We start from the raw sequence: 72,089 nt of genomic DNA on the forward strand, positions 1-72,089 counted from the left end.
GGAAATTTTGCAATGATCTTCAATATGATCTTCAATAATATGGATATAGTTACATAAATGGGTATAGTTATACATATGGGTATAGTTATATAAATAGTTTAATAATATGGATATAGTTATATATGACAGGTACAAATAGATAATAGATTATTTATCTATCCTTACCTGTAATTGGGCTATAAATGGTTTGATTCACTATGGTTTGTTCCTGGGATCCCATGGCAAGTTCAGTGACATTAGTAGCTTTCAAGGCCCATGTTGGTAAAGTGAAATGGCCATCATAAGCATCACAATGACTTCCTTCCTCATCAGCAGAGGTACAGGAGGACCACAGGGCTACTTGTAGTTGTATCTCACGATACATGACATTTCATGCCAAATGGCAATTAATATGATTTTTAACTTAAACGATATGAGCATTATTTTGAATTTTGATATCGATTTTTTAAACACGATGGCTTTAAAGAGAAAATAAAACAAGGGACCTTTGCTACTGAGTAATATTTGTCAATAAGAAAGAATTTAGATCTACCATGGGTTCTGTCTTTAAACTTATTTGCAATTTAGCTACTTATCTAGAACTTCACAACTTAAAAGAAATGGCTAAAAATTGCCTGATAGACTAGATAACTCTCAAAAAACTGTCCCTAAACTAGAGGTGGAAAAGGGGAAGGGAGAGGAGGAAGAAAGGGGGGCTAATGAGGAATTGGTCAATGGACACAAAGCATGATTGCATATCGTAATGACTGGAATAAGCTAACTATACTGATCTAGCCACCATACATTGCACACAATTATTGAAAATCAACATTGTATCGGAAGACACCAAATTGCAACTAAATTTAGAAGGCAACATTAGCTACGTTCCTGAAAAGATAAAGCAGGGTATGTGGGGAAAAGGAGCGATGGTCGGGAGGATGACTGTTCTAGATGTGATGGTCGGTAAAAGCTGGGAAAGGTGCAAACATCGGAGCTGAGGCCTCTGCTCACAAGGAGGCCGTCAGAGAAAGCACCCCAGACAGAGGGCACAGAGAGAGCAGAGGCCTGGGGTGGAAACAAGCTTCCAGCACTCAGGAAACTGCAAGAAAGTGCGACCGCACCAGGTTTGAGCACCGAAACCTCTGAGGGCTACATACTGAGCACAGGTGCAGAAAAATAAAAAGCAAGAGGAAGGATTATATTTTTAAAGCTATGCAAATAACTAGGCAGGACCAGATAGAAAAGAGCATGTTTTAGGAAGTATAATTTGGGGTAATACTTCCTTTCTTTTTTTCCCCCTCCCCAACTGGGGAACAGTTGGAAGACATATCTCCATCAAAATGGAGAATTTCACCATCTTAATGTACCAAACAATTTAGCATAGGACAATTATATTTCCTTAAGTTGAAAAATAAAATGAGATTACAAGGAGGATTCATCAGTGTATTCTAGAGATTGGTGACTGATAATGAAAAGAGGAAGAGATTAAATTTGAAACTTCTGTTTCATGCACTAAGGAGTCAGCAGAGACCACTACTGAACGCACAGATTCTAAACATCAAATGTCAAATTTTATTAATATTTTAATAAAAATGTTAAAACCAGACAAAATACACTTAGAATTTAACCAGCAGTTATTAAGGGCTTACTATGTGTTAGGCATAGGACAGTAACCTTGGCAGGAAAGCCCATTTCTTGATGGGGTTTATACTTTTGTATGGTTAGGCACACAAATAAACACATAAAATTATAAGAGGAAAGTTGATAAACAACGCTATGTAGAATAATTAAGGAAAGTTAGGGGTTTAGATAGTACCATGGGGGAAAGAGGATTTGTTTTTTTTTTTTTTTTTGTAGGATGGTTAGGGCATTTTCTCTAATACGGAAAGATGTGAAACCACCAGACGATTATGAGAAGTGGAGTGTGTTTAAAAATACCACCCAAGCTTCTGTGCTGAGGACAGGCTGAAGGGGGCAGATTCTAAAGCAGAGATAGCAGCTAGAAGTCTGCCAACCATCAGGTGAGAGCAAAGGTGAGCTTGGACCAGAGCAGGTGGGGAAGATTCATTAAATTCTAGAAAGAGCAGACAAGAGTTCTGCAAACTAAATGGGGCGTAAAAGAAGGGAAGTCTCTGAGGGTTTTGGATCAAACCATTGGAAGTTGTTATTTATCAAGACAGGGAAGACCACATATAAATGGTTTAGACTAGAAAATAAGGGATTATCACATAGACTCAAATATCCTGCAGGCCACATCTTCCCCCGTGTTGCAGAATTACTGCATTCAGTTACTGCCACCACCTGAAGTTACTGCTTCTCTTTAAGGAGATGAGTGGGTATTTTTCTTAATAAAATATTCCACAGTATTATTTACCAAGTTAGACACAGACTGAAAGAAAGAGCTAAAATAGTATTCATAAATAAATTTAATGTCTATCACAGTCTAAAAGATTGCTTCGAGGCCAAGGCTATCCAATACTTTTCTATATTAAGTTATCTCAAGGTATGTTTATTTTCAATCCATGCTGAAGGTTAGCTACAGAGTCAGGGATAAAGTAGGATAAGTGAAGGTATTTAATTATTGTTTTCTTTTCCAGATCCTCAAAAGAATAATTGCTGACAAACTCTGTTGCCCAGAAAATGTCTGCTGGGATTATTGAGTACAAAAAAATACAAAAGCAGAGAGAAAAAGTAGAATGTTTTACTTATGTCCCATTTCAAAACCAATGCTTTCACCCTATTGTAGGAATTTGCAGGCCAAATATCATGCATCAGCATAAAAAGTTTAGAATTGTTCCTTGAGTTTCCTTCTGAAACATACTGGTATATTCATTTGAAAGTGTAGATTTTATTCACTTTCAAAAGAGGTATCTCATTATTCAGAACATAAGGAAATTTTATCCAAACTATAGTTACCAGTTTTGCTAAGAATTATCACAAGCCACTAATAGTCATAGGTTTTTCTATGCAGAAATCCTAATTTTTTTTCCAGTTAATTTCCCTTCACGTTATGAATAAAATAGCAAGTCAGTCTGTGCATAAGCACATGTTTAAATCTATGGGGAGAAATGTCTGGAATTTTTTTGGTTATTAAAATTAAAATTCATAATAATGAAAGGGATATGTAATACTTATTATGTTCTTTATATAGTTTCTTTCATCTAATCATCCAAATAGCTACATGACATATCTGCCCTCACCTTACATTGAACGTTAACCAAAGTTTGTAAAATCAGTTCATTTGTCCACAGCCACCCAGAAAATTGTCTGTGGAGCTCATGCATAAGCTGCCTGCTGGATGCCAAAAGGCTTCTTTCTAGAGCTTTTGCTTTTCTCATAAAAATGCAAAAAATGTCACTCTGCTTTTCGTATTTTCCTGGAAATTACTTATGATGATAAATCCAGTGTTTTGTATGTAGCCTGTTGGCATTTTCATGTCTGCAGCATTATGTGTGTGCGTACCTCTGTATGTGTGTGTGAGCACTTTTTCTAGACGTTGAGTTTCAAGGAGGTGGCAGTAATTTCCTCAAGTTCTGCTCCATGGCTGCAAATTCTACCCCTGCTAAGTCCTCATGAGACATCGATCCAAGCCAGAACACAGTGTCTGCTAACTCGAATCAGGTGGAGTGTAGAGATGTTCTGAGCACCAAGCCAAGGATGTCCAGGCTGTGTCCAGGGACTTTTCCATCTCTTGGAAGTTGAATGAAAGTATCCTTTCTCTCAGTAAAATTTTCATTCTTTCTCTTAATAAATAATAAATAATTTATAAACAATCTTTTAAATTATTTAGAATAATAAATTTAATGACTTATTTTATAAAGAATTATAAACTATTATAATTTATTTATATCTAATTCCTACTTATTACACTCTATTATATATTCATCATATATAATATGTGTATTTATTGTTTATTATAATTTATTTTGTATCACAAAATATAAATAATATAATTATTAATACAATACTATATTTATATTATTACTATACTATAATATATTACATATTAATATAATAATATAATATAATTTTTATATATAATTATATATAAAATATATTTAAAATATATTATAAAATATAATTATAAATTATTTTATAAAATATATATTTTATATAAAAAAATATAATTATAAATTATAAAATTTTATATAATATATTAAAATACTTTTAATAAATTATTTATAATAAATAATAGTATGAATAGTATTAATGAATTTTATATAATTAATTGTTATTAATTATTAAATAACCATTAATAAATTATTAAAATATATAATTTATATAATAATATAATTAGTTCAATAATTTATAAAAGTAATTTAAAAATAAGTAATTTGAGATAGACACTAATACCATAATAGCAGGGGACCTGAACACCCCACTATCAATATTGGACAGATCATCTAGGCAAAGAATCAGCAGAGAAACACAAGATCTAAATAACACCCTAGACCAATTGGACTTGGCAGATATCTACAGAACATTCCATCCAAGAACCTCAGAATATTCATTCATCTCATCAGCACATGGATCATTCACCAGGATAGATCACATATTAGGTCACAAATCAAGTCTCAACAAATTAGATTTTGGATTAAATCCAATTAACAAATTGGATTAAAATTAGAATTCAATAACAAATGAAATTCTGGAAACTGTACAAACACATGGAAATTAAATAGCATTCTACTTAATGATATATGAGTCCAAGAAGAAATCAAAAAGGAAATCAAAAAATTTATTGAAACTAATGAAAACAATGATACATCATACCAAAACCTGTGGGATACTGCAAAAGCAGTATTAAGGGGGAAATTTATCACATTAAATGCTTACTTCAGAAGAATGGAAAGATGACAAGTGAACAACCTAACACTTCACCTTAAAGAACTAGAAAAACAAGAACTATCCAAACCCAAAGTTAGCAGATGGAAAGAAATCATTAAGATCAGAGCAGAACTTAATGAAATTGAAACCACCAAAATGATACAAAAGATTAATGATTCAAAAAGTTGGTTTTTTGAAACGATAAATAAAATTGACAAACCATTTGAGACTACTATAAACAACTATATGCCAACAAATTTGAAAATCTGGAGGAAATGGATAAATTTCTGGACACACACAAGCTCCCAAAACTGAGCCATGAAGATGTAGAAAATCTGAGCAGACCAATAACAATAAAGGAGATTGAAGCTGTTATCAGAAGGCTCCCAACAAAGAAAAGCCCAGGACCAGACAGATTCACAGCAGAATTTTACCAAACATTCAAAGAGGAATTGATACCAATTGTCCACAAACTATTCCTAAAGATTGAAACAGAGACCATTCCCCCAAACTCATTCTATGAGGCAAACATCACCCAGATACCAAAACCAGATAAAGATACAACAAAAAAAGAAAACTACAGGCCAATATCCTTGATAAACATAGATGCAAAAATCCTCAATAAAATAGTAGCTAACAGAATACAGCAACACATACGCAAAATGATACTCCATGATCAAGTGGGATTCATCCCAGGGATGCAAGGTTGGTTCAACATATGCAAATCAATAAATGTGACACACCATATCAATAAACTCAAACACAAGTACCATATGATCATCTCTATAGATGCTGAAAAAGCATTTGATAAAATTCAACACTCATTCATGATAAAGACTCTCTACAAGTTAGGAATAGATGGAAAATATCTCAACACAATTAAAGCCATATTTGATAAACCCACTGCCAATAGCATCCTGAATGGAGAAAAGCTGAAAACTTTTCCTTTAAGACCAGGAAATAGACAAGGATGCCCACTCTCACCACTCCTATTCAACATAGTGTTGGAAGTACTAGCCAGAGCAATCAGAGAAGAGAAGGAAAAAAAGAGCATCCAGATTGGAAAAGATGAACTCAAACTGTCTCTGTTTGTAGATGACCTGATCCTATATATTGAACAGCCTAAAACCTCTACAAAAAAACTCTTGAAGTTGATAAATGATTTAAGCACAGTAGCAGGATACAAAATCAACACACAAAAATCAGTAGCATTTCTTTTCTCCGATAGTGAACATGCAGACAGAGAAATCAAGAAAGCCTGCCCATTTACAATAGCCACCAAAAAAATAAAATACTTAGGAATTGAGTTAACCAAGGAGGGTTTTGGATCAAACCATTGAAAGTTTGTAGTTCTCTATAATGAGAACTACAAACCACTGCTGAGAGAAATTAAAGAGGACACAAGAAGATGGAAAGATATCCCATGCTCTTGGATTGGAAGAGTCAACATTGTGAAAATGTCCATACTACCCAAAGTGATCTACAAATTCAATGCAATCCCCATCAAAATTCCAATGACATTTTTCTCAGAAACGGAAAAAACTATCCAGACATTTATATGGAATAACAAAAGACCATGCATAGCCAAAGCAATTCTGAGCAAACAAACAAATAAACAAACAAACAAACAAATAAATAAAGCTGGAGGCATAACACTACCTGACTTTAAACTATACTACAAAGCTATAATAACCAAAACAACATGGTACTGGCATAAAAACAGACACACTGATCAATGGAATAGAATAGAGAATCCAGAAGTCAACCCACACACCTACAGCCAACTGATCTTTGACAAAGGCACCCAGCCTATACACTGGGGAACAGACTGCTTCTTCAGCAAATGGTGCTGGGATAAATGTATATCAATATGCAGGAGAATGAAACTAGACCCATACCTCTCACCATATACTAAAATCAACTCAAAATGGATTAAAGAATTAAATATACACCCTGAAACAATAAAACTTCTTAAAGAAAACAAAGGAGAAACAATTCAGGAAGTAGGACTGGGCACAGACTTCATGAATATGGCCCCCAAAGCACAGGCAACCAAAAGAAAAAATAAACAAATGGGATTATATCAAACTAAAAATCTTCTGCACAGCAAAAGAAACAATTAACAGAGTTAAAAGACAACCAACAGAGTGGGAGAAAATATTTGCAAAATATACATCTGGCAAAGGATTAATACACGGAATATACAAGGAACTGAAGCAATTTTACAACAAAAAAACAAGTAAACCAATTCAAAAATGGGCAAAAGAGCTAAATAGGCATTTCTCAAAGGATGATATACAAATGGTCAGCAGACACATGAAAACATGCTCAACATCACTCAGCATTCGGGAAATGCAAATCAAAACCACACTGAGATACCATCTAACCCCAGTTAGGATGGCTAAAATCCAAAAGACTCTGAACGATAAATGCTGGCGAGGTTGCAGAGAAAAAGGAACTCTCATACATTGTTGGTGGGACTGCAAAATGGTGCGGCCACTATGGAAAATGGTATGGAGGTTCCTCAAACAATTGCAGATAGATCTGCCATATGACCCAGCTATCCCACTGCTGGGAATATACCCAGAGGAATGGAAATCATCAAGTCGAAGGTATACCTGTTCTCCAATATTCATTACAGCACTCTTTATAATAGATGAGAGTTGGAACCAGCCCCAAAGTCCATCCTCAGATGAGTGGATATAGAAAATGTGGTATATCTACACGATGGAATACTACTATGCTATTAAAAAAGAATGAAATGCTGCTATTTGCAATGACATGGATGGACCTAGAGAGAATTATATTAAGTGAAACGAGTCAGGCACAGAAAGAGAAATATCACATGTTCTCACTTATTGGTGGGAGCTAAAAATAAATAAATAAATCCACAAACAACCTGGGGGAGGGAAGAAGACACAACAATTACAATTCCTTGAAATCGATATGATAAGCGAACAGAAAGGACATTGTTGGGAGGGAGGGGGGAGATGAGAAGAAGGAGGGAAGTTTCGGTAATGGGCCACAGTAATCAACCACATTGTATATTGACAAAATAAAATAAAATTAAAAAAAATAATTATAAATTATATTAAAAAAATAATTATAAATTATATTATAAAATATAATTATAAGTTATTTTATAAAATATAATTATAAATTATAATTATAAATTATATTAGAAAATATAATTATAAATCATATAAAATATAATTATAAATTATATAGTTTTATATAATACATAAAAATATATTTTAGTAAATTATTTATAATAAATAACAATTCTAACAGTATTAGTGAATTTTATATAATTAATTGTTATTAAAGAATTATTAATAAATTATTAAAGTACATAATTTATATAACATAATACAATTAGTTCAATAGTTTATAAAAGTAATTTCAAAATAAGTAATTTGAGATAGATAAATAACTGTCCTCCTTGGTACTCAAGCTCCTCATCTCAGACTTAACAATATGTACTTGTAATTTCCCTTTTATCTTCACAGTTGCATCTACGTCTATCATTTATTTCACAACTTTGCATCCCAGTTGCATGTAAAAGCTTTTTTAGTATCCCAAGGTAATTTTCTCATCTTGTACATATTGATACATGTAATGAACCTGTCTTCAGCCTAAATGTCATTTTCTCTTCTTTACATGCTTGTGTCTGTTGGTTTGTGTCCCCCCACTCCCACCCCCCTAAAGATGCTGGAGTCCTCACCCCCAGTACCTCAGAATGTAGCTTTATTAAGGGACAGGGTCTATACAGTGGTAATCAAGTTAAAATGAGGTCATTAGGCCCTGATCCAATGTGACAGGTATCCTTATAAAGAGGGGAAATTTGGACCCAAAGACACAGGGAGAACTCCAAATGAAGTTGAAGGCAGAGACCCCAAAGATTGCCGACAGTCACCAGAAGCCAGGAGAGAGACTTGGAACAGATTCTCAGTCCCAGCCCTCGGAAGGAAGCAGCCCTGCCAATGCCTTAACCTTGCACTTCCAGTTTCCAGAACTGTGAGTCCGTAGATTTCTGTTGTTGAAACCGCCCAGTCTGTGGCACTTTGTCACAGCAGCCCTAGCAAACGAATGCACCCACAGCAGAATGGTATTTCTTCACTTTCACGAGGAGAACAAAGTCAGTGCCAGGTAGCAGAAGAGGCATCGTGAGTACACTGCACTCAGAGAGGGCTATGCGCTTTTCCCCAACCATGTCCCATGCTTCTTTCTTTCCCAAATTTATTTGGAGTGCCTTTCCTTTTCATGTATGCTTGCAGAATTTCTGATTATCATTTACCATTAGCCCAAAGATGACTTCCACATAATTCCTTCTGCCATATCCCTAGCTGGAATAAATGTATTTCCTCTGAGCTCCCTCTAGCATTTTATTTGAATCTTTATTATAAATATCAGTATGTCTTCTTTTGCATTGTTGTCACTTGTATAGACACCTTATCTTCCTCCAATCAATAAGCCAAGTCCCACGGGGGAGAGGTTAAGTCTTCCTCCTCCTGGGCGCTGCTCATGGCTCTGATCACGGAGCTCCTCACAAGGAAAGCACTTAATATTTATTCTGTTACTTGGACTGCGCAGGAGGAGCCTGGCTACTTGGGAAGAGCCTGCTGTGAACTGTGTTCTTGCTTCTGGGATAAGAAGCTAAAACACACTTGTTTATTCTCTTTCCAATGTTCTTTCATGTTACATCTTCTTTCTGGGTCTGCTTTACCGCATTTTCCCTTTTTAGTCATCCATAGAAAAATGCAAGTCACAATTCTGCCCAAAATTCTTCTTTAATTAGTTCTTCAGATAAAAGGAAAGGTGACTTCCCGATTCAGTTCTTTGAGCCATTCTGCACCTCTCTGCTGCACATGATACAAACCCACTTTAACATTTATACGAGTGTTTGATTCACATGGGCAGATATTTCTGCCCTTTCTGCCCAAATGACCTTCAAAGCTATTTGTGCAAAATCACAGTCAGAATAGAATATTTGCAAACATCTGTGAAGGGGCATTTCAGAAACTTTCCCCAACAACATTTCTTTAAAATGAACAAAGCTGGATAAAGGCTCTTTGAGACTTTCATAAAGAGCCTAAAGGATAAATGGGTATTACCATCCTGGAAAACTACTACTCCAAAGTTATTCCACTTTCCAGTTGAAATGTCAACTCCGATGCAAAAATGAGGGGTTCCTGCATTAATTAATAAACAAGTAAATCTGTATCCCCATTGCCCTTCTATTCAGTGTTTTCTGCTTATTCTTTCGCTGAAATTTCTGGCTGCATGTCTGTTCTCACCACTAGATTCTACTTCTCAGGAGGAGAATCTGCTTCACCTTTGCCTTTATGTCTCCCAAACCTGACACAGAGTGTGCATTCAACAAGCTTTATTGATATCAGCAGTTTGCATATGCAAATGACTCTGCATAGGAATGAATCCAGCACAAACTTCAAGTGGACTTACTAATTCTTATAGAACGACATCGCTTTAGTGATATCTCTCAATTTGTGTTATAATTTGACTAAATAATATTTAGTCTAAAGCTTTGAGAACAGGTATCTTAAAATAGGATAATTTGAAATTAATGCTAATTATGTTATCATCTAATAAATGCCAGGAGACTTCACTTGTTTTAACTGGAATAAGAGGGCAGATGTTTGGGGGTAAAGAGAACAGAAAATGACAAATTGCTAGGTGACAGGCATGAGCTGTTTGCTTTTATGAATTTTTTGATTTGTATGATAGTTATTTCTCACACTTCTCAAAACAGAAGGAAATCAGATTAATAAACATTGGTGTTTTTATGTTTTCCTTTATATGACATCTCCCAAATGTGACTAGAACCCGGAACTGACTACATATTGTTTTTTGTCCACAGGCACAGTGACAGTGAAAATCAAATCATCCAGCTTAGAGGATTTCACTGTGCAGGGATATGCAATCTCCAGACAACCTGGGAACTTTCTGTGTTCCTGGAGGAACCAGAAAATGATGTAAACTTGCACGAGAACTGAGCAAAAAAGAGTTTCCCAGGATAGCAAAAGGATGGCTTATTCATGTTGCTCTTTTTATAGAACATCAAGCCCATGACCAGGCATAATTAAGGGCCTAATCAATGTATTTCTAGGGTGATAATACAACTTTGAGTGAATTATAACAATATTTGATATAAGAGGATGTGATATCACTCAATCTGTGGGATTCTGGAAGCACTTCAAAATGTTATCAATGTACATACGTTATCGATGAAAGGGTGTAAGTGTTGCTGAAATAAATACACTATACATCAGGACACACAAAGGAAAACACCTGTAACATGTTACTTTCATTGAATGAGACCTTGATTTATACCAAAGTATTCAATGACATTGCTCCTTCTCAAGGAAATTTCCCTCCAGCCCAGAAGGAGAAACCTAACACATCTGGAAGTGTTAAGGAAGTCAGAATAGAATAATTATTACCTAGATGTTAGGCATTGACTTAGGCTGGTTAATGTGGATCAAAGAAAATAAATTACGTAGAGGAGAGGGGTTAAATCTAGCCCTTAAATAACAGATAAGATTTGGATAGTTGGTGGGAGATGGGGAATATTCCAAGTGGAAGAACTAGCATAAGCAAGGAATAAATGAGAATGAGCAAATATGTTTAAGGCTATGGGTGTCCAGCTACACAGAATGCTGGGTGGGTTGGGAAGCAATGAGAGGACCAAGGCCATGCACTCTACAGGGAGGAATCTGCACTTCTAGCTGGAGTCTACTAAAACACCGGGAGCAGGACAGACGTGGTGAAGGTGATATTTTAGGAAAATGAACAGGCAATGTTATGCAAGATGAATTAGAAACTAGAGACGAGAGCCAGCTCACCGAGCTAGGTAATTACTGGCAAAACTCCAGGGCTAATTTGATGGGGGATAGCTCTCAACCAGAAGAACTTGACAGCAGTTTTAAAGGCAGATCATGCACACCTCGGTGACAAGTCTTGGTGAAGGAAGAAAGACTCAAAGAAGGGAAAGGTGGGTGGAGAACCCAGAGAGAAAGGGGAAGGTTTTTAGCACTGTACCTCTGGGTACCTCCTCAGTCTGGTCCTGATCACCAGTTTATCAGGACATGATAGAGACGGAAGCTTCTTGCAGACCACAGGAGGACACAAAAGGTTCTCAAAATTCTGCCTTGGTGGACTGACTTTAGGAAGAGATGCTTGGTGGTAATATGTATGAGGATACTTCAAAAAGCTCATGGAGAATAGAATGAAAAGATAACACGAATCTTTCCATGAACTTTTTGAAGTACCCTCACACAAAGGCTGAGCCTTAGGCTCAAAAAACTGACTGCACAAGGAAAAGGTAGCAGAGAAAATGACTCCACTGAAGTGCCAAAGAGTAGAAGAAAGTCTTAGGAACTTTAGTTATTATTAAGAAGACATCTGAAGAGTCAATAATAGTCAAGTGTATACATGGCTGATGAAAGTGTCAAACTGGTTTTAACCCATTAGTGGAATGTCATTAAGTATATTAATTGTTATGAATAATGGGAAGTTGGCAGCTCTTTTTCCCCAAGAGGTTCAGATCATTTCTACGGTATTGAGTTCAGTTAAGGGAGGTGTCCTTTAACACAGAGGTCGCAAACTGAAATGCTTCTCCAAGTCGGCAGGCAACTTAGATGCATAAAAACTTCTGGGAGTAAGAAAATAGGAAGGAGTGTGCCCAACTCAAGGAATAAAGACCCTCAGATCCTTCTTTTTTTCCTCCCAAATGCTCAACCACCAAAAACTAGGCCACAGGCTACAGGTGTATAACTTCTGCTTTAATAGGAGCAAACTCACAAAGGACAGCAAGAGGCTAAAGAGACTCAAAACCACATAGCATAAGGGATGGGGGATGAATTGATAACATTTACCCAGGAAAAGGCTTGTTTGACAGCTCTTTTCAAATTTCTGATGGGTTATCAAGTGAAAGCGGAATTAGACTTTTCCTCTGGAGGGCAGGGCCAGTATTAATGCATAGAAGTTTCAGAGTAGTTCTTTGGGGTAATTTCCAAGCAGTCAAAGATGTTTATCAATAAATTAGATTGACTTGTGAGAAAGTGAGTTCTCTGTGACTGAATGTGCTCATGCTGAGATTAAATGAACACTTGCCAGAGATGGTACAGAGGGAGTGACATATATTAGATGGGATAGTAGGTTGATAGCCCCAAGGTCCTTTTCCAAATCAAAGTCTCAAGAAAGGGAGAAGCGGGAGAACATTGATACCCTGAAAGAAAGATACATAACATGACGAGAAAAGAGACCAGCATCTGTTGCCTCACATTTCTTTTATGAGGATCTGTTTATCAGATACCAACTTTCTTACACGAAGGAATGAATTAAAAATCTAAAGGCATAGGGATTCAGGAATCTTCTCTCTTCCAAAGTGGAAAAAAAAAATCCTGCTGAATAGAAAGAAAACTAAGAGTAGGAAAAAAGAAAGACAACAGAGAATAATCCTTAAACCTGACTTTCTTCCCTATTTTCATAAGGCTGGTCTCAAATGTAGTTCTGATATTATAAATAATATTTAGAGAGTTTTAGTCATACTTCAGTGCTGTCAGGTTGAAGAGATAGATTCCCCATATACCCTTTGGGCATATAATTTGGTACAACCAGTTTTTAAACATTTAGCAAGTGTTTTTGTGTTTGATGAAATAATTCCACTTCTGAGAATTTGCACAATGGAAGTAATGTGAAATACAGAGCAATACTTTATGCACAAAAATGTACATCACAATTATATTAATTGTTATGAATAATCAGAAACAATCAAACAATGTCTGATATATGTTATAGACACTTGTTTTAGTCTGCTGGGGGTGCTCTAACAAAATACTGAAGACAGAGTGGCTGAACAACAGAAATTTATTGCTCACAGTTCTGGAGGCTGAGCAGTCCAGGATCAAGGTGCTGGTCCATTCGGTTCCTGGCAAGGGCTCTCTTCACTTGGCTCGTAGACAGCCGTCTTCTCAAATGCATCCTCCCATGACCTCTTTGTGCAAAAGTGCAGGGGGGGGGGGCGCTAGCTCTCTGGTGTCTCTTCTGATACGGGCACTAATCTTATTGGACCAAGTCCCCACTCTTATGGCCACATCTTACACTAATCACCTCCCAAGAGCACCGTCTCCAAATACCATCACTTTGGGAAATAGGCTTTATCCTGTGAATTTCAGTCCATAACACCACTCAACAGTGAGTTTTACAAAACTACGCAATAGAACATACTTTTAATACATTAAACAAAATAAAGGCAAAAACTACACATGCAATATTATTAAATCACGGTGAGGACAACTCAGACATAGAAAAAAAACCTCTTCAAATAAAAATATCAGGAGGTTAACTGTGGTGACTACATGTGATAAAACTATGAATGATTTTAATTTTTTCTTTTCTTTCTAAAACTTTTTATTTTCCAGGTTTTAATAAACATGTACTGTATATACAACTTTAAAATTGTGCTAAAATAATTAAGTTTGTGCAAACCCACCTATGAATTGACTCATCAAGAAAAACTTATTGAGAGTCTGTCCTGCTACTTTTTTAATACAAGTGGCTCTGGAAAGCAAGAAAGACCCAAACAACCAGGACGCTGGTCATTTGGAAAGCCTGGACCCATACACCATGGTCAAAGTTCAGAGGACGCCTGGTTGACTGTCAGAAACTCTTCATTGAACTCAATGTTTCCACAGTAAGATATTGGCTGGATACTATGGAGTAGAGGGCACTGGGAAAATTAGTTCACTCCTCCCCAACCAAGGGGACGTGTGCTAGTTAATTAGCCTTTTCCAGAATTAAGTTTTGCCAAATGTGTATACAGTTATGTGCTGCGTAACAACATTTTGGTCAATGACAAAGCCCATATATGACAGTGGTCTCATAAAATTACGATGGAGATGGAAAATTCCTCTCTCCTAGTGACGTCGTAGCCATCATAGAATCGTAGCACAACGCATTACCTTTTCTTTGTTTGGATCACAAATACCTACCATTGTGTTACAATGGCCTGCAGTATTTAGTACAGGAACATTGCCTAGGAGCCGGGGTCTGTGCCGAATAGCCGAGGTCTGTACTAGGCTATACCGTCTCGATTGGTGTAAGTGTACCCTGTGATGCTTGCATGCCAAAATTGCCTAATGATGCATTTCTCAGAGCATAACCCAATGTTAGGTGATGCATGCTGTATACTTGAGTGGAAGTGCATCGTTGAGCTTTAAATCCTAAGTACTACTGATACGTATTTTACTTTCCCCAAAAGAGAAAAGGAATGCACTTGATTTGCGATGGATTCACTTCGCTCTTTGTAGATGAAGTGTTTGTGCTGAGTAGAATTCCAGAATGTCAGGATATAAGATAATCATAACCCTGCCTTTTGAGGGGTCCGCAACTGTAAATTAAATGACTGCATCATCTAAAGAATAAATCTGCTTTAAACTTGCAAGCTGTTTTTCTACATGTCGTTCAAGCGCGGTAATAGGTCCCTTTAGATTAATGACTTAGGAATAATGACCCTTGAGGGGGAAATAGGAGAGAGATTTCTCAAGATCTGAAATAATCTATTCTTAATTATGGAGTAATGTCAAGTACAGACATCATAGCATTCATAAAGCTTGTCTTCGTGCACAGTTTTACAAAATAATAATGACCTCTTAATGCCTATTTTTTGGGAAATGAATTTGACAAACTTGCTTTATTTCTTTCTCAGAATCTTTTTTTTTTAAATACCCTTGTGGATGGATAAGTCTCTAGTTCCATCTGCATGAATCCAGGGACGCCAAATTTAGTCACCTCCTTTTCCTAGTTTGCTATGCCACCAGTTTTCCCTCCTCATCCACCAGGAGAGCAATGGTTTGGGTTTTTGTTTTTCAATATTATTTACATCTATTTTTGTGGGGTATAGTGTGTTATTTCAATACATGCATATACTGTGTGATGATTCACTTAGGGTAGACAGTGTCATTTTGCACCAGTTAGTCCACCCCTTCTCCTGCCTTCCACCCCCTTCCCTGCCTCAAGCATGAAGGGAATGATTCAGGGAATTCAGTTATCTTAAGTTCTCTATTTTATCTTTTGGAGGAAAGGACTGGAAAGAGTTCTGTATAGGTATCTCTTTAGCCCTGTCCCACTGTCTGTGGGGGTATCGCTGCAAAACAGCTTTGGAAACATTCCTGCCAATAGAGTGGCCAAATAGGATGGGAGATGTGGCCTTTAGAGGAGTGGAGTCATTCTTAGTCCACCTTAAAACTACTGTAGTTTTAAAAGCCTTTTGATTCCCTGTCTCTTACACTTTCTGAAATTCCTGCCCTGCCCCTGACCCCCCATCCCCCCAACTTCACTGGTTTCTGTTTTTAGGAACTGGTTTCTCCCAGCCCAAACTCATATCCTTTCTATCTTTCCCATCTCTTTACCTTGATTCTCCCTGAAACCACTTTTGATCAAGTACCTTTCCTTCTGAAACGTGCTAAACAGTGGTTATATTTGCCCAGTTGGAGTGAGGGTGTGTTTTTTTCTTCTTGAGGCTTCCCCGTATATTTTGAGCTTTTACAGCAACTATGTACTATTCAGTTAATAGAAAAAACAGAATACCATAAAAACTAAAATAAAAGGTCATGTTTTCTTTTTCTTCTTAACACAGATATTACTCTGAGTATGAATAAGTGCCAAATACAGAGATGTGCCAGGGTACTGCCGAATATGTGTATTTTAAAAGAAGACAATATCCATTATTTATTTTATGCTCACTACCTGCCAGGCTCTTCTATAAGGGCTTCATGTGAATTTTTTGTTTCAACTGCACACCGCCCCTGGGCAGTGGGTGTTTTCCCAAGTCTCATTTTAAAAATGAGAAACCTGAAACATACATGGACTAAGGATTTTACCTTAAGTCACCAAGCAGGTAAGAATGACAGGTGAGAGATAAGCCCTAGGAAGAGAGTACCAGTATCTATGCTTCAACCAAGACACCTGCACTGATTCTTTGACGACAGCTTTCATTTTTATAGTACTTCACAGTTTACAAAAGACAGCATCTACATTTCTGATATAAGATCACACTAGCATCATTATCTCTACCTTAATGATGCAGAAACTGCAGTTTAGGCAGGTAAAGTGCTCAGCCCAAGGCCAGGCGTTTAGCAAACAGCAAAGTTAGGACCAGAAACCATGTCTTCCATCTTCAAGTCCAAATATGTACTTTCTACCATGTTAATTGATAAACATAGCTTATGTGTTCTCTGTGCTGTGAATAATGGTCTTTGGAGAGATTGCTAGTGCATACATGGAAAGGGTGGAGAAGATGTCTAATTTAGAGGTGAAATTTATCATATATATTGATGCCTACACAGGCAATCCATCCATTAAAAAAGAAGGTAGAAATCAAGATAAATAATTTTGAAGTAGTTAGGGCATGTGCCTATTTTCTAGCATATTCCCAAACAAGTGATGCTAAATAACTGTCTAAGTCTAGTTCAAAAAACCCAGATCTACCATACGACCCAGCCATCCCACTGCTGGGAATATACCCAGAGGAACGGAAATCATCAAGTCGAAGGTATACCTGTTCCCCAATGTTCATCGCAGCACTCTTTACAATAGCCAAGAGTTGGAACCAGCCCAAATGTCCATCATCAGATGAGTGGACATGGAAAATGTAGTACATCTACACAATGGAATACTACTCAGCTATAAAAAAGAATGAAATACTGCCATTTGCAACCACATGGATGGACTTAGAGAGAATTATATTAAGTGAAACAAGTCAGGCACAGAAAGAAATACCACACGTTCTCACTTATTTGTGGGAGCTATAAATAAGTAAACACGCAAATAAATAAAGGCAGGGGGGAAGAAGACACAACAATCACAGCAATTCCTTGAACTCTTTAAGAAAAGTGAACAGATATGATGTGTGGGGGGAGGGGAGAAAGGGACAGGGGTAGAGGAACTGGTAAAGGGACATGAAAATCAACTACAATGTATATTGAGAAGTTAAAATTAAAAGAAATAAATTAAAAAAATCTAATTATAGAATGGCAAACCTGAAGTACTTCTAAGATAATAAAAAATTTTTTCTCTGGTTCTTAATACAGTTTTAAAAATGAATTTCCTTTCCTTTTCATTCTAAATATGACAATTCTGAGGTGGAAAATTCATTTCATATAACTATGTTAATTGTTTTTAAAATTCTTAGAGTGTGTTTGAATTTTTATCACCAAAGCTTAGAACATGAACTTCAGCTTTCAGCATTTTCCAGGGACTAACCGGCACTGAACATAGCTAAGGGTTATGATTTGAGTCACTGGCCCCTCAAGATCTCCCCAGATTTCTCATGAAAGTCAAACAATATAAATATGTGCATGATATCAATGTGCCAACAGGTCAAAGCATAAACTAAATTTTCCTAAATAATAACAAACTATGAAATACTATTTTAATTTGTCAGTACTTTATACAGTAAGATACCAGACAAAATACCTAGAGATATAATGGTAAGATACTAAAAAAAAAAAATATTCAGCAAATATTGCAAAAATAAAATACAAATATCTTTTAATGACCAACTCCAACTTTACCCACATTATCATTTCTATGTGGTTTTTTTTTGGTTTGCAGCATAGATGTCAATTAAAAAAATATATAACTCTAAAAGGTAAAAAAAAAAAAAATTGATGAAAATGAAAGGCAGTTTTCATTACAATTAGTTGTACATATTAATATTATAAAACAATAGATACTAATTTTTTTATTGAAGATACGGCTCAAGATTAGTGTGATAATTTTAGGATGTTAAGTTTCTGTTAAGATACGAAGGATGACTCAGAATTTTTCTTCAATCCCATTTTCATGTGCTCATTAATGTGCAAGAGCATGGAACATTTTAATCCCTTTGATTTTTATGCCCAGATTCTCAAGGTAAAAATAAAATAAAATATTTTTAAATCAGAGGGAGAGAAATCATCTCTACTGTTCTAACACCAACCAGCAAAAAATAGAAAAAAAAAAAAATGATTAAACACCATTATTCAAGAGCAAATTCACATTCCAGAAGCACTTTTTACCCAATCATGCTAAAGACCTTTTCTTATTTCTTGGAACATCAAACCTCGTTTTAAAGATTCAGAACTTAGATGGCTCCTTTATAGGAGCCCACGTGTAGAAGCAGAGACATAATCATTGTCATGATGTGTCTGAGCCCCCTATGATCTGTGACAAATGATTCATATCACTTTTTTTTCTGAGCTGGGGGAGCTCCTGGTAAAAAATGAGGCAGAAGAGGATCTTGCATTCCATACGTGGCTTTGTATCTTAAGATAATGCAAAGTTGCCTTCATTGCAACCATAAGTTGCAATGGTTCACATTGATCTAAATCTTTATGCCTAAAACAAGTTTGAGAAGTAGAGATGCTCTTTGGTGAGGCGGGATGGACAGCCTTGGCTCAACTCCTATCTCTGAGGCTTGCACAAGCCACAAAACCCTCTCTCCTCAACTTCCTCATCTGAAAAATCAGCACAATAATAGTGCCTACCTCAGTGCAGAACTGGTAGGGGAGAAATTAATGAATGTGTAACCCTCAGGCATTTCCAAGGCTCAATAAATTCTAGCCCTGAAGATTCTCTAAATTTTCGAGGTCACATTGTAAGCAACTAGCATCATTAAGAGTTTTCTGCCTTCAATTACAAGCTTCTGCAGCAAATCACTGGTCTTTAAGTTTGTTCTTAGATTAATGTCTACTACTTATTTCAGTCATTGATGTGGGTCATTAATTCACACAAGCAAGACATTTACTGAGTGACTGTTAGGATCTATATGAGTAACTAAATGTATGAACAAAACATTTTCAACAGTGATGATGTGAGGGAAAATGTGGCTTGGTTGAATGAAGTTCATATGATCTCCTGTCACACTGGTGATAGGCATCAGATCACTTAGTCTTCAACTGCCAATCATGAGTTTTCCATTATTATTATTATTATTTTTTGCCTCTTTCGTGACCGGTACTCAGCCAGTGAGTGCACTGGCCATTCTTATATAGGATCCGAACCTGCGGCGGGAGCGTCACTGCGCTCCCAGCGCCGCACTTTCCCGAGTGTGCCACGGGCTCGGCCCCCATTATTTTTGATACATGTAAATTTTCTCCAAGTAAAGTTTTCAATTTCTGAGTGTTGAGTTTTTTGTTCTTAGTTCTCTCAAACTCTGTAGACACTTAATAGTCTGAAACCTGCATACCACACAGGCAAGATAAAAAACTCACTGCATCCCAAGATACACTATCTAATACATGAATTATTGCTTTGCAAAAAGGGATTGAAATCATCTTCCTGCAATATGGCTTTTTGCCATTCATATACTGGGTGGAGGCTACCCCACCTTTTACTCATAATAAAAAGATAAGCCCCATCAGGTATGAAATGGAAGGAAACTCTATAAGTGTATCTCCTAATCTAATAGCACTAAAGCATTAAAAAAAGTCCAAATTAAGGGGAATTTGTGTGCTTCCATCATATGGCATATCTATTTTACTCTAAAGGGAAACAGTCCAAGTGTGGACTTGCTTCAAGCTTTTCTCACCACCCTCATCACCTCCACTACCCTGAGTCCCCCCCACCCCTTACCTCTATGGAGGTAATAGTAAGAAAAGGCTTTTCCTCAATTTCTGAGGTCTCTTCTAATTAAACCAATGAATGATTCATGAGACTATGACAGTCAAGGAGCAAACTTTCCTCTGTCTGCTCAGGCTTCCATCACAAAATGCCACCGAATGGCTTAAACCATAAACATTCCTTTCTTAGAGTTTGGGAGGCTAGAAGTCCAAGATCAAGGTTCTGGCCAGTTAGGTTCCCAGGGAGGACTCTCTTCCCAGCTTGCAGAAGGTGACCTTCTCACATGGCCTTTCTCCATGGAGAGAGAAAGAGCTCTTTCCCTTTCTTTCTTACAAGGCCACCAATACTATCAGATGAAGACCTTGCCCTTATGACTCATTAAATATTTGTTACCTCCTGAAAGCCCGATTTCCAAATACAATCACATGGGGGGTTAGGGCTTCAACATACGAATTGCGGGGATTCATAATCCAGTCCATAACACTATGCAAAGTCAAAGAACCATTATAACCTTGAGTACAAAGGCAATGGGGGAGTCTATTTTGAACTGTGTGGCCATAATTCCGCAGAGCTAAAGGCAACAATCACAACACTTCTCCTACAAAGCTGTGTGAGGAAATCATGAAGAAAGCACAGGTGTGCACGAACACACGGTGCGTATGTAAACACCGCGCATGATCTGATTTCTCACTCCTAAATGCTCTTAAGATGGATATTTCTGAAGTCCATGAATAAGATTCGCAGAAACTGTTGGAAAAGATTGAAGAGTCAATCTAAGATCCAAATGTGTTGAAAGCTCAGACAAACGGATAAATACATGTCTCCTCTTCACCCCAATTCTTTGAATAGTTACATGTCATAATCTCCTTTAGTTCCCACTCCTGTTAGGGCCCATAACATGTTATAAATGTTAAAGTTCCACCATCCAGGAACCATTTCCATCGTAAAGCCCTCTTGCCTGTGGTTGCCATCTGTTTTGTGTCTTGCAGAAATTGCAAACCAGGCTACCATCTTCTCTCAGGTAGCTGCCCATGAGTTTAAAGATTGTAGAGCTTCCTGTTGGCAAGTGATTCAGTTTTCATAACTTTCCCTGCCTTTTGTTCTTGTTAACTCACTCTGTCCTTATCATGCAAACTGTCTTCAAACCCTCCACATTCCTCTTGAACTATGGAACCAATATACTCATTAGGATCTCATCAGTATCAAGCACAACAACAGGATTACCTTGCTGTCTCTCCATGCTATTTTTGAAAACAGCTGGTGACATTTCAAAACAGCAAGGCATAACAGTTTTTTCCTTAACCCCTGCTGCTATTTCTTATCAAGGAGAGTTCATTTTTCAAAATTATAACTAACCACAGATCTTCAATTATTTTTTGATATGTAAATCTTCTCGAATTAGATTTTAAATCCCCCAGTGTTGATTCTTGGACCTTAATTCTCTTAAATTCCATAGAAACTCTGCCCCACAGAGAAGTCTGGTTGACACATATGCAAAATTCTCAGGGACATGAGTGACATTCTCCTCAACAAGATCAATTTCTTCAGAAGACAGATACCCAAACTCATCTCCTTGCCGGACTGATTCCAGCCTCTGAATATTTGTCTGGAAGATATTACTGTTTTGCTTAAGACGCCTATACGCAAGACCACCTTTTAGATTCAAGAGATTCCAGGAAAGGAGTCTGAGGTTAACTGGCCTGCGACACCCGTGGTATTTGAAATCGCTAATTCATTTTGAGATCATTGCATCCCCTGGGGTCTCTTGCCTCAGGATCCTTTTCAAAACACAGAAATAAGTACTCTGATTTCTTTACTTCACAGTTGACCTTACCAGACACTTTGCCTTTAGGGGAAATTCTTAGATGGTGTGCCTTTGGGGGATGTAAGCCCTAGGTCTAAAGCAGACATCCTATTTCACATCAAAATATGGAGCGAGGCATTACATTCACTATACGCATATCCAAATTAGGAGACATTAGCAAGAGGAAAGGTGAATACCATGTAAAACATTTAAAGTTCATTTAAATATGATTGACTATTTTCTCCTTAGGAACAATATTTGAAACTTAAAATGAATGAATTACTATATGGTAAGAGACATGAGAGACATGGCTTCATGTCATTCTGATCTGTCTTCTGATCACTGCCTAGTAGTTACTCTCTCAAGCTGACATTTTATTTAAATTACACTGAATTCATGGACTATATTATCTATGTTGCTTGGCTAAATGATGAAAACCTTGTAGGCTCTGACCTTTACAATATTTTCTTTTTCTTTTTTTTTTAAAGAATCAGGGAAATGTTCTAACAACATGTCAAGTGAGATAAAATTCTTTGAGCAAACACAAAGACATATCCGTAATGTTTTAAAAAATCACTCTTAGAACTAAACCTTTGAAAATTCTTCATTGCACTTACCAATGCCTGTTTTTACGAGTCCGATGGGATCCTACAAGTTTAAAATGAAAGCCAACTCCTTCCTGGAAATCTCCAGTCTGCACTCTAAGCCTGTCACTGCCCAGCTCCTGCTCTGCGATTTTGGAGGACATGTTACCTGAATGGGACACATCCTGGCTTCTCCAACCCTGAGTAGATTCCTCCAGCAGCACTAAGGGCTCAGCCTGTGACAGCTCCCGCTGGAGCCTGACAAATGTTCCTGAGTGATCCTAGTTTCTTAGATCCCTTGGTCCCACCTAGACACCATCAGCTAACCAAAGATTTCTGCTTTCTGCTGCCCTCAGCTGGGGTCCAAACATCATAATTACTTCAACCTCAGAAACTTTGCAGCTTCTCATTAACCTTCTGGATTCCTGTCTCCTTGGATCATTATTATGTATATTTATGTATTTTGTTATAAGCAGATGAATTAGAAAGAAATACATATTTTTAAATTTTCAGTCACTCCATGTCACACAAACATTTTGAATTTTTAGGGATACTAACACAAAAACAACCAGATGCAGCTCTTTTCAATGCTAATCTTTTCCCCAAAGCAGAGAGAAAATAGTTTACTGTGAATTTCCATGGAAGGGGTAATTTTTGTGAAATATGGTTTTATTTTTAAGTGGTTTTTTTTAAGATCAGAAAGTACTTCTGTGTGAAATATGCTCAATCTATGTTAATGTAGCTCCCCTTTTATTTGGTGATTATTTTGCCCAGTTGGGGTCAGTTTAGGAATTTCAAGTGTTGTTTCTCCAAACACTTGCTTTCACATTAAATTGGAGAAACAAATTGAAACGTGAAGCCATGGGATTCTGGGTGGTTTGGCAGAAAAGAAATGTGCTGGCTTTGAAGAGAGAGAAATCCACCCAGCAACTCCCTCTGTCCCTCTTAGAGTGAGGTGACTCTTTGAGAATGTTCTGGGAACTTATGAGCTCAAAAGCATGGGTGGCCCCCAGGGCTCTTGTTTTTTCTTACTTTATCTGCTCTCCCTAGACGATCTCACCTGTCTCCAGGCCTTGAATTGTCATATAATAACATGGAATATTTGCAAATCTTCCCTGATTGGACAGCTCTTGAAATTCCTACCCTGGACTCTCTGTATATTTACCTGTGTATCTCTGTACTTTTTATCCCCCCTAGAATATAAATGGAACCTTTATAAAAGCACAGACTTTTTTGCTTTATTTGTTGTCACAGCCTCTCTTTTGTTTATGTCATAGCTGACTATGACATGGCCATAGTCTCATGACTCTATGCCATTGTCACAGTCATCCTAAAATGATGTCTGACACAGAGTATGCAGTCATTAAATACCCCAGTATCAGGATCTCTCAGAAAGAGGAACTATGCTCTTTGAAGACGTAGTGCAAGGTGGATTCTGTAAAGGAAATCCCTCCTACAAAATAGGTTCACTGTATTTGGGGCACAATTTGATGTTTTTCTAATGTGCATTGTTCTCAAAAATTTAATTCACAAGCCCTGATATTTTATAATTCTTTTCACTCTTATTTAAAATAAAAATCTTAATAGAGAAATTTACATTTTTATTCCTGTTTCCCCCCCTTTATGCAAATGTTTACATAGCTTAAATTGGAATGCAAACCTTTCTGTGCACAGAGGAAGTACTCAAAGCTTAGGCAACACTTGGCTCCATTAATAATTCATTACTCAGCATTGCTCCTACATCTTAAATTGAGACATTTCAACATAGAATCATTCTCTGAAAAAATCAAATAAACTGAGAAAAATCTCATTCTGTATTTTTCAACAACAAAAATATTAGTAACATTCAAACAAATCACATTTTCATTCTAACTGTTATTAAAAACTCCCTTAAAAAGAACTGGAGAGTTTTACATTATTTTTAAACAAATATAGTAGAAATATGCATAAAAAAGAAAGTAGTATCTTTTATTCATTACCTTCAACCTTAGTCTATGATTTTTTGAATACCAATCTTAAATCGTGACTTAATCAACAGTGAATTTATTATAATACTGCAACCAAAGTGATATATTCTTTCATCCTAATATCAAAAACAAGAGAATAAATAAGACTGTAGGGCAAGGTCAAATATTCTAAGACCACAAAATGATTTAAAGGACTTTAGAGATAGCAGTATTATTGACAGTGGTTATGCTCTTTGAATATCATAATTTTTTCACCCCAGAAAGTAGATTCCTTAAAAGCACCACTATCAATACTTTGTTACCTGAATCTGAGTTATGTATGTATAAAACAAACAAAAAATGACAAGTCTCTGAACTGTCTATGAATTTAGTACACATAAACAAAGTTTTACATTATTACAATAAAAGAGTCTTAAGGAAAGGATGAAAAATTTTAAAATATTGAGAAAAAGTCCAGTGAATTATAAACAAGAAAAAGAAAAGTAAAAACTAAGGAAAAAAATGAAAGTGAGTGTGGAATTTTAGACTGAAGGTAGAAAAGTTGAATCTAGTTAGACTTTAGAATAAAGACCAATTCAAAGGCATACATTCTTTCCAAAATCTTAGTAGTAAAATATTTTTAAAGACTTAAATTTTTTTATTAAGACTTAATTCTCAGTTATTCAAGTTCACCGATTTACTTACTCAGTTATTAAACAGACATATATTGAGTATCTAGAAGAGGCTCGACCTTAAGTTCTGGGAATGTAAAAACAAATGATACAGGATTCTTGCCCTTGGGGTGTGAGAGTGACATGACCTGAGGGAAAAGACACATCCTCCAAGCTAGTGTGGTTTAAGAACTCTCCACGACCTTAATTCTCAACAGGAATTCCTAAAATGGCTAAATTGTCCAACTCTTCTTTAAATACGTTACTACCCAATGCTTCTGGAATGCTTACTGAATGAAAAGCCGGATCAGACCCTCCAGGAGATCTTGGGCAGGTAGCGTGGTGGCAGGGAGAGAAGTCTCATGTGGGCACTTTTGGGATGTGTGACCTGCAGTGAGACACTTCCCAATCTGTGGACATCCTTCCTTCCTTCCTTCCTTCCCTCCACTTGACATGATATTGAACTATTCAGGCCTCTGTGAGGTCTACATCAAAATCACCGTTCTTTGAACTCTTACCACGCCCAGCCATGGAGCAAGGGCAGTTTACTCCTCACCTCACTGAAGCCCTACAACAACCCTTAAGGTGGACCCTGTAATCTTCATTGGCAGAACAGGTGAGCTGGTGGATATACAGCTAGCAGATATTAATCCAGGACTTGAGCCAGGGCTGCTGGATGGATGCAAACTTAGGCCAACAACCCCTACACTACCTATTTACTATAGGAAAATAGTTTTAATCCATAAACATGTGAACATACAATATCATTAGTCTCATAGAAAGATGGACACGTGTACACATCAATGCACACAATATAATCAAATAATCGAGAGGTTAAGGTATGCAATATCTAAAATAGTAAATGTTCTATTGATGACGGTATGAATAAAGTAAAAAAAGAGTCATTAAGTCTTTGTGGAAAACCAATATGGTAAAATATTTTGGGGAAAAAACTTAAAAACAGTGCTTTTAAATTAATGGTGTGTGGGCCGAGCCTGTGGCACACTCGGGAGAGGGCAGCGCTGGGAGCGCAGCGACGCTCCTGCCACGGGTTCGGATCCTATATAGGAATAGCCGGTGCACTCACTGGCTGAGTACTGGTCACGAAAAAGACAAAAATAAATAAATAAATAAATAAATAAATAAATAAATAAATAAATAAATAAATTAATGGTGTGTGTGTATATATATATTATATATATATGTATATGTACACATACATATTTCCTTCTACAAATAGATCAGTGACAAACCTTGCAATCTATTCAAAGAATAGAAGATATCAAAACTCTCATTTTTTTTTTCCGAGTGGCAATTACCTTAAGGGCAAACACTTGTGTATTAAATAAAACATCTGGTATTAATAGTAGAAGTATTTTATGGTGGAGAGAATATAGTTGTAGACTCTAATGCATATATCCCTTAGGTGTCCTTGGTTAAAATACGAGGGTACTTCCAAAATTCAGGAAAAAATTTGTATTATTTTTTCATTCTATTTTCCAATGAACTTTTTGATGTATGTCACATAGTATTGTCACATATATATTAACAAAAGCAGGTTTTTATGATTTTGTGATATGAAGAAACACAAATTTGTGAAATCTGTTCCATCTTAAAGAGTTTGAAACTTAAAAAGAATGAATTTAACTATGTAGTGAGCTGATCGATTGATTGATTTTTAGCATTTCTAAGTATCAGCATGATCTAATTTACTCAGAAAGACCATGCAACTGTGATAAATATTTCAGATTAGAATCCTACATGATGTTGTCCTGCAATATTCTCACTCATAAATCAAAGGAGGGCACTTCAAAATTTGTGGAAAAATAGAACTGAAAGATAATATAAATCTTTGCATGAACTTTTTGCAGTACATTTGTAGTGATGAATAATCTCTGAACCAGCACCAGGGTTACAAAGGTAACATCAACTGCCATTAAAAGGAGTTTATTAACAAATAAATGTAAAGTCATAGATCAAACATAAAACCCATACATATTTTCTTAGTACAAGTGAATCATTTAATTAATCTTGGGCATTAGAAGACATATCTCACATCTCATAACTTTTTCAAGAAAATTGCTATTATTATTATAAAATATAGTATCAACGAAATAATAATGTTCCAGATAACCTGGCACCTATCAAGACAATCAGCATCTGTTGAATCAATGATAACATTTAGCATTCAGTGATAGCTTTTTTTCTTGAGAGACCATTATAATTATCTTTACTTTTTTCCTAAACAGTTTAATAAACATTAAGCAAATTGAGTGTCATTTTATCTTATAAAAGCTATTAATGTTTTAAGAAGAAGATACATTACATTTTTCTCTATTTGAACTTTTCTTCAACTAAAACAGGGTGGGGGGCCATAAGAGATCAAGCAAATAAAACTCACTTCTAATCTTTTGGGATACTACAGAATATTGAGCAATTTCAATTGCTGCATCAGTCCCCTAGCTGTAAGGGGATCATAAGTCAGAGGAGATTCATGGGTCATTTAGCATGAGTTCAACAAGGCATTTGTTTAGGGACCACTTTGTACCGCCATTAGGAATGCTATGATGATGTGATGGGTCCCTGTCCTCAAGGAACTCACAGCCTGAGGGGAAGTGGTGAAGGAAATCAGTAAGTTATAGTGTCAGCCGGTAAATTCCATGTAAATATGCAGGGAGAGCTTTGGGGGAAATCACAGAGAGGGGGAAGTCATGGAGAACTTAACTCTGCCTGGGCTGGGGATGAGCAGGGAGCGGGGTTGGCAGTTCTGAAGAGGGAACATTGGATCTGGGTCTAGAGGAGGAACACCATGAAGGTTCACTGTGGCCCAGGTGGAATGAGTAGCACGTGCATGCACTGTGCTTGCAGAATTCCCAGGAAATAGCAAAACACCACAGTAGTGAGACCTGTGGAGGATTCCTGGAAGACCGTGGCTTCGATGAGCTGCCACGGCAAGTCTGCCATTCTGTCGTGGTTCGTAGGACAAAGTGCCTATAGGCAGCGTTGAGTCAAAAGAGATTTTAAGGTGTATGGGGGGGCTAACATTATATGGTCCATTTTATAAAACTATAGATTATTCTGGAATCAATGCTGAGGAAAGATTGGAGTAAGATAAAACTGATGGCAGAGAGCCAATGAAGGAGACCATAAAAGAAGGTGTCATCAGAGTCATTCAACTGACATGACAAGGTCGCCTCAGTGGGGAGGGGGAAATGTTGAAGATGGAACAAAACTTTGAGAGCTACCAAGACCCAGAATAAGAGAGGAGCCAGAAGTTTTGATTATTGCTTTTGTCTGTACTATTTGGGGGAATACATGGCAGAATACAGAGCACTACTGGATACAAGCCTTCTTTTCTTTTGAGAAAAACCAGTGGAATGCCACTTAAAGGTAATGGAGAAGATAATACGAGATGGAAGAAGTACTTGCTGTATAATCGATACTCATTTATTCCACACAACAATCCTCGGAAGGAAATATTACTGTTTTCATTTTTACACGATGATGAAACTGAAGATCAGAGAGAAGTTAAATATCTTTCCTCAAACCATAGGGTTCCCCAAGTCCTGGCTGGTGATCTGTGACTTGGCAGAACTAAAATGTTGTCACAGACAGAGCCACTAAACATGTGATTGGTCCTGACACTTCTGAGAGCCTCAGTGCCCTGTGATGTCACAGAAGGAAAGCAGAGAGGAAAGAATAGGAAATTCTGGGCAGATGGGAGAGGTACCGGAGCACAAGAGGATACAGAAGAGATATCTGTTATTTCTTTTTTCCTTTTTCCTTTTAAATGCATGTCCTCATGCATGTCTCTTTTAGCTCTTGTGCAAAGGCATCCCCTGTCTCAACCCTTCCCCTCCAGCCTCCAGCCTTTCTCTCTCCATGGTCTCTGTCTCAGAATATTCTCATATTCTCTCCATACATATTCCTTTACTATTCACATTTGTATCCATCCAACAATTACCCAATATTATCCTCAAGGCCATGGCTGACACTTGTTGGCCTGCATAGTTCTCTGTTGTGGGGGTCAGTCCTGCGCACAGTAGAAAGTTTGCATCAGTCCTGATCTGGACCTATTAGATGACAGTAGTACGTCCCTCCTCAGCTGTGACAACAAAATGTGGCCCTAGACATTGCCCATTGTCACCTGGGAGGCAAAAGCACTCTGGCTGAGAAACAGATTTAGAAGATTAAAGTTTTGCATTCAGAAATGAAAAGTTCTCCTGGTCAGTTTATCCTCAAAAAGTAGATGGGGAATTACTCAGGATATTGTTTCCTGTAACACACTTTTTTCCTCTTATATGTAAAGTAAGGATGATATTTCCCACCCCACAGGGCTGCTCTGAAGATTAAATTAGGTACCATGAAGTAACATGTTAGGAGACTCCCACAAGGACTGGACCCGAGCAGTGTCCCATAAATGAGAATTGGTGAAATAGTTCAAAGGGGGGAAATCAATTTTGTTAATTGCTTTGCAGTGAGCAAATTATGTTCAGTTTAAAATGGACTTTATTCCTTGAGAAACATGTCAGCTTTCAGCACTGCCAGGATGACATTTTGTTTACAACTCTGAGACTCTCAAATTTCTTTATCATTTTGTTGAAACAGGAAATAAATGTATTACCACCAGTAGTGAAGAGTTAAGGAAGGTGCTCAAGGTCATAGGTAACTAGTGGAAGAAGAATATAAATTCGAGATGATTGGCATTCATTACTTGGTCCTCTTTTTCACCACTGTTTTAACCTGTTGTGTCGGTCATAACGCAGCATCTGGAAGTAAACTATCTGGTAATATAGTCGTGTAAGTCATTTACTGAGAGGAGAGGGCTGTTTTATTGATCATTCATCTTTTCTTATAAAGCACCCTCTATTGGTTTTTCTGTATCGAAAAGTCTTTACAATCCTTTAAGATCAGAGTAATGTGTAGGAATTCCTAACCCCTTTTATCTTATAGCATGTTGCTTGTAAAATATGATTCTCTTTTTTTCCTTTTTAAAATTATTCAATTATGTGGCATGCTTTTATGAGGATTAATCACCACAATTTTCATATTGCAATGAATTTGATAGAAAATTTCAAACGGGGTAGGCTTCAAAAGTAGGACAATGATATAAAATTTGTGCCATTAATCCAAGTTGCTATTTAGGGACATAAGTAGCATTTTTCTTCTCTTTGCTCAATGGTCTATCAGTAAAAGAGAATATAAAGATGTGTACATTTTTTCAAAGTTCACAGTGTAACACAACTAAAAACATATATAACCAGTGATAGCCAATATAATACATGAAAACGGTGTTAGGCAAACACACATTTTTATGCCAAATAAAATAAACTACAGGATTTGAAACAAACCATCCCCACTTTTAAGAGAATCTATGTAAAAATTTGGAAACTATAGCTTCAATTTAATTCCATAAAACGTCATTCAAAGTTTGACATTGACAGTGGTAGAAAACAGAACACAGAATCAACACTTCTGGGTCCTTTGAAGTTCAAAGGCCAGTGCAAATCGATATATAAAATCCTGATTTCAGTGGATTCCTTTCAACCATTAGCTGATAAAACATGACTAGAAGTACAAAGAAAAGGCGCTGATGATAGATACCTATTTCAGGACAGCCTTATATTATTCTTATTAGTGTGATCCTTGAATTAGCAGTCCAATGGCCTATAGTATCAGACATATTCTATACCCTCCAATCCTATCAGGTATATAATTTCTCTTCATTATAGAAGGAATATTTTAATGTTAATTGGCAGGAAGCTAGAGTCAAGTCAATAATCAACAATTATTGGTCCCTAGGATCCCTAATTGTGATTTATGTTATTTCTTGATTCTCTAGTTTAATTTATATTTGTTTTGTCTTAATTTTCTCTTTCATCCATAATTATTGTATTGTATTTTCATAACCCACCTAAAACCTTTTTTTCATAAAAAGAAAAAAGCAGCACATAGATTCATAAATAAAAACAAGTAAATAGTAGAGGATAAAAATATTTAAAGGAAAAAAATTAATAAAGTAAGAAAATATATTTGAACACCGACATGGCCAAGTTAAATATGGGGAATGTTCTTCATTTCAGCATACTTGTAATCAAAGTTTTAATTAATCATATTATTAATACTCTGGTAAAGAAAAATAGTTGTTTTAAAAATCTCTCCCTATGTGGGAATACGATTTAGGAATCCTGACCATATGAATTACTTATTCCCTCTGGCACAATATGTTGAATGAAATTTAATTTCAAAGTGAAATCTCACAACTGCTGAGAAAAATAATTTTATGCACAAAGAGCTTATATTATTGTTGATAAGATCATCTCATCCCTTTGGACCATCTCCCCCCATCCCTTTTTTTTTCCTGTTGCTCTACCAGATGAAAGTTTACTGCAATGCTGTAGCAATTTACCTCTTAACTTTTGTCATGTGATTGGAAAAGTTGTTAAAGCTAAGAGGCCTCAGTCAGGAGTCTTTAGACTAGAACATCTCCTTATTATGGCAGAAAGAAAAAAAAAGGCTTTAAAGATGAAAATATTGGTGGAGAAGAGAAAAATAGACAGCCACGTCTTCATAAAATCAAGATGAGCTGCTAACAAAAATACTAGCTTTTCTTGCCTTTGACTTTGTCCGAATCCTTTAAAAATGATGCCTACGTCTCTGCTCCCGCAGAAAATCCCAGATATGATCTCCAATATGATGAATTACCATTTTTATTTCTCCTTACCTCAGGTATCTGGCTCATTGGTTGTCAGATCTTAGCTTTGGTATAATTTCATCTGCTCGCGTATAAGATAAAAATGTATATTTAAATTATTCATTCACTCATTCCCCAAATATTTACTGAATTCTGATATGGTCTAAGCATGGAGAATACTGAAAAAAAAAAATACAGCTTTTGTTCCAAAATAATCACTCTCAAAAGTCAATGAAAAATGTCAGAGAAATGACAAGGCTAAGACAAAGTTTGATATAATAGTAAATATCCATTAACAAACATGTATATCTTTGAGCCACTGGATGTATTAACATCGAATAATACAAATCATCACAATCAACTCAACATTATCAAGAGTCCACATTGTGTTTGCTCTGTAATAAACAGAGGATCTATTTACATTTTACATTAGATTTTTAAAATTAATTCTAACCCATTATATGTCAGTTTTAGGGAAGCTCTCTGATTAAAGTAAGTTAATGATAAATGAAAAAGTAGCAGAAAATGGGAGGTGAAGTACACTTAATTCAAGGTTCATTTCAGACACTAGCAATTTCTTTCCCAGGAGCTGTTTTATGTGGTGGCAATATGAAGGATTTTACAGAGATTTTAATCTCCCTTTATCCTGAACCTAGACACTCAGGGATGTAAGGAACTTACAAAAAAATGGCTTTAAATTATTTGAAAAGCCTTGCCCGTGCTAATGTATGACTCTAAAATGTACGGGGCACCGCTGCCTGAATCCTTTCCAAGAAATTCCTAAAATGGCATGAAAAGAATCTGTGACCTCATTACAGCCTTATTCACTGTGGAGAAAAATTGTACACAAGGCTGGTCCATCGTGATCCCAAAAGGAAACTCAGTCATCTCATTAATAAGTACTGTAATGTCTCTAGGGATGCTCAGTGTATATGTTTGTGTGTTACTCTATGTATTTTTTATCCCAAAATAAATATTTAAGGGAAAGCTTAAAGGATCAACTGTTTTCTTAAATTCAGGATAGCTCTGCACAGCCATATTATTTGGGTAAATTAGGTCCCCAAACACACCTGAGCTTCATTGATGAAAATAATTCAGGGTAAAGAAGGTATTAATTCAATACCTAGATGACTGAATTTATAACAGTTTTATTGGTCTCAATTACCTGAATGTCACATGCACATTTAAACACAGGGTCTTGAACCTTTTCATAGTGTAAGTTGTGAAACACTGACAGTTCTATATTGAGGACAAAAGTTGTCACCAGCATGAAATACAAGTTCATTGTGCCATGTGCCAGGGTGCTAACAAGGACCCATGTTTCCATCAGCTTCAACACGGTTTCAATTTATTGATGTCTTTTAAATCCCATTTAAAATAGCATCTCTATTCCTCCAAAAGTGCCTTTTCTGAAGAAAACTTTCTTACGATCCCTAGTTTTCTTCCCTTCCGATGGAAAATACAATATTGGGGTTGTTAAAAGTCTAAAAGATTTCAGAGGCAAAAACACTGATTTATACAGTCACTTAGGAGAAAAAAATGTCTCCACTGCAGATTAAATAAATAACTGGGTTTACATTACCCATTGGTGAAAGGGAAGGCCTTCTAGGTGTTTGAACAGCAGGGGAAAAGGCCCCAGCTGTAAACACTCCAACTGCACGCACACCCCTCATTCTGTTATTCTGCCTAAAAATTCACTAATATCAACACCAGATTTTGCTGGGTGAATTGTAACGTAAAGAAGGGACCATTTAATAAGCTTTAATAGCTGTGATATAAAATTAATCTTGTGGTAGTGTCACTGCCAAATTATAGCACCCCTTTGCTCCTGACAGTAAGGTGAGATCAGGACACTAATTGGGCAGCAATTCGTAGGATAGGTCAACAATACTGTTGGCCTTTGGGTCATTGCTGGTGGAGAAGACCGAGCAGAAAGTACTGTTCAGATCAGGCCACAGGCCAAACGTGGGGATGGAATACAATCACCTTGCCATGTTTGGCTACTTCTTTCATACCCTTCTCTCCTTTTGCTCCTAAAACTTAATACCTCAATGACTCATCTTCCTGCAAAGCCTGAACTCAGATTCTTTATTCACCCAATGCATAAATGGTCATCACCAATTATTATTACTAGTACTAATGGACAGTTTTAAGCAGAAATTGACCAGATAACTTTTCTGCAAGCAACAAGGTCTGGCTGTTGGGTGGAGAATGGATTGAGGAGGCACAAGTGCAGAAATGAAAAGCTGATGTAAGGACTACCCTAGAAGAATAGCGAGAGAGGAAGTGATTGATGACGGTTACTTGGACAAGGGTGGTGACAGGTGACATAAAGAGAAGGGAGGATAGTAGAGCAGCAGCTGCACATTTGAAAGAAGGATTTGAGGAAAACATTCTGAGGCCTGAGCTCCATGTCCAAAGGATTGACTTAATGCTCTGGGGTGAAACCTGAGTACCAGTATCTTTTCACAGTGAGGGTTACTACCCACTGGCTCTGAGTGGACCATGGAGGACTGCACGGGTGTGCAGTAGACAGACCAAGAAGAGAAAGAGCAGACTGGGATCCCAGATTTTTATGTGAACTGTCCTCATTTTTTGATTTGGTAATTTTTTAATAACATGTATATTAATATTGTGTAGGTCAAAAAACCCCTATACAATAAAAAACTAAGACAGATCTAACATGCAGGTGACCAGTTGCAACTTCTGCCTTAAATCAGGGAGGGTCGACTCTAATTGTAGATTTTGGAGTCTCATAGAATGAAGGAGTGAAACTCTTTGGAGACCCTTAGAAACAAGTCTGTTAATTACTTGATACCTCATTAAGAATACAGGTGACCTGGTGCATTTGGGGCGTTAAAAATTTGGGTTGATTTATTTACTCTCTTTTCTTTCTTCCAGAGTTAAATAATGATACTCTTCCTAAGGAAGTGCAAAAACTTTCTCAAGGTCAGTGTTAAGTAGTAGAGCTGGATCCTGAATTCAAACCTCATTGTTTCTCAAGCCTGAGCTACTTCCCAAATTTTCAGAAGACTTAAGGTTTATTTTTTAATGTTTTTTATGATGGGGAGAGGGGACACAGGGGAGTGGTTATAAGACATTTCCTTTGGCAAATACAGTTTATATAGATGGGGCACTTTTGTAAATACTGTGTGTACTAGCAATTCAGCAAGCCTGCTGTATTTCTGATAATATTTTAAAAAGCAATATTTTTATAAGCAAGCAATGAATCTTGTAATAAAGTATCTAATTCAGACTGCTCAGATGAGTACTGTGTGTGTGATATAGATAGATACACACACACACACACACACACACACACCATGCACGTATATGCATGTACGTATATGTATATGCATGCATATGCATGCATGGTATGTGTGTGTGTACATGTCTGTATGGTATGTTACATTATAGCTATTTATTTTTTATGTAATAGGTACAGTGAGGTATTTATGTCTACATCTATCTACCTATCTCTATATCACATACACACACAGTGCTCATCTGAGTCAATTAGATTGACTCAGGAGCTACAAGGCTCATGATATTTATATTTTATGAGAATCTAATTTCAGAATATTCCCTTCAAGAGGATTCATTAAACAATAATATTGTCAAATACTGTATTTCTTGTTTGTGTGTCATATTTATGTAATTATACACTGAGGGAATAATTGTTACAAAACCGTACAGATCAAGAAATCATTCATTAGCCTATAATTTATTACTTAGTGTTCTCTAAGCCTGAGCTGATTTTTTTTTGTGTGTGTGCAGGGAGTTGATATCTTTCTGTTAGAATTTTGAACTACAGATACTATACTTTATACCAGGGTGTCAGTCATATTTCATGTAATTAATTTCCACAGAGATGTAGGTAAATCTCATTATTTTTGGAACCATACGAGCTTAGAATTTCCCCTCTCTCAGCATGGTTGTATTCTTAATTTGAGTTTTTCACATAACAAAGAAAGGCAGAGGTTTTCAGGAGTTTCAGACATCAAGATATAAACAAATACTTCTAAGGAGAAAAGACAAAGGTCATCTCTGATACAAGTTCAACTCTTCAGAACAGATTCCATTCTTGGCAATCAACAGAAACGGATGGACATTCACAAATACGATTTAAAAGGGCAGGTAAGCAGATATCTAGGTTTTACATACCTGTTCAAGGTAGGATCATCAAACCAATCCAGTGTATCAAGGGCTGTGCTATTTGTTGAATTCTTCTTGTACAAAGAAACCAGGAGCCATGCCACTACAAAAGCTGAAAGTCAAACAAATAAGGAAGGAGTAAATAAATCTAAAACAAGATAAAAGACCAAGTAGGATAGGTAACTTTTTCTTTTAAAATATAAAATCTCAGATGGAATTTTAATTAAATGATAGGTTTCATAAATGGAGATTTATCCCGGAGTTTTCCAAACATTCCTCATCCAGAAACCCTTTTATTCTACGACTTTTCTAAGTATCCTGCTGAGTGAGTGATCTACAGCAGTCACTGGGAGACAAAGAGTTGGTGGGACCCACCTCTCCACACAGATGCCACACCTTATGGTCTCTGTCACATGGCCACATACTCTCAGTCTGAAACTTCCAATAATTGAGAGTATTTTATAAGCTTCCCCCCCAGTATGTATACATAAGGTGTATATATTTATATTGCACATATAAAGCTGCTATGGCTTGCAGGTTTGTCCCCTCCAAATGAAATGAGATTTAATTGCTGCTGAAACAGTGTTAAGAGGTGGCACCTTTAAGAGGTGAGTGGGCCACGTGGGCTCCACCCTCAGAGGTAGGATCATTGTCATTATAAAAGGGCACGTTTGTCCCACCTACCCCTGTTGCCCTCTCCTGCTCTCCTTCTGCTGCATGTGGACAAGACATTCTTCTGCCATGTAATGATGCAGCAAGAAGGTCCTGGCCAGATTCTGGTGCCTTGATCTCAGACTTTGCAGCTTCCAGAACAGTGAGCCAGTACGTGTCTGTTGATTATCAATTACCCAGTCGGTGGTATTTTGTTATAGCAGCACCAATGGACTAAGACGGAGCTAAGTGTGAGTTTTCCTCCCAAGTCTCATAGCACACAATTCATGCATCACTCACCTCACCAATGCAAGTTGTTATTTGACATCAATAAGTACTTGACATTCTTTCACCACTTCATATTTACTGAGAAGGTATCGGCTTAAAAAAAAATGATTAGGACTTGGTCTTTCCCTCAGAAAACCCAAGTCTAGTCCAGTGAGAAAGACCAAGTCACCCCAATGCAGTGTGTGCAGGGCTAAGAAACTGCTAGTCCAAGGAGCAGGGAGGGTAGGAAGGTGGTGTCACAGAGCAAGGGTCTTTGAGCTGAGTCTAGAAGAGTGACAGACAGACGGAAGGAGATGTGCATGGGAGGAAGGGGAAATTTTCCTGTGGCATGTTCAGATGCAGAAAGCTGAGAGAGGGAAGGTCACGTTCTGAAAGGTGCCTCAGTGGAGCTCACAGTAGTGGAGGGAAATCACATGTACAGCGACGATCTGGCGGAAGGTCCTTTCACAGACTTCCATGACTGTAAATAGCCTGGCAGTACAAACACAAGCACACACTGCAAGAATTACAGAATTTGAAACTTTGTCCAAAATCCTGTACACACAGTATTATCTCTACCATGTGTTAGGGGAAACTGAGGTGAAGGGACTTGCCCAAGACCACGCAGTGATTTGTGCAGATGGGACTACAGGGCAAAACTGGGAGCCAGTCTTCTTCTGCCACGAGGAGAGCTGTGACACCAGGACTCTGGAGGAAGTACATTTGGCACAATGTTGAAGGTGGTGTGGCCATGAGTCATTGTCCTACTTCAGGACAGCTAGCACCTTGCTCCTATGTGCTGCAGAGTGGGCCCCGGGCACAAGTGGCCTGTTTCTACGGTCACCCTTCCTAATTCCAATTTTACAAATGCATGTGTGGGCTGGAAACACAAGACTGCAATTAGGTCCACATTTTTTTCACCTTGTGAGTTTCAGTAATACCTGAGTACTTCTAAAAGTTCATCGAAAAATAGTATTAAAAGATAATGTGAATCTTTCCATGAACTTTCTTTTTTGAGTCAATGTTTATATTTATTAGGTGTGAGAGATTTTATATTTTAAAAGAAAAAGTTACCTATTTACATATAAAATGGCTGTAATCTCTGCCATACTGACATTAGAGATGAATTAGAAAAGTACAAATTGCTTTTCCTATAAATACCATCTGAATAAAATGTACTGAGAAATTGTGTAGGAAAATGCTTTCAACTTATTCAAATAAATATTGTAAAAACATAATTTAGGAGAGGTTGATTGACAAATGTGCAAATACACAGAAAACCGAAAGCCAAAACAAATCAAAACACAAGTGGTGTTTTGCTGGCCCCTGAATTAAAAAAGAAACTGTGACACTGGCAGTTTTATCTTTCAGATTTAAATTATGTGCCTATGTATTCCTGGAGGGGTACAGAACTATGCTACCCACCCTAAGTGAATCATTGTGCAGTATATACATGTATTGAAACAACACACTGTACTCCACAAAAATGTACAAGTAAAAGTTAAAATAAACAAAATAAAATAAAATAAAATTTTAATACCTGGCATTTTAATGAAGTAATAAAACCAGTTTTACTAGAATTGAAAATTTGTTAGGGGCACCCTGAAAATCCATGTTCTTTTGGAAGGACCCTAGTAGAAGTGTCTGTAGCCATATGGTGACATGTCTGGCCACTGTACACTGTCCAGCAACAACAGGAAAACTGGTCATTCTGTCTACATCAGCCATGATCCTTCTATTTCTCCTGCAGACTGAGTTGTTCAAAACGAGCCTCTCTCAGGCCTTGTGGTTCCTGCCTCTGAAATTGTTCGTACTTTAGTAGCTTTTCTGGTATAATGTAGGTGCAAGGGGCTTTGATGCAGGTAAGGAGTTAGAACTCTTGTCTATTCAGATGGGAAGGAAAGCCAGCCCTCATTTGTGACATGTGAAAACAGGGATGGCGGGCACAGACATGGGGGAAAAGCAGGTTTCATAATGCAAAAATGAAGAAACCTTGCTTATGACACAAATAGAGAAGGCTTAGGTAAGAAAAAAAAAAAAAATCTATAAAAGCCCATGCAGATGACAAGAAATAGAATTGCTGTAGCTGGACAGAGCACAAAGGATTTTTCTCTTTCCTTTTCTCTCTGCCCCCTTTTTCCCTTTAAACTCCTGAAATGGAACTGCTCAGAATCCCTTCTTACTTGGTGCAATTTCTCACCATGAAGGTGGGAGGCTAGAAAGTCTGTTGGCCACCCCCAAATTGCTTTGCCCTCATGAAAATGGTTAGAAATTGTATTTTCAATGCTTTTGCAATAGAGAAACTGTATGCTTGTTACAGATTTTCTGATACCTTATAATATATTAGGCACCACTTTGGCTTTAAAGAAGAGTGATTGCTTAAAAAAGCAGTTTGTGCTAAAAATTCTCTCCAGATAGGAAGCAGCAAAGACCAGTGACGCCTAGAAAACAGACACCAGGTGTAAGACAGACAAGTCCAAATAGCAGCTCTGTCCAGATAGGCAATTTCGGGAGATGACCTTGTCTTACGACTTCTTCCCAAACTACACTTATTGCCACGAGAAGTAAGCTCGTTTTTGTGGGGGATGTAGCAGATGGAAGATTAAGCTAAGATATTACCTGAAACCAAATCAAAGATGCAGAAAAACAACATAAAATGTCTCTGAGAAACCAAATGGGGGACAACTTGGACCAGACATTTAAAAGAGAAATTGAACTCTGCACAGTATTTAAAAATGAGCAACTTATGGAAAAATATTTATTTCAAGTGTGTTTCCCATTAGGTTGTGTGGACCCTTGAGGTAAGTCATGGGGTCAACCGAGGTGACCTCAGTGATTTGCTTCTAATTCCTCATTTGCTACCTAGAGATCAGGTCTCTAGAGAGTGTTGACACTTGGCCCCTACGGATGCTAATTCTGGCACGAGAAAGCAGGCAGGGTCTATAAAACTTTGCACCTAAAGAACCTGAGTGGATAATCCATGAAAGATGTCAGGAGTGGGAAGGCAGGTAGGTGAAATTAGAGAGACAGACACAGAGAGGGAGAGAAGTGATGATTTCTGGTGTGGCCACTAACTTACCAAGCATTGAATACCTCATCAAATCATCTTGACAACCTTGTGAAGTGGTTACCATCGTTATCCATTTAGAAATGAAGAAGCTGTTGTTTTGAGAGGCAAATCCACTCAACACACAACAGGAAGTGGCTTGAGTTGGGATTTGAACCTATGCTCTTCTGATACTTGAGTGATTTTCCTAATTAAGCCACACTAATTCTCAAGCATTACGTAAGTTTTTATCTCAATCGCACTCAAAGAAATCCAAACAAAAAGAAAAATGACACAGATTGCATTTACTACAGTTATAAATAACAAAATATGAAGAAAGATGAGACTATTAAAATAAGAATTAATAAACATATTTCTGGTGGTATTATAAATATATAAATCTCATTGAATCACCAATCTGACCCCTAACTATAGGAAAAGTCCTTAAATATATTCATATCTTTGGACCTAGCAATCCCACACCCAAATTATTCCAAGGAAATAATTCAAAATTAAAAAATGGCATACGTAGGAAAATGTTCATTGTGGCGTTATTTATAATAGTAAATAACAAAAGCTATTCGTATATCTAACAATGGGGCATTTAAGAAATGGTCAGTATATTCATTCCATGGTATGTTAAATAGCCGTCAAAGTGGCGAATAAGTAGCAGTATGAAGAATGGTAATAAAAATGAAATATAAAATTATATTTTCTGATTATAAATAGGTACAAAAAATACATATGTAAATAAATACTAATAGGGCAATCAGAAAAAAGAAATTAACTGTGCTAGGTCAGAGTAATTGTGAATGCATTATAAAACCGTAATCCCATTTTCGCAATATAATATTAAACCATACTCATTAAAAATATGCAATACATAAAAATATAGACACACAAATAAAAACATGCCTAATATATGTGGAGTATGTGTTTACATGGTTAAATGGTTTCCAGCACATACAGTATTATTTCGTAACATTATTATTTGATAGCAGAGTAGTAGAGGAGATATATAAATATACACACTAAATATATCTCCTTCACCCTTTATGTACACACACCCCCCTACAGAAGGATGAAAATTAATTTCTTATCATAACAGTCCATAGAAAAGTAGGATTACAACAATAGGAAGATTCGTTGGCAGAATTGCTTTTGCACATGCTTTTAAATGGATCCATGACCAGCAATCTCCTACGCTGTGCATCACAGATTTCACCTTCTCACATCCCTCCATCTCATTTTTGGGGTGGGGGTGGCTAAAATAAATGACTAAGCTGCAGAATGCCCCCATTCTTTCATTCTCTGCTTTAAGACACCAGCCCATGTCCCCAGCAGGGTGTCTTTCATCTCTGGGAAGCTTGTCTGCCATTGGCTGGGTAGGAAAAAGGTCCATTTGAAGAGACAGAAGCTAATTTCCGGCTGCCTGCTTCTGTCTCCTGTAGGAGTAAGAGTGAGCGAGCAAGTGCTCATCCTCTGTCCCATACGGTGTCCTAGTCACATCTCTCTAATCTTGCTACCATTTATGGTTTTAGGCAGTAAATTCCCAGCATCTGCTGCTGCAAAATATCTCCCATCTTCTAGACATGAGACGAAGGTGGAGACACTGCCTTGTCCAATCTGGGCTAATAATTCTTGGAAAGCAAAGGAACTCCTTAAGTTTGTAAATCTTACAAATCCTTAGAAATTCACAAACCACATCCCTTGCCCCTCCCCCTACACTTATACACATGTGCATTTAAAAGAACCATGAAATGAAATGTACTTCAGACACTGTTCAGTCTCTTTTGGATAAGTTAGCCTTTCTGTTAGCCTTGCTCTCCACTGTTTCTTTCCAGGGTTTGAGTGTGTTGGAGAGAGGTATGTCTTAAATGAACTAAGGAACAGAAGAGCAAGTCTGTGTCCCCAGACACAATTTTGTATCTCTCCTCTGACCTATGGTGCAGGGCTCTTTGTCCATCTGGGCACTCCTAGCCCTACTGTCCTTGACGGGGAAGTTCCCCCCTTGCATGCATGCCATTTGAATTTTCTTGACCTATCAAGCGGGGGCAGACACCTTTGGTAAACTCAGCCTCATCTTACCTCCTGCTACAAGGAGGTCTTCACTGAGGTCTGGAGTGCTGGCATCACATCATCTCCACTGCCAAGTCCTTCAGCTATCCTGGGATCCTGCCTGGGTCACACAGGAACCCCAGTTCCAAAGTTTCCCTTGGACCAGGCTGAGCTCCCAAGTTCACTACAATATTGGTGAGGGTTGCATATGAAACAGCCTGTGGTCTTGGTGCCTACCTTGATGTCACTAACACACCTCACCACTCACTGGGATAAAACTCCATGCAGGCAGTCGGGAGGCACAATTTCGATTGCCTTGTCTCCTCTCTTTTGCTGTCACTCTTGTTTTGCAAAATTCCCCAAACTCAGTTTTATCTTTTCTTTCTTGGTGTCATATTCTCTTACCATCAGAGAGGGAGCCTAGATGTAATAAGTAGAAAAGTTTTCTTTCATAGCATATGATTTGAGTTTTCCAAGCTTGGCCTCTGATAAGCTAAAAAAAAAAGTCTAGAAAATTCTTCCTCAGAAGCTAACCTGGATTTCCATTTCCAGATGACAGGTAACAGGATGGTATGTAACCTACATCATGTGCCCCTTCAAAACAAAACAAAACAAAACAACATAGAAAAATGTACAAAATACATGAAATGATTCTTTTCAGGAGTTAAACAAGAAGCAGTGCAGGATTTTGATAAAAGAGAAGGAAAGCCTACATCTGGGCTTTTGTTTCAAATAAATTTCTGTAAAGTGGGCAGAGAAAGGTGAACCTAAGCAGAGCTTGGTTGCCTCACAGAGTTGGAAAAATGGTGATCAGAATTTGAGGAATCCAGTAATTCCATGAAAAAGAGGGTCAACAAAATTGATTCTTAGGGAAATGCAAATTAAAACCACAAGAAACCATCACACTCCCATAAGAATGGCTAAGATTAAAATGACCGAGTATACCAACATTGGCAGGGACATGAACAGGTACAGCTCTCCTGCGCTGCTGGTGGGAATGCACAACCATGTTAGAAAACACACAGCGGAAGTTTATTATAAAGCTACACACATACTTAGTGTAGAGCAATTGTACTCCTAGTAATTTACTCAAGAGAGATTAAAAATACATGTCTACACAGAAATTGCACATGAATATTCATGGCAACTGTATTCATAATCACCCCAATTTGGAAGCAAAACCAAACCCCCCCCCAAATCTTCCATCAGTTAGAATGGAGAAGCAAGTTATATACTGTCATGCAATGGAATACAAAATGAAATAAGAGGGATGAAGTACTGATATTCACCATAGTGTATAAATTTCAAATATATGAAGCCAGCTTAAATTTCAAAAACATGAATCAAATATATGATTCCATTTTTATAAAACTCTAGGGAAAAGAAATCTAATCTGTTGGCCAGAAAGCAGCACAGTGGTTGTCTGGGGCTTGGGGTGGGGGTGGGACGGGCTGTGTGTGAATTGACCAGTAAGGGGTATTATGCCTTGATTTAGTGGAGATAACATGGTACACAAATATGTCTAACATCACCCAAATATACACTTCAAATGGGTGCTTGTTATTGTAATATTCAATACTGAATATTTGATATTATTGACTAAAATAAAACCTTACCTGGATTCTTATTTGTTGATAATACCAGGGCTGATCTCTTAAAATCTAATATTTTATTTTTAAAAGTTCTTTTTAATGTTACACATTAATTTAGGTACATGCAGAAATAATCTTGTCTTGCATTGGTTTTAAAATAATCCAGTTTTTGTGGGAAAGGGGTGTGGTATAGAAGAAATGAGTCGGCCATGTGTTGGTAATTATTGAAGCCTGATGATGGTACAGGGGTTGATTGTATTATTCTCTCTCTCTACTTGTGAATAGGTTTAAACTTTTAATTTAAAAAGTTTTAAAAATGTAGTGAATTGCATTTTCAAATTAAAATATCATCTTTGCTATATTGGAATTAGGTGTCTATTTTAACCCCCCACCCCCACCCCATTATCCTCTGATTGTGGGCAAAGTCCTCCTGGGTCTTTCTTAGTTTTTATTCACCATCCTTTAGTTTTATTCTTTTATCTCTAAGTCAACAACAGCCCCTTTCATAGTAGAATTAACTTGTGTGACACTACAGGTCAAGACCTGAATAATTTGAGGAAAATTAGTTAAATCTATGAGTCTGGTTCTTTATGTTTAACAATAATGAATTTCAGTGCTCTTAACAATTTCATCCAGCAAAATATTTTTAAAAAAATAAGTAAAGTCTGGCCTGAAGAAATAAGTGCCTTTTGAGAAAGAGTGAAACAACATGTAGAAAAACACCACTTTGTTAATGGAGTAAATAAAAACTGAGCTCAACAAGTTGTCTGAAACAAACAACAAAGAATCTGATTCAACACAATGGAGACAAACAAAGAGAAAGTAAAACAAATTTTAAAGGGAAGAAAAATCAGACTTAAATATTTTCACCCTAACTTTCCCTTTTAAGGCATTAGAATTCTTGCCTAACCTTGGGGAGAGCTGGCTCCAAGTTCACAGTCACATGAGTAGGGTTTGTGTCCTGAAGTGCTGAGCCTGTTCCTGACCAGCAGCAAGTGTCAACAGGCTCCATGCTGATGGGACCTCATAGGTTTTCCAGTGAGACTGAGGCACAGGATGAAGTTAGTCATAATAGAAATTGATTGAGGATGTAGAAAGTCATTTTCAACTATGCAGGCAGGGATGACCTTTAGAAAAATTAATGACCCTTTCAGTTTCTTAGTGCTGAACATAATGGAATATGGCATTTCCCTTGATCCCATTATCTGTAGAACTACCTGTTCTTTCTCTGAATAAGACCCCAAACCATCTTTCTAATGAGCCAGACTGGACAAAAAACATGTCCTAATTACCAACAAAGAACATAAGCTTCTGCAGTCACACTCTGATGTGATAAATTAGAATTCTGCTCTCCAGAAACCAACACATTATGGATGAGCTGGGAATTCTTCCTAACATTAACCTAGAACAGTAAAGCATCAGAAGGTTTAAGAGTCCAAGCTGTACAGTGGCAATACAAAATCCTATTCCTGCAGAACTCTAATTTCCTTTCAACACAATTCCTTTACATTTTAACTATATCTTCTTGTACTTTATCCCAAGTGCAATGCAGAGTCATTGAAATGCTTTCAGTAGAAGATTGAAGTGAGAGATGGTCTTTATGGAAAAGGTATCTGGAAGTAATGCTTGGACAAGACATAAAAGACAAAGAATACAAGAGGTGGGGGCCAAATCAAATTTAAGAAGTTTATTTGACCTTAAGTGATGAATGAGAAACATTTCTAAGGAGTAGTAGACTCCTAATGAAACTAAGTGGCATAGAGTCTACACAAAGTCCTGAATTTCAAAGAAATGCAATATGAAACACTTACTGCATACTGATTTTAAATTGTGGGAGAAAGACAAAAGCACTTGTAATAGAGTTAAAAACTGATGGAGTTTGGACACGACCAGCGCCGTTTTTCACACAGTAAGCACAAAATAGTTGCCAGCCCCTCCCTTCATAAGAAACCTCACGATTTCTGAGAAACAGAAATACTTTTGCTTCCACAAGGGTACAATTCTCCACCCTGGTCGCATAGCTTCTGCATTAGCATAATGCCCCTCCTTGATTGTATCAGCCAGGCCTTGGTGCCCTATATAAGCTCTCACCCCCACACCTGGTGCTGTCCTCCATTTTGAGTGCAGCCTGGCAGATTTTTTTCCTTTAAGAAAGCTTGATAAGTACCTGGCGTTTCAGCTCACTTTCTTTCATTATGGTGATGAAAACTGCAAAGGGTTCTGGCTGAAATTTGTGAATGATCCCCACCTGGGTTGACTGGCCCTTGGCCACCCTTCCAGAACCTGCTGAACCAGGTATCTCTGAGGCTCTCTCCTTTTGCCATTTCAGACCAACACATCCAACATCAGCCTCAATTCAGGGTGAGTCAGTGGGTCTGTCCTTTCTCATCATGAGTTCCCCCGACTCGCTCTCTCTCACTACTTCTTGGAGCCCAGGTGCCTGGCCGAGGGAACCCTTCTCATGCCCCCCAGCTATTGGAGGACACTCCTCTAGCTGGTGGGTGGCTCCTCCCACTACTGCAATTACAAAAGAAGGTGTACAGCAACGAGGATGCTCATTGTTGGGACTCCTCTTCTACTAGGACTTCCCGTTTCCTTTCTCACCCTCTACATGGGATCTTCACAATCCAAACCTCCATGCTCTACACCTCTGGGCTGTCTCCTGGACAATCTCTTGGCCTCCAGGGAGACATTAAAACTAAAATGCCTTGCTTTCTACTGCAATCAGGTTTGGACAATAGATCCCAGTGGGCACAAGAAGGCACTCTCGATTTAGATACTATTAGAGATTTAGACAGTTTTTGTCACCGACACAGCAAGGCTGGAGAGATTCCTTATGTTCAAGCCATCTTCTATCTCAGATCACGTCCTTCTCTCTGTCAAAACTGTCCTACATGTCAAATTCTCCTAGCTCATCCCAGACCTCCCCTTCTGGACTTGGATCAATCTTTTGATCTATCAGACCACTCTGCTCCCTGACCACCTCCTTATGCTCCAGATCTTCCATCTTTTCCCTCTCTTCCCCCTACCTCGTCTCAAGACACTCGTCCTCAGCCACCCAACCCCCCTTCTTCCCCTTCTTCATCAGGTGACAACCCTGCCTCAGCTCCGGCTCTTTTATATACCCTCCATGAAGTGGCTGGGATGGAGGGAATTATCTGGGTACATATTCCCTTTCCTCTTTCCAATCTCTCCCAAATTGAAAAATGACTGGGATCTTTCCAGTCCGTCCTGGACACATATCTTAAGGAATTCAGATATCTCACCCAGTCTTATCATCTCACCTGTCATGATATTTTTATGATCCTCACTACTACTTTGTCCCCTGAAGAAAAGGAGCAGGACTGGATAATGGCCCAACAATAGGCAGAAAAGGTACACACTCAAAATAACAGGTGGCTTGCGGGAGCTGTTGCTGTACCTTGCATGGACCCAAATTGGGACTACCAGGCTGGCCACAGGGATTGGGGTCTCTGGGATAATATGACCACACATCTACTTCAAGGCCTCCAAAAGGCTACTCACAAGTCCATCAATTATGACAAGCTTAGAGAAATCACACAGAGTTCCTAACCCACCTCTCTGAGGCTTTACATAAATATACACATATAGACCCAAACTCTCCTGCAGGCATGGCCCTCTTATACTCTCATTTCATTACCCAATCAGCCCCTGATATCTAAGAAAAAAAAAAACAACTAAAAACTTGAGGATGGTCCAAATATGACCCAATGAGACCTTCTCAGCACAGCTTTCAAGGTTTTTTACAATAGGGAGGAGGAGGAGAAAAGAAGGATGGTTTTAAAAGAAATCAGGCCAAATACCAACTCCTGGCTAATGCCATCCGATGCTCACACACTCCAAAGCTGGCTGCCTCTGGGGACAAGCCACCCAGGAACTGCTTCAAATGCAGTCAACTGGGCCACTGGGTATTGTCCTGTCATAACCCCAGGCCCCTTCCCAGTCTCTGTCCTCACTGCAAACAGCCAAATCAATGGGGGGTTGACCATTCCACTCACCAGAGAGGGAGTAGCCCAGTCCACAACCCACAGCTTTTGGCTTCTTGGCTTTGCCCAGGAGGAAGACTGATGATGCCCAGGGCCTGAGGCCCCCACGGAGATCACCACATGTGAGCCCAGGGTAACTCTCCTCATAGCAGGTAAGCCGATCTCTTTTGTCATCAATACAGGGGCCACTTACCCTACCCTTCCTAAATATGCAGGACCAACTACCCCATCCTCTATCACAATAGTAGGGTCACAGGATCAGAATACCACCCACGGATCAATCAACCCCTTTCCGGCACCCTACATCACACCCAATTCACACATAAAATTTTAATAATGCCTCAATGCCCAATCCCCTTACTGGGACAGGACATCCTTTCCAAATCCAAAGCTACTCTTACCCTAAACACTTTAATTCCAGCCACAATACTCCTGTTACAGGCTGCCCCAGACCTGGACCCTGAGGCTTCCACCTTCCCCTTCCCCTTGGACAAGGTTAATCCTGTAGTATAGGATGCTTCTTCTCCCTCCATTGCTATGTACCATTCCCCTATCCTTGTTAAGCTGTGGAACCCCTCTTTGTCCCCTAATTTCCCACAGTGCCCCATCGCTAGCAAACACCCAATAGGCTTAAAACCCATCATACACAAACTCCTTTCTTCTCATCTCTATGGCCTACCCATTTGCCTTTTAATACACCCATCCTTCTGGTTATAAAGCCTAATGGCTCATACTGTTTAGTGTAGGACTGATCCTGACACATGCTGTTCCCAACAACTTACTTGGACAATTCTGCCCCAGGGGTTTCAGGATAGCCCCCACTTCTTCAGACAGGCCTTAACTCAAGACTTATCTAAACTTTCCCCAACCTTTAGCACTTTAATACAATATGTGGATGACCTCCTCCTTTGCAGCCCCTCCTATGAGGATTCACAGGCCCACACTATTGCTCTCCTTAATTTCCTGGCATCCAGGGGATATCGAGTGTCCCCCAGCAAGGCCCAAATTTCTTCTCCTTCAGTCACCTATTTGGGAGTCCACCTCACCCCCAACACCAGAGAAATAATGGCGGATCTCAAAAGTTTAATTTCTGAACTCCCTACTCCTACCACAAAGAGTGAAATTCTCTCTTTCCTGGGGCTTGCAGGATATCTCTGCACGTAGATTCCTAACCCTGGTGTGCTAGCAAAACCACTTTATGGGGCAGCCAAAGGGGATCCTGCCATTTCCCTTAGATCCCACAAAGCCCATTCATTCTCCCTTCCAGCAATTAAAAGCCGCTCTCCTCACAGCCCCAGCTCTATCCCTCCCAAACCTATCTCATCCTTTTATAATATATGTCACTGGAACCCAAGGATTGGCAGTTGGGGTGTTGGGACAAGAGGCAGGAGATATTTTCTCCCCAGTTGTATACCTCTCTAAACAATTGGACACCACAGACTGGGGGTGGGCTTCCTATTTATGGGCCTTGGAGGCAGCTACCCTTTTAGCACAAGAAAGCTCTCAAGTAACTTTTGGATAACAAACAGTCAAGACCTTCTCAGCCATAAGGCCAAGTCAGTTTTCTCCCCTTCCACAACTTATTCACCTTACTTTCATTGACAATTCCCAGTTCTCCTTTAAACCTTGCCTTCCCTTAAATCCAGCCACTCTCATCCCAAAACACTCACAACCCTTAGAACACAATTGCATGGAGGCTTAAGGCTTTAGACCTCTTTAATGCATGCTCTGACCTCAGAAATCATCCCTCATCTTGGCCTCCCCACCAGTCACTCACACACCTATGAGCTGCCCCTCACAAGCCTACAGGCCTCAGCCCATTTGAACTTATATATGGTAGACCCTTCACTCTCACACCTCTCCCTTCCAGCTCATTGCCTTTAGGCCAGTATGTCCCTACTCTTTCACTCATTAGGGATCTTCTTAGGGAACAGGCCAACCTTCTATTACCTCATGCTTTCCCCACCACCCCCTCAGACTTTAAACTGAGCCTGGGACAGCAAGTGGATATTAAAACCCGAATCCCAAAGCCCCTCTCACCATGTTGGGAAGGGCCTTATACAGCACTTCTCACCACCCCCACAGCAGTAAAAATACTAGGAAAGGCCCCTTGGTATCACTTATCCTTGGTAAAACTAGCACCTCAGACTTTACCCAAAGAATCTGTTGACACCAAGCCAGACAGGTCCCTCTGCTCAACCCCCAACCCAACACCTCCTTGCTCTTCATCCATTGTAGGACCCAAAAAACTGAAAATTTCCATGACCTCCACTGTTCCCCCAATCCCAGAAGAAGGATGATCTTTCCCCGGGGATTATCCTCTCACTCCTGCAGGCCCGCTTCACGTCCTTCACACAGGAGCTGCTCCAAGACTGGTCCCGACCTGCTATTCTGGGTTTGCCATCGTGGGACATGATAAGTATATGCCGCCCTGTGTCCCTAACCTTTATTATACTATCATTTCTAGTACTTGCTATAGGATTGGCAGCAGCTGCGTCAAAAGATTGTAACATTATAGGAAGATTTCTCCTGGCACTTCCTTACCTCCTATTGGTAGGATGCTTCTTAGCAATGTCATTGTGACAATGTGCTCTTTAAATTCTTTAGGCTCCCTAACCCTTTGCATCCTTCCCATGTTTTCCTCCTATCTCAATGCTCCCCCTTACCTGGAACATGGAGGTTCCAGGTCTGCAGGGACAATGCAGTCCTCAGTGAATCAGACTGGTCCCCGAGTGACTCATCTGTCTCCCACTTCATGAGAAACTTTTTGTGGTCACCCCCCTCCCTGTCGATGCAGCCCACAAACGTTTCTTCACTTTCCTCTAATCTCACCTCAGTGGGGACTGTCAGCATTGTGTGGGGCCTGCCCACACTGTGCCTCACTAACACCAAACGCTACCACTCACTTATCCCCTCGTCATCCATGCTCTGAAACCAGAATATATTTCCTTTGTAAAACTATGCTATCCTGTTGCTGGCCCCCTAACACAATTTCTTGCATATTCGTTTGGCTCATCCGTGACGTGACTATCCAGACAGATGCAGGGATAGTGATGGGACTGGGACTAACTTTGGCACCCCCTCAGGAAATGCCCCTGCTCCCGTAGGGCACTAATTGTACCTTTTTAATTCAGGCAGGTATCCTTCCTGCAACTGGGACTGGTATAGCGGGCCCTGCTACTGCCTCTCAATTCTATCAAACACTCTCAGAACTAAGTATAGATAGCATCTCTTCCCTCCAGCGACAGGTCACGTCACTTGTGACAGTCGCTATACAGAACCATCGGGCCCTTGACCTCCTTACAGCCAAGAAGGGAGGCACCTGCCTCTTCTTGGGGGAGGAATGCTGTCATTACATAAATGAGCCCAGGGTGATCCAAAACAACTTAAACCATTTAAAGGCAAGCATTGTTCACCGATGCAAAGGGTTACAAAACACAAACACACCTTGGGGGTGACCCCAGTCACTGAACCCTTGGATACCCTGGTGTATGCCCCTAACAGGACCCCTAACTGTGCTGGGACTCATCCTACTCTTTGGCCCCTGTCTCTTTTGGTGTTTGTCCAATTTCTTGCAGGAACGTGTGCAGGCTTTCACCAACCAAAAGGTCACCAAGATGTTCCTGCGAGGAGGATATCAGCCCCTTAGAATCAGTGACACTTCCCTGGAGGAATACAGCCTCCCCACATGAAACCAATACCACGCCACCTAATCGTTTTACCCAACAACATAAATCTTTAATTTTTCATATCTTTGCCCATCTCCAGCAGGAAGTAGCTTTAGAAGAATGAGACCTTTGCCCCCTTTCCCCTTCTCCTTATACTTAAAAGGTGAGTTTAATGGATTTTGGACACAACCAGTGCCATTTTGCACACAATAAGCACAGAATAGTCTACAGCCCCTCCCTTTGTAAGAAACCTCATGATTCCTAAGAAACAGAAACCCTTTTGCTTCTGCAAGGGTGCAGTTCTCCACCCTGGTTGCATAGTTTCTGCATTAGCATAATGCCCCTCCGTGATGGCATCAGCCAGCCCTTGGCGCCCTATGTAAACTCTACCACCCCCACACCTGGTGCTGCCTTCCATTTTGAGGGCAGCCCCGGCAGATTCTTTTCCTTTAATAAAGCTTCATTGATGCCTGGTGTTTCGGCTCACTTTGTTTCAAAATTGTACAAGAGCAGAGAGCAATTCTCATCAGGCATTCAGGGAAGACAATAAAAGATGGGACAGAGAAAGTTGGTCTCTGTTGGATCCTGAAGAGTGGGGTAGGGTTTTGACAGGAAGACTTTGGAGACAAGGGGATTGAGGCATAGGGACACACAGAAAAATGCCCAGAAGCTTGCAGTGGGAGGGTATCTTCAGGCATCTTGCCTGGGCAGGTACACTATGGGAGGTGACACGTGCATGAGGTACACTTCTTTGCGAAAATCACTTCTTCCTTTTGGGCTTCAGTTTCCTCCTGGTGTTCTAAACCTTTATGGTTTGGATTTACACTGAAAACCTATTGAAAAGCTTAGTGACAATCAATCTGCAATTGAGAGCATTGAGGCAGTGGGCTCATGGAAAGCAGTTAAGCTGGGAATCAAGAAACAAGATACAGAGACACCGGCAGGAGTCCTGCATGGGACAATAGACACGGTGTGGAGGTAGGAGGTACATAGGGACATTTAACTAGACTTCTCCACTGACTGGATACAGAAGAAAAAGATTATTCACATATATTTATAAGGCTAAGGAACCAGGAGAACAGTAATTCCTTGGAGATTAAATGGTAAAGAAATGTGTCTATGTGTTGTGCATGCATGTGTGTGAATTTCAGGAAAGGCAGTAAGTCTGTTTTAGAGATGCCCAGTTTGGTGGGAAGGTGGTTTGTGTAGCTACCAACGTAAACCATCAATGATACACAGAGATTAAGCCTCAGAGAGATCATTTCAAGATTAAAATGTAAAGATGACCGACCTGCATAATCGCCAGGAGAGTGATTTGCAAAGAAAGATCTTGAGTAGGAAGAAAAGACAGTGTCCCAGGGGAAAGGCAGAGAACTCAGCCTCAGGGAAGAGCCATTTCAGGAGGCAGGATGTGCAAGAGAAAAATCCGGCCCCAAACCCAGGAGACAACAGGAAAGAGTAGAAGAATGCAGGATTTTGAGATACTATTGATGGCAAATGCCAAGAAACAAGTAACAATGGCCTCAAATCCTAGGAAGTTTTCACATACAAATACCAAGAAAAAAATAGGTTAGATTAAAAGGGAGATGGGTTCACTGATAACCTTTAAGACCAATGTTTTAGCGTAATTAAGGGGTGGAAGGGAAAATGACCACGTATTAAGGAAGAGAGGGACCCGTGGGGAGTGCAGAGAAGTCTGGCAGGAAAGCAAAGGGATTAGAGGAGATGGTGCAAGGCATACAGTAGGTGCTCAGTCTGTTTGAATGAGTAAAAGGAGACAAGGAGATGAAGTGAAGAAAAATGTTTTAAGTTTGTAAGAAAAATTCTAATTTTTCATATTTGACATACCAGGGTAAGAAGTCAGTGAATAGGTTAAAGGGACCGGAGAGAGCAGGTGGAGAGTCCAGGTGGAAAGTGGAATGTCTTTGTAGAGGGGACATTTCTTTGCCAATGACAGATAGCATGATGGGAAAGGGGACAGATAGCATAGGATCTATGGCAGGTGATGGGTTGTCTAAGAGCAATGCATGGAATTAGGGGCAGGAAGCACTGTTGACTGCATGTCCCCCCAAAACTCATTAACCTCCCTGACAATATTGAGAGGGTGGGAAATCCTATTATGGTATTTGAAAGGTGGGGCCTTGAAGAGGTGATTAGATTGTGAGGACTGTGCTCTCCTGAACAGATGGATCCACTCATGGGGTAATAAGTTGGTGATCTAATTGGTGGTAACGGGTCTGTTTCTGATGGTTTTAAAAGGAGAGCGAGTGGGGAGGTCAGCTCTCTCTTGCTCAGCCCACACACCATGTGACCCTGCGTCCCTGTAGAGAGCCACCACCAGGAAGGCGCTCAGCAGATGCACCCCCTGGACTGTGGACATCCCAGCCTGCAAACTAGAAGAAATAAATTTCATTTCTTTATAAATCATCCAATTGCAGGTATTCTGTTATAAACAACAGAAACAAACTCAGACCAGAGGGGAGAGGGACCTTTGGGCAAAGTCACCGTGAAGAGTAGACTGAGCCACCATGCAAGCTAGGCAGGAAATGTGCAAGGGGCCAGGAAGACCCACATGGACAAAAGGCTTCATCCACAAGGCTTGCAAGTCCCCCATTAGTGACTTGCAACCCCAAAACACCAGGAAGAGCAGAGCTTCAGAGATGGGGATAAGGTGGTTCCAGAGGAGGACAGAAGGAGTGAGAGGGGCCAGAGTCCACGAGAGGGTGGTTCTGAGGGGGACTGGTAGGTGCCTGGTGAGAGACTACGAGCAAGGAAAGGGGCCCAGAAGTCACCAGGAGAGAGTCCCGAGATGGCGGAGTGGGAGAACAAAGTCTCCAAACCATACAGGCTCTTTCTCCAAAGAGACAGTGTCACTGTATTCTCCCTCTCACAGAACTAAAACATGAAAACATTTGGAAAGGAAGTATTTTGGATAGATACAGAAGGTCCCATTAGTTCCGAGGAAGCAAGATCAGTGTGCCAATGACAGAGAACAAGGCCACGCACGAGCAGGAATTTTAAAAATGCTTTTGATAGTGTTGAATCAGTGCTAGATCAAATATGCAATAAAAGCCACTTTCCTTCCCGGGCTATGTACACGAGCTAATGGGGCTGGATTTCACAGGACAACGTACATGAAGATCCACTTTATGCTCGGAAAGAAAGGACTCTGTAAATATTTGCAGGCAAAGAGTCTTTTTAGATGAATAATTAGGCATCTATTGCTTTTCGATGTCATAAATATATTTTTTTACGTAAAGACTAAATTAGAATTCTGGTAGTTTTTAATTCTTCATGGGAGCCAGAGACCCAGAGGATACATTTAGTTAATTTGATAAATTTCACTTTTGTGAAACTTGGTTTCATGACAAAGAAAAAAATAAGCTTTTTCCTTAAGTGTTATACATATTTCAGAAAATTGTTTTGATATTTAAATGGATGCCACTTGCCAACCAAGATTTTATCCTATGGGTTCCCTAATGTGGTGACAGCATCAGAATCCCCCAGAGATTCCTCTAAAGGGACAGATTTCTGGAGATTCTAATTCAGGAGGCCCAAGAAGACCCAGGAATATGTAGTTTTTTCAAGTCTCGAAAGTAACACTGGAAGTGGTAAGGGTGTGCTATAATTAACAAAGTGAAAAATAAATATATTTAGACTGGCACTGTCAAAAAATTTGAGAGTACATCAGCATTGTTCAACTCCAGTCTCAGATGTAAGGCTAGCTGGTTGTTTCATTTGGAAATCCAATATGCAAGGCTGCCGTTTTAGTTATGTTGCCTTAAAAAGACAAACAGGACTGCAGATAATGTGGCGGGGAACTAAAACTTAATTTGCTAGTGTCTGTTGCTAGTGCCTTATGACTCCAGCCCAGCAGTGTGTAAGGAGGTCCTGTCAGTGTGTTTGCTATAAGGAAGCATTCCATGTTCCTTCTCCTGGGATGTGAGCACGGGGAAGAGATGTGAGGGAGTTTAGTGTGAATTATAGGGATCCAGGAGTTTAGCAAACCATTGACAAAATTCATTGTGTTAACTCTCCTGAGTTGCATGAGAAGAAAAAAACTGTCAGGTTAGCTGAGGTGACATGCAAACTCTCATGGTACCTGCTAACTGAGACTTTCTGCCTCCTAGACATGTGGCTGCACGTGGGAGAATTAAAAAAAATAAGAGGAGGATAAATAAAAACATACCGACCAATAACAAAACTAAAATCAGCAAATAAACACTCCTACCTTTATTAACGACAATTGCAAAAACTATTAACTCAAGTCCATCAGAAAATAGGCTTGTATTTCTTGAGTATCTGTCCTGAACAAGGCAGGGATACAATAGTGGGAACCAAATAAATGCAGTTTCTACATTCATAGGTTACTTCAAGAATTTCCTGCACACTAGGCCTGACATTGTTTTGTGGCTGTAATTCAGCTGTACTAAAAATAAAAATCGAGATACTCCCAATATTTTACCAAAACTTGAATAGGGCACTACCACACCCAATCAGGAACATTGAAAAATGTCCTGATGAAACGTGTTTTATCATCTATATCTTTAGAGTTAATTTTGTTATTTTTCATGGTTATAAGCATTCATAAAGGATCCTACAACTATCACGTACAATCATTTCAGAAAACAGACACATTACAGCATTTCCATTTCATTCCTACTAAAGTCTGGGGATAAAAGACTGTTCCTACTTATGTGAGGCAGGTTTACAATCATGAATAGAATCCAAGATGACTCTTCAATCAGCTGGCAAGTAGGTGTTCTGTATTTGCAATAATCTCTAAAACAGTGGCTTTCAAACTTTTTTGACTTCTAATCCACAGTATGATATGGAAAGATTTGTATTATATTTTAATCCTATTTTTCCACAAACTTTTCGAAGTACCCTCATATATTCATTAAATATTATGTGTGTGTATATATATATGTCTTATATATATATTTATATTGTAGCCCAGTGTACTCTGCATACATACATACACGCACACACAAACACACACATATCTAAAACTAACACAGAAGTTTCCTGAACCAATATTCATTCTCACAATGAAGAGTGTGCTTAAATCTATTCTATTCTATTTTTTAAAAATAATAGACTTTATTCTTTGGGGTAGTTTTAGGTTTGCAGAAAAATTGAACAGAAGTTACAGAGAGTTCCCCGACACCCCCTCTGCTCCTCACTTCCTGCAGCGTTTCCATTATTATTGACATCTTGCAGTAATGTGGTACATTTGTTATAATTAATGAACCAATATTGGTATATTGTTATTAACTTGAGTTCATAGTTTGCATTCGAGTTCACCATTTGTGTTGTATACTTTATGGATTTTTACAGATGTATAATAACGTATATCCACCATTGTAGTATCAGGCAGAATAGTTTCACTGTCTTAAAAGTCCCCTGTGCTTCACCTATGAATCTCTCTCTGTGCCCTCACTGTCAGCAACCACTGATCTTTTTACTGCTTCCATAGTTTCTCTGTTTCCAGAATGTCATATAGTTGCAATCATACAGTGTGTAGTTTCTTGAGACTGGTTGCGTTCACTCAGTCATATGCATTTAAGGTTCCTCCATGTCTTTTCCCAGCTTGATAGCTCATTCCTTTTATTGCTGAATAATGTTCCATCACGTGGGTGTATTATTTCATTCTATCTCATTAAAACATTGGGTTGTGAACACAGTAAACTGATTTTAGAACCTATTAGTCATATCCATAGTTCAAGAAATATTGATTAAAATATCACGTTAGGTGCTTGCTGGGCTATAAAGGAGAAGATAGCTTGGACCATATCTTAGAAGTTTAGAATGTTATTGGGAGGAGCAGTCTACATGTGTGAGATGTTTAATAACAAAAGGGTAATAACAAAACTGAAGTTCATAAAATAAAACAGAAGTAAAAGAAATATAACAAAATAAGAATTCCTTGGTACTGTTGAGTATTGAGAAAAACTCAAAGTGCTGGCATGTAACTGTACAGGCAGGACCTTTCTATCACTTGCTGATCAGAAGACCTGGGCATGTTACTGTTTTCTACCTCAGTTTCCTCATCTGTAAAAGTTGTTGAATAGTAATATCTATCTCATTGGGTACTTATGAAAAATAAAATCATGCACACATCGACCTAAGAAGAGTATTTGACACATAGCAAGTCTTCAACAGGTATTAATCTATTATTATCATTACTATTAACTACTCTTTTTCATGCTTGTCTGGAGTGTAGAAAGATCTCAATAAATATTTTTTTTTTTAAAAGAGTGAAGGCTTATCATTTTCATAGGCTTATTTAGTCTGTGGAAGCTTCTTGGAAGAGCCAAGATGTGAGCTTTGAAGATGTAATTTGTTAGTGTAGAGAGTTAGGAGAATGCAAGAGGATGTGGAGATAGTAAGCTGGAAAGGAGAGAAGTAAAAGCATTCAGAGGCCAGCGATCAATTTGATTAACACAAGCATTAGAAGTCAGGAATGAGAAACTTACCCTGAGCTGCCTTCAAGAGATCACCGATGATCTTTGCAAATGACAGAGAGATGAATTTCCCCTTTCATTGGGTGTGAAAGCAAGACCTCAGTTACTTGACAGCAGAAGGATAAAGTCCCAGTGTCCTCAGGCATCCCCTGTCTGTGATGAGTTAACTTCTCTGCATGCTGAAATGGTACCACTTAAGGGCCATCCTTGGGAGGACTGAGAAAATGTACTTGACTCTCTGTGTTTCGTGGTTCCGATGAGGAACTTTGAATGGGAATGTTTACCTATCTTCCAATATGATAGACATTAGCCATGTATGACTGTTTTAAATTTAAGTTAAACACAAAGAAGTAAAATTTCATTTCTTTGAGTCACACTAGTCAATTTCAAGTGCTCTGTAAGCACAGCAGCAGAGTGGCTACTGCCCTGGACAGCAAAGGTGTGGGTCATTTCCATCATTGTAAAGATTTCTCTTGAGAGACGGGGGATGTGGATGCTGGAGATGTCCCTGTGAAAGGGAGGAAGGGATGCAGCTGGACACGAGGGACAGAAAGAGCAAGAGCAAGTGCAGTTTATGCTGGAATAGGAGGGACTGGAAGGTCCTCATGAAGAGGGGAAGGCTCCAGTCACAAGGGAGATATCACAGTTACTAGAAATCTTGGGAACTGCTAAGGTAGCAAGACCCCAGACGAAGTAAGATAATGACAGAGGAAGGGCTAGCTTAGAGAAGGAGAAAAGTTCCCTTCTCCCCAGAGACATAAAGAACAGAGGCCACAGACAAAGACAGAGAGTATGAAATAGAAGATGTGGAAACTGCCACCTGCTAACCTTGAGCAGGAGCAAAAGCAACCACGGAGAATGAAGTTAGACTGGGACAGTGTTTTCCCAAAGTGGGTACAAAATAACTGTACTTTCAAAAAAGCAAATCAGTAAAATTATTCTGAAGAAGTTATGAGGGTACTCTGGAAAGTATAAAAATGCTTTTTATGACTCAGCAACTTTTTGGTGTCAAAATCTTTGTTAATTTGTGCAATCATTAACTAGCCTGTCAATTATTATTATTGGGTTGGGTCCCAAGATACCAGGTATTCTGAGCAAATACATAACAAAGTTGAAAAATCTTGACTTACGGAAAGGACCTTGAGAATAATATCACCAAATGGTAAATCCTAGAGTTTGATTTAAAAATGATATTGCACATTAGCTACGGCAACTCCCTAGCCTCACGTTGCAACTTTGGGCTCACGTGCCTTTTGCAGACACCACAAATCAGTCCTGACATCCCTTCTAGTTAAACCAAAGAAGCCTCAGATGCTTTTCAGCACAACACCCACTATTCAATCCAGTAGTTACTATGAGAAATACAAACTCTTCATAAATCTGGAACAAATAATATTAGAATCGCATCATCAGTCACACAGAGGAAGCCTACTAAAGTCACAGATTTATTGCATGATAAGAAATTCATCTTACTGTTTGAAGCCCAAAGACTCAATGGGTCACTCAGATTGAAAGACTGTACCTCAATAGCTAGTCTCAAATCTGTTAGATATTTAACTCCGAGTCTCAGGAACTTTTCCTTATTTGATAGTGAGAAAGATGAATAGAGCACATTGTGAATTTCAAATTGCAATTAACAAGAAGGGTACAGACTAGACCCTTTAAAAATGGCCCCAATAAAATACATTCTATTTCTCAGTTTTTTTCAGAAATTCTACAACAACATAGCTGTCGGAGTAAAAAAGATTAAAAATTACGATTTTTCTCCAAAGGATGCTGAAAGAATGATGTGGATACACTAACTGCATAAGAAACAAATGAAGCTCGCAAAGTAACTGTGGGTGTTTGAGACAGATGATGTCATTAACGTGATTTTGCTTTATTGAAAAAGACAACCTACCAATGCAAACACTTTCTGAGGGTCAGTGATTGACCTGTCTATACTTCAAATAACAGAATCAAAATGGCATTAAAGTGGCTTTTACATGAGACCGTTCATAATGTCTGTTTCTGACCAAGGGGAAAAAATGTCAGAAGGTAAAAGGATAAAGAAGGAAGGAAAGGGTTTCTGAAACATCTATTCTTGTACCAGCCTTGAGGAAGTTCATAGAAGCTGCTGACTTTCTGGTTGAATCAGCAGGTTTGTAACTGCTGAATCTACCTTGTCAGGCCAGCTTTTTAACCCCGGGCTCTGCAGGGAAAGACATTTGGCAGGGTGATTGGTTGTACCTTAGTATCTCTCATTTACCTGAAAGTTTCCAAATTGAGTGCAATGAAATTAAGAGCATTGTTTCTGTTTTCCTCCATATGCTTATGCAAAACTGGATGATTTCACAACAGCAGTGATGCAGAGAGAGGATCAGGACATTTTAGGTATTCCAGCTCATCTCTCTGTTCCACTGTAAGATGGGTGTCTCTAAAACAATTCTAAGCAAAATAATGTCATTATATAGAATTTTGTTGGATAGGAAATGGTATATAGGTAAACAAATAGACAACACATTTTGTGCAAAGGTACCTGATGGCCTTTCTTGTACAGTCCCTTTTTTACTCTAAAGTTAGGTCCTTGTTACCAGTCCAGTGTTACTATATCCTTCTTTTTCTTAAAAATATTGATAGCAACGATGAGTTGCTTTTTTTTTAATGACCCTCATTTTTAAAACCCAAAACTCATAATTCTCCTATAAGATTCCTAAACTATTTTGAAATCCAAATTTTTGGGAACCATTGATATAAATGAAAATAACTCTGTGCACAACCATCAACATGTTTCAAGGAAATACTTTAATCATTAATCATTAATGATTATTGATCGCTATTCATCATCATTATTAATTATTAATAAATAATGGTATGTTTTCGAAATAAAACACATACATTGCAAAAAATGAAGTAATGGTTACTCTAGTTAGAAAAAATGTTTTTTAATAATAGCTTTTTAAACTTATGTAAGTAGTATTGTTCACTAGAGAGAATGTTAAAAAAAGGAAAAAGAATCTAAATGTTTAAATCACCTATAATCTCAACAGTAAAACTTTTCTAAGTCAGTTCTTTTTCTTTGTGTTTTCTTGTTCAAAAAGGACAATATTTTCATTTTCCTTGGGACACCTTTACAAAGACTTTCCGTGCATAGAAGACATTCCAAGGTGACGCTAATATTTTGCCTGATTGTGCGGGTCAATGAATTAACTCTAGAGATGAAAAATCCAGTGGATACCAAGGTCTGAGAGGAAGAGACATGAAGACAGGTAATCACCAGCTTAAAGAATTACACCAAGGGGCTGGCTGGTTATCTCACTTGGGAGAACATCGTGCTGGTAACACCAAGGTTAATGGATTCGGATCCCTGTACCAGCCAGCTGGCAAAGAAAGAAAAAAAAATAAAAATTCACCAGAAGAGACAGCCAGCCCAGAGCTAAGTACATAAGTACATCCAAAGTATGTTTCATTTTGAACTCTATGAAAATGTCTTAAAATCAGAGAGTTGAAAAAGCTTTTGTTAGAAAGGCAGGGAAAGATGAAAGTAAGATTATCTCCTGTTCAACGGATGGAAAAAAACCAGACTCAGCCAGCAATCCAGGAGGTCAAAGAAGACACTTGTTTCTGGTGCAATCTTGAACTCTATTGTTAGATCTTGCAAATTTTTGAAAGAAATGAGAAACAGGTTGACTTGACTTTGCTTGGCCTTTTGGCCTGCAAAGATACTAAGGCAGCCTGACATTTTGGCTACAAATTTTGCAGCTGGGTAATCACTGGGGTCTGGGAGACCTCCCTATACTTGGTTCAGCTCTTGAATTCTTTTTGAGACAGAGACAATAGAACTTATAATTAGCAAACCACCATAAGTCTCAGGGTATGACACATGAATAGAATTCTTCCTTTTTCTCTTTCCCTGCACAGGGACATAAAAATAGAACAAGTAACTGGTATACTTGAACTTCTGCACACACCAACTTTAATAAAACTTATAAAGATGGAACTTGGCGAGAGCAATGCCCAGTACGAGGTGAATAATTTTTATCTTCCTCTAATGTTGAGGCATCTCACTGACATGAAAGAGCCCATGTGAACATGTTAAAAAGGCATTTGCTCCAAATCATACCTTTCATTTTCATTTCCAAGATTACGAATCCAGCTCAGTGTCCTATTACTTTTCCTGGGCCACTTAAATGGCTCCTCTGATTTAGCCTCCCTACTCATTCCTGTTTTATTCCAACTTACATGTGGATGCCAGATTCCAAAATCACAGCCTCGATGATGCCAGTGACCAACTCATGAATGATATGAGGGAGATTAGAAATTGAATCTATGCACTCTAGATTCTATGCGTCCCCAAGGCCAGCCATAAAAATCTCCTGTCTCAGAAGCCCTGCTGACTCCCAAACAGATGCAATCATTTCTGCCTCTGATTCCCCTTAGAAACTTCCCTCTATGCCTACTTGTTTAATTTTATCTTGGTCTTCAAGTGTACGTGCCTTATTTTCCACTGCTAGATAAGGTGAAGAAAATGCTTAAGCATCCCTTGTAAGTCTAGACCCTTATTCAAAAGCAGGCTTTCTGGGAGTAACACGCAGGGCCGCTGTTTCTAAGAGGAAACCACGATCCCCCACTCCCTGCCCACAACTAGAGTCCATCAAAGACCTCCTTGGCCAAACTTTCGTCATCCTCCTCTGAACCCTTTTCCAAACAGGCTCTCACATTTGTGCTTCCCATTTGTAGCCCAGTTTTAACAAGAACCCTGCTAAGTCAGTTCATCAAGAATCTGCCACCCTTGATATCTGATCACCCTCTCTATCTCATCAATTCCTCTCTCGCTCCATCCCTCAGGTGATGTCTGATCACCCTGGCCTGTCTTCCGAAAAAGTCCTGTAAAGTGTGTTGATCTGAATTCCTCCCCCACCTTAGTAATTTCCTCTCCTCTTAGTGATTTGTCATCCACCCAGCCCCACCGTGTTCTGTGGCTTGCCCATGTTGTATTTAGAATTGAGCTCGGTTCTATCCTGAGATCTCTCTCCCCTACTGCAATAGTTCCCGAATAAAATCTGTTTTTGCTGCTTTCCCTACTGTCCAGCTCTGGTTTTTCTTTAGCAGCATGGAAGGAGGGAATGGCCCATCAGTTATTCACACCACGCACCATCATACGTGATGTAATTCAGAGCCTTGTGTCATTTGGCTCCTCCTCTTAAGAGGATTCTTTCTAATTATGAAATTGGTCATGCTCACTTCTGCAAAGGAGCTCTTCACTATGTACGAAATGCTGTTGTATCGCCACTTCCCAGATGTTCACAGCTCTGCAATGTAGGCTGAGGTCACCATCCCATAGGACTGAGGATCAGAGACATGTGAGCTGTCCATGGTAATATAATAGAAATAAGATTTTGCAAGAAGGAAACTCAGAAAGAGTGTTAGATCTACCTGCGAGTCCAGGTCTGCAGGTATATTTTATTGTTTTCCTTTCAGAATGAGCATAGGGTTGAGAATGTAAAGAAAAGCTCACACTTAGAATGTTCCTTTGTCACTATTTCTTTTGGCTCCTGCTCAGCAGGGGGAGATAATAAACACAGCTAATATTTATTGAGTGCTTTTACTAAAAGGCAGCTGCTACACGTAGCCCCTTACACGTAACTATCGATCTCTCCTAATAGTACTTATCAGGTGCCCATGACCACAGCGTACAGATGAGGAAGGGAGATTAGAAAACCAGACTGCCCAGGGTGGAATGGGGATCTCAGTCAAGATGCATGTGTGTCCAAGTCCACATTTCTAACTCGGTGACAGGGCTTCCCAAACTTTAATGTGCCCGATTCACTTGGAGAAGCTGTTCACTGCAGGCTCTGATGGTAGGGCTGGGGCGAGGTCTAAGATTCTGCATTTCCAACAAGCCTTTGGGGGCTGCTGCTGCTGGTGGTTTTTGGAGTGCACTTTGAGAACCTGCTTCTTTATACTCCCTTGGAAAGTGCTGGAGTTGATCACTCTGCTAGGGGCGAGCCTGGGGCAGGGGAAGAAATTGGAAGTGAGGACTCCTGACCCCGTTGCAGCCCAGTCTATACTCAATCTCCTCTGAACCCTCCCGGCACTGTGCCCTGTGCCAGGCTCCACCACCTCCAGCCTTAATTCACACCTGCCTTGCTCACTGATAAGAATATTTTCATTTCATATTCTTTGATAAAGATATTTCATTTTGAAGCACAAACAACATGAATTAAGTATTTCAGGTAACACTTAATGGTGGTATTTTATAGACAACATTAGGCCTTCTAACTATCTGGCATTCAATCCTGTCTATGCTTACATAATTTGCATTTCACAATGACCTGCCTTTGTTCTTTAATTTGACATATCAGCTCGTATAAAATTTCTTCATCATCTAGCTTTCCATCATTAAGCATAAATGCATATTTAATTTGTTTATAAAGGAACTTAACAGAATATGTTAACTACTTTTTTTCTCACATGAGGATCTTCTAAATAAGCTACACAAGTTGCAGGCATGGATTTTTATCCATTCATTTATTCATCCATCATCATCCTGCACCCACTGGGCACCAGGCCACTGGGCTGGGTTTGCCCTCGAGATCCTTTTGTTCCATTTGGAAACCCAAATACACACACACACACACACACACACACACACACACACACACACACACACACACGCATTTACACTTACATATTCTAATACATTGTTTTTATGTTATATCGTGTGATACTACAAAACACAGTATTGCACTTAATTAAATAAATTTAGTTTACACATTTTTGCACACTGGTTCAGATGCTGTGATGTAGCATGGTAATTAATGTCACTTCCCAATATAAAATCTCATTACATTAGTCTCTGCAGAGATTCGTTCTACAATGTGCCCACGCACATACAAAATCCCCCCTCACCTTTAGCAAAGTGAAAATGAATCCGTTTTTATTAAATTCATCAGCTTCAAATGAAATGTGGGTCCTTGGCCACCTCATGAAGCTTTTATTGGCTTCCATTCTCTTGCAAATTAAGTTCAAAACTCTGCCTTCAAATCACAAGTCACTGTCTTTCTCCCAGTCTGCTATAGAAAGTGACCCATCTTCGTGGCAGTGGAGTGGAGCCAGGCCTGACCTACACATCTTTATTTCCCTTTACACTTTACTTTTCGTGTGCTAGGAATTTATGTGGAATTTCTTTTTTATTCTCACAACAAGCATGTGTGGCAAGGTGTATCATTGCTCCCATTTTGCAGATAGAATAATAGCTGCTGACATTGCTGGGAATGACATATATGCAGCAGTCTGGACTCCATGAATTTCACAATCTTCTCACTCATGGATCGCTCTGCCTAGGAGAAGGATCATTTATAGTGTTTGTGGCACAGAAGAAGCGTCCAGGCAGGAAGGACTAAGTCCTGACCCAGACTTCCACATCAGCCACTGACAGAGCAGGCGTCCAGCGGAGCCGAGTCCAGAGCCTGGGCTCTTACCCAGGAAGCCACCAGCTCACCAGGTGAGGGTCCCACAGCTGGGCACAGAGGTCTGCCTGAGATCAAGCCCCTGAGCCCAGTGACTGTGCACTTGGCTTGCTTTCTTCAGAGCCAACCTTCTAAATGCCAAAGACAGTTTTAAATCTTTGTCTTATTTGAATTCAGTGGAACACAGTGCCCTGTCCTGGGTCCCATGCCACAACCACTACAATACAAGTTTTCCACTCTCTTTTGAGATCGAGCTTGCTTCCCAAGTGATCTATTCCACCTGCTTCTATTCCTCACCTCCAATTCTGTTTTTAACCCCATTTAAAATCGAATTTACATTTTTCTGTCATCTCAGTCCATTTGGGCAGCTGTAATAAAATACCACAGACTGGGTGGTTTAAACAAAAAAAATTTGTTTCTCCCTGTTCTGGAGGCTGGGAAGTCCAAGATCAAGACACTGGCAGATTTGGTGTCTGGTTAGGGCCACCTCTTGGTTCACAGACAGTGTCTTTACACCGAGTCCTCACATGGTGGAAGGGGTGAAGAAGCTCCCTTAGGTCTATTTTACAAGGGCTCTAATCCCATTCATGAGGGCTCTCTCCTCATGACCTAATCACCTCCCAAAGGCCCCATCTCCTAATACTGTCACACTGGGGGGTAGGATTTCAGATTGCAAACTCTTCAAGATAGAGGCTGTGTACTAAAGCATTCAAACAGGTCACCTAAAATTTCTATCTCTGGAACATACACCAGGAATTAAATAACTATTTTGCTGAAAGAACCCATCAAAATTGGATAGACTTTGCAGCTCAGAATAATAAGAAACTGTAAATTGAATTTCCTTTTCTTCTATGATACACTGCAATGTAAATATAGCACAGCCTTTTCCTTTTATCTTATTATAAGCTCTTTTTCAAGGCATTTTTCCATGTCCTTTGATTTTATTTCTTCTGATACCTGCATATATGCTGCATGTAGTTTGGTGCAAAGATTGCGGCTTTAATTTTCAAGTCCATTTCCAAAAGTTCTCTTTGTAAGCCTAAGAGCTCTACCGTTTCTCTTGGACTGTAATTTAATTTCTCCATGTTATTAAATCATATCAAAACCCCTCTTTTAGTTTAAGAGTACCACCTACAAACTCCAAACCTGTATTTTTATGAAATTGATCACCTATCTTATTTCACCTGATTACTCCTGGTTTTCTATGGATGCTCTTTTGCTAAATTTGTGATAGTCATTCCATGAGATTTATTTTATTTTTATGTCCACATTCTAATATTATTTCTGCTTTATTGTAAACACTATTCTGCGATATATTTTGATAGCTTAACTGGCCTAGTTTTATTTACATTTTGCATTTTATCTGTTTCGTGCATAGCGTTACATAGGAATTTGTTTCTCAAGTGTTCCTTTTCTTTGAAAATACTGTCTTTTATGTTTTGTTCCTGGTTTAGATTTTCTTTTCCTTTTACTCCAAATGTTCCCCTGAGATTTTTAAGCATAGTTTCTTTTTTTATTTGGGTCATCTCTGAAAGGGTTAATTTTGCTTTTTAATCTATTCTCATATAATGTATTACCGTATTACTAGAGAATTAGTGAATTTACTGTCTCCACCTAATGGGCCTTTTGAACCTAATTGTAGGGCTTTTCACACATTGTGCTGCAGCAGCCTGGTGTGCAAGAGAGACACCAATATCCCCATTCAGACCCTAGTGGCCACCAGGCCTCGGCGGGAGCACTGGTCCTCAGAGGTAGGCATGGCTGAGCCGAGTCTGGCACCTCAGGTCTCAACAGGCTGCAAACCTGATGTGGACACCTGGCACCTAAATGCTCTGAGCACAGCCAAGGTGGGCTCTGCCACCTGGACATCAAGTTCAGTGCCTGGCCGAAGAGTGAGCATCTGCCCATCGTGGACAAGTGGTACAGGTGGCCAGGGGCATGGAGTAGACTGGGGAGTCAGGGGTGCGAAGTCCAGGCTGGGAGTGCCTGGGGAGGACAATTGTCCATCTGCGACAGGCCCACTTTTCTGTCTTCACCTAAAGCAGACACTCTGTCCAGTATCACCCCGAGACCCAAGCCACCAGCCCCCGACTTGGCCCTGCGCATCACAGACTTGCTACTCAAAGTGCAATCAGTATCAGTATCACCTCCACCCAGAAGCCTGTCAGAAATGCAGCAGCTCAGGCTGACCTCAGCCCTTCTGAATCAGAATCTGTATTTGAACAGGGGATTGTGTACACATGTGTGCTTGAAATATCCTGCATCACAAAGCCCCCTCTGGCCTTCCCATGGCCCCGACTCTCTCCAAGGGACATGTCCATGAGGGGTCTGGTTCCTTCTAGACCAGGCTGCATAAAAGGCCCCTAAATTCCTTGCCCCAAATCTCAGGACATAGTCTAGGACACAGAGTGATCTCCACCAGACACATTTTCCTTATGCACCTCGGACCCAGCAGGTGGCCAAGGGCCAGGCAAGACACAGTGGGGAAGGGGTGTGTGGACTTTCAGGATGAGTATACACATCAGATTCTGAAGGTGAGGACCTGGGGCAGAGGCAGGACAGAGCCAGGGTGGGAAGTGAGTGGACCTGGGGCCTCCAGCTGTACTTTTGCTCTTCTTTTCATAGATTACAGTCAAGTTCAGTCTGCCATTTGCAGCTAATATGACCTTTTAGTGAGTCCCAACTATGTACACGGTGAGAGCCATAAAAGCATCTATTCCCTCCAGAAATTTTTGAAACACTTGACACTAAAAAGTTTGGTTGGATTCCAAAATAATTTGCCTTATTCCAAGAACTTTCAACTTTACATTTGTCAATGAACGAATGTAATCGCTATTAGATTCTTTAACTATCATTTCAATTACAGGAAACTTCTGAATGACTATAAAATAGGGTCTTACATTTTCTGTTATCTACTTGTTCTTACAAAACATCCCACAGATTGTGACTATCAAGACTTCGAAGAGACCATTGACCAAGAATTATAGGTCACCATGTATAATAAAATACCTGATAACAAAAAGTTGCATGTGAATTTATGATTATCGTGAAAACATCTGAAGATATTTTATTTGAAAATTCTATGTAAATTCAATATTTAGTATTCTTCTCAATCATTTTTTCTCTTCCTTTAATGTCAAGATTATATACTGATTTTTTTCACAAAACTGCATATAGATACCCCCACATTCTATCCAATTTACTCATGTACCATACAAATATTACCATTTTTAAGTGCATAATAAAAGCAAAACAAAGGTGAGAAGTATGTATCCAGCTGCATGGAGCTGGTTCAGAAAAGCTGGGGTCCCCAGGACTGGCAGGGTTGGGAAGGGTATTTCCTTACATTACATGTAGTCTGTTTCCAGATCACAAACATCTACTAATTTCTGACTTTTATTAGAAGTATATCCTTTAATAAAGTGGGTGCCCTTCCTTTGTACAATTTTTAAAACAGACTTTTCTCAACAGATCAGCTTCCAAATTTTTAATACATTTTCCTAACATATAATTATCGTCTTCCAAAGACCCAAAAGTGCTGTCAATGTGATTGAAATCAGAATGTAAATATTTTATAAACAGCTGTCAAATCGCAATTGGCAGAAAACAAAAAGTCCCCGAATTGCTATAATCTCACCACGAGGCGACATCGTTTAATTGACAGGACATTTTCCTAGTTTCCATTTTCCCATCAGCATTTTTGATACATCAGCACAGTGTGCCATTCTGGGTAGTCACCGTGATGATTTAATTGAAGATGGGGTAGACTCTGAAACGCTGTAAGGGAGATGCCCAGAATTTTGCTTCAGGGAACATCATTCACACTCACTGTACCTGGAACATCTGTTACTAACATGGACTAAATACTGACATCGAGGGAATATTATCATGCCCGTAAAGAAAGAAAAAGGCAAAATTTTGCTCTTAGTTCAATAATTTATTATTTTGTTTTCTCTGTCACCCATTGTCACAGATCAGAAATGCCACCGAGTGCAGGTCCCTGAAGCGGTCCCTCCCAAGGATTCCGTGCTACCTTCTATTTGTACCATCCATTGTCTGTCTCTCTGTCCTTCCTAGATTGCTTTTTTCATATTTTTCTCTATTTTGTTTCCTTTCCCTCCCATCTAAGCAGTAGACACATTAGGGACACCTAGAAGCATTAATTTCTTTGGGGATATTGAACTTACAGCATTTTCTGACACTACTTTTGTTCATTCAGTCAGTATTTGCTAAGCCTCTTGCAGGGAGCAGGCATCATTATAGCCATGGTGGTTTTGGCAGTGAAGAAAACAGAAGAGACCTTGCCCTATGGAGCTTAGATGTATCATGGTGAGGGATCATGAACAAATTACAAACAAGCATGACAGAATTCTTCATGTCTTGCCGAAATCCCTTATGCTACAGATGCAAGTACTTTGTTGTTGATAACGGGGTATTTTAAATGCTTTAGAAAAACTTCTGGTTTTTAAAGGTGAATTAAGCCTGGGTGCCTATGACAGCAGGTGGGGAGGCCCCGGCAGCTGAGATCTGAATGAAGGGCTGAGTATTGACCAGGACAGAGGACAGGGATGGAGCCTGCAAACCAGGGGACTCAGGGCCCAGGCCCCAGGAGAAGGATCAAAGGGAAACGTTCCAGACACACACACACACACACACACACACACACACACACACACACACACACACACACACACACACACACACACACACACACACACACACACACACAGAAAAAAGTCAGGGAGCTGAAGTGTAGGCAGCAAGGGAGAAAAGACACAATAAGATGGTATCAGATTTATATGTCACTGTAACTAACGCATTGAGGTTTTACTCTAAATGTAGGGGAAGGTGTTGAAGGGTTTTGAGCAGGTTTCAAACAGGAGATTAACAAAAGCTATTGAGGTTTCCCAAAGTGAATGCTGGTGGCTGTGCACAGAATGTGTTTTGGGTGTGGAAAGAACGGGAGACAGCTGACCACCAGGAAGCAAATGCCACTGCTCAAGCAAGACAGGAGGACACAGAGCAGGGTTGTAACGAGAGAGACAAGATATTCAGGGTGTATCTGGAAGAAAGTGAAGGGAAGAGAAAATAACTGATAACTCTTAGGTTTGATGGCCCAAAAGTAATATGTTGGTTTTAGCAGATATTAGAGCATTTCCCTGTAATTGCAAAAGAGACCCCAGGAGGGAAGCTATTATTTTGTACTAGCAGCATATCAGAATATCTCACATCCTCAATTTACAAGTGAAGAGCACAGGTCCAGAGGGGTGAATTTTTTTTTTTTTTTTTTTAAGCCACAAAAGACCTGGGCTATCACCTGCATTTCCAGCCCAGAGATTTTTTTCCATTTTCCAGAATCTTCTCTCCCCTGACTCAGCTCAGTGCCTTCCTCAAAGCTTGTGTGACTTTCTTTGGAAAGAAATTTCATTATACAACTTATCTTTTACCTGTATTATTGTTTTTTTCTGAACCAAGTAGGCATGAGTGAAGTACTGGAGATTGTTAGAAGGAGGGTATTTAATATTAGGATTGTAGGTTAAAAGCTGACCACTAGTTCTAAACTTTTATTTCAAAAGAACAAAAATCAAAAGATGCAAGGAATTAATATTTCCTTCACTGGCTTTCCCAGGCAATTCCAATTCATCCTGATTCTCTCAAACCCAAAGTTTCTCTTTTCCTCTTCTTTCTTTATTTTTCCATCTAAGAATACCCTTCATTCATTTAGTTTTATAATGAAAATTCTGTCTTATTGAAGAGTATTCAGAGGGTTAGTGAACTGACCATGTGCACTGACTAGCTATAAAATGCACGGCTCCCAGCACCCCAGGTCAGCTCCAGCAGTGCGGCTGCAGCGCATGACAGGCCTAAGCTGAAACCTCGCTTGTGACACTTACTACCATGGGGCAAGGTTATTAACATCTCAGAGCCTCAGTCTCCGCATCTGTAAAATGGGCATAAAGATACTCAACCTGATACACAACTGTGAAGAGGCTTGGGAAACGTGTCTAGCACAATGCCAGATAGGAATGCTACTGAATCAGCCAAGCCCACACCAGCTCTGAGGGTCAGAAGCCCTACCAACCGTGTCTCTAAGTTAGGGCAAGTACTGTCTCATTTCACAGGAAATCTGGGCGTCTTGCCAGAGGCCAAGTTCATTATCTCTTCCTGCTCTCGCATCCTTGGTTGTGGCTTTTGTCCTTGTGTTTGCAAGATGGGGGCTGTGCTTTCCAGGTAGGAAGATGGGAGAGGAACAAAGGAAAACATCCCACAAGAATTTTCCTCTTAAAGGGGAAGGGGTTAGGGAGAAATTGGTAAAGGGCCACAAAAAAATATTGACATTGTGGAATGATAAAATAAAAGATAAACTTAAAAAAATAAGGAGTTTTCATCTTGAAGTTCTGCTGTTTTGATTCTGGAAAGGTCACTGTCCCTGGGCTAGGACTGGGTCACACGGCCACGGTAATGGAGTCTGAGAAAATGAGGGTTTCTTACTGGGCACTCTGCCGTCCTTCAGAACATCAGAATTTTGTTAGGGACGACAAAGAGGAGAATGGATTTTGAGTAGGATATTAGCATGGTTTGCTGAATAGCGAAAGTA

This window comes from Cynocephalus volans, chromosome 18 (assembly GCF_027409185.1).
Source record: "Cynocephalus volans isolate mCynVol1 chromosome 18, mCynVol1.pri, whole genome shotgun sequence".
NCBI lineage: Eukaryota > Metazoa > Chordata > Mammalia > Dermoptera > Cynocephalidae > Cynocephalus > Cynocephalus volans.